Raw genomic sequence first — 72,089 nt, 5'->3', positions numbered from 1 at the left:
TCATACAGATGCGTGTGCATCTGTAAAATGGGGATAATAATAGTACTATCTTCATAGGATTGTGATGTGGATTAAGTGAGCTCTGTACATAAAATATTTAGCAAAGTGCTTGGCACATATTAAAGACTCAATAAATATGAGTAATTATACTTGAATGACCACACTCTCTTCCCCATATCTCATTTTATTACCCATGAAGTGGGAATAATACTGCCTTTTATTTCTGATTAGGATTGTAAAACATTTTCAAGTTGCTTGAAGAACGTTTTAAGCTCTGTAGGTGCTATGGATCTGCAAAGAGTAACTGTTATTCCACTTTTAAAAGGGAGAAGATAATTACTACGTGGTCTTTTTTCAGGAGGAGCATTAGTCAACAAAGTGCTTGCTTTTTTTTTTTTTTTTTTAAGCGCCCACGGAGTTGCAAGCTACTTGTGGGATGATTCAAATGATTTAGAAAACTCAATTCTGGACTGAAGTAGAATGTTTTTCTCATATCAGTATTTTTGTAACTGCAATATCAGAGCAAAAGAATATCAGTTTTCATGTGGGAAAAAATTCTTTCGTAAGAAACACACAATATTTTACAAAAAGTAAAGAAAGAACCTATTTTAAACTGCCTCTCCTCTTAAGAAAAATAAACCCATGTATTCTTTGCATATTATGTCCATGACTGCCCTCAGCTTTATCAGAAGCTCAAAGGTATCCCAGGCACCTATCAGGTCAGCCTCCCACCAAGTGCATTTCTATTTTTGTTTCCTTGTGGGAAACAACAAAGCTTACAGGCTTGTTTTGGATTAGAGTTTTTCCCATCACCCGTCACCCTCTGAGGACTGAGTGAGCCCAAACCCCCTTCTTAATGGCAATGACAGAGACTGGCTCAAGGGAAAAATCAATTTGAGTTTATGAAATAAACATGTAAATATCTATTTAAAAAGATGGTGACATAGGATCCTGTCATTAACAAGACATTTAATTAGAGGAGCAGAATATCATGGACTCACTTAGAGCATCTTAAAATCTTCTCTAAAGCATGCCCCTACCCCTAACAACTAAAATTTAAAATCAAACAGAAGAAGATGCTTATTTTTTTCACTAGTTAAACACAACTGGAACTTGATCTTCTTTGAATAAGATTTCCTGAGACAGACTCAGATGAATCCCAAAGAATGGAGACAGTATATATACTTATTAGGATATATACTGGGGGGAAATGTAGAAGGGAGTTGGGGAAGCATTGTAACATCCTAAATGCAGAATACATCCTGTTTATTAGTGAACAAAAGTCAAATAGGAAAATTCTCCACATGCATGACTGAGGTATGAAACCCAGAGGTGTTGAGAACCAAGGCTGCCATGTGGCTGTCATGGGTCAAGAAGATCCCACAGCAGAGATTAAAGAGAGAATTCCAGACTGGATGAACGGTATAGCTACATCTTAGAGCTCAGGAATGGCAATGAGAACAGAGCCAGAGACCCAGTTAGCAAGGATGAGGATGGGAGAAAGAAAATTTCCAGAGTAAAATTATTGCCTCTGTCCATTAAAATGGACAATATACCAAAAGGCCATGAATACCAGGAAAGTCACGGTTTCCTCATATTGGGTTGATAAGTAATCTCTCTGGGAACTTAAATAATCCCCTAAGAGAAAAGGGAGAGAAGAAACACTGAATTTGACTATCCAAAAGACAATGAGTTTCAACTAGAAGTGCTTGAGTCAAGTTCTATAAAGAGAATATAGTGCAATGGGCTCCATCACAAAGGTTGAGAAGAAGAAGAGGAGTGTTCACCTCAATGCAGGGAGAGCCAAAGGGCCCAAAGAAAGGGATTTTGAAATTAATACACTGTAGATTCTCATGGACAAACATCCTCTCTCTTGCACTCATCTTCTCTCCTTGCTTTGGGAGAGGACTGGAAAACCAGTTGCCAGGGTCACTTACTTTGTACGCCCTGATGAAAATTTGGCAAGGCCTGAAGTTGACTGCTCATTTGCACAGTGGCAGCACAGCTCCATACATCGATTGCACCTCACAAGTTTAAAATAAGATTTGCAGCAAACAGCAAGGCTTTATTTTAAAATCTGAACAGGTACCGGTGGTTGGATGGAGATTGGCAATGGCTTAGAAAATGGTGCCTCAGAGTTTTTAAAGCATTGAACTCCTTTGATGTTTGCTTACATTTTTCTTTTTTGTTACCTCCATGGCCAACTGCCAAGAAAACAACTGAAATGAAACCGATACAGTTCCCAGAAATGAGGTCTGCTGTGTTTTCCCTGGCAAGGGAGGGTTACAGCGTATGAGACCAAATGTTGGAATGCATCTTAAGATTGATTGATTCAAATAATTGCTTGTTTTATACATTACAATATGGGCCAATTGATAAAACCAAGTTTAAGATAAAACAAGAGAAGAAGAATTAGGAAATAGAGTAAGAACAGTAATTTAATGAGATCAATTTTTGCTATGAGTTGATAATTTATACATTAAAGAGTTCTATTTTTAAAATAAGGAGCAGGTAAACCAGTGCTGTCAAGTACACAGTTGGGAGACCAGAAGATTTCAGTAAATAAAGCTTGAGGACAAGATAGGTCTCTACGTGTTAATTAATCCAACCAATTTTGGTTGAACATTTATCATGTACAAGACACTGTTCTAGGCACTGGGAGATAAAAAGTTGCTGAACCTCAAGGTGAGAGAAACAGACAAGAAAGCAACAGACACATAAGCAAATGGGGTAATATAATCATTGACTGGTGATATTTGGGTGAGATGCCTCCTTAATAGTTACTTAGTAAAATTTCCACTTGTCCTTGTAAAAATCACATGCTCTTGTCATGCCAACAGTGGAAGAAGAGGCTGATCTGCCTCCACTTCTACCCTCCACTCTGCTTTCTTGCTCTAGTCCTCCTTGCCCTATCATCCTAATGGGGCAGGGAGGAGAGAGGCCGTTACATTATATAAGCAGGTATCCCAAATGGGGAGGAGATGCCTCTCTCCCTTTCTGGCAGCTACGCTCAATGTCTTGGTGGTTTTCTTAGAAAACCCTCCTTCATGTACACACACACACACACACACACACACACACACACACACACACACACATTTGTTTTGGGGATTTGTCACCTCTCTCATGAACGTTAAGGGGAAAGCCTTGACACGTTCTTTTAGATAGATTTCTTATGATCTCATATCCATGCACTTTTTCTCTTCCCTGAAGTCTTCTTTCATAGGCTGGGGGATATCCAGTAGCATAGGCATTTGGATGTTTTAGGTGGATCTTGCAGGTATCAGCCCCGGTTAGGTTGTTTCCTAATATCACGTGCAGGGATATTTTGCCTGCTATTGCTTTGTCACTTTAGAGGGAGTCTACTAATTTATTTTCAGAAATTTATGTTCTGGTAATTCATTTAGGAGTCCCACTTATCACCCTATTATAAGTCATCTTTGAAGAGGAGAAAGTTATCTATTTTATATACCTTTATCATAGAGTATAATAAAATGACAGGCTAAAGCACCTAGAGAAACTACTGAAAATATAGCTAACAATACCAAAAATACTGAAGAAAAGATACTAATAGCAACTTCATCCTCTGAACTGGATTGAGAGTGCTGATGCAAGGGATCCCTAAGGCCCTTTGACAGATAGCTGTTAGTGTGAATTGTTTTAAACTTGGTCTTTATGGGGTGCCTGGATGGCTCAGTAGGTTAAACCTCTGCCTTTGGCTCAGTTTATGGTCCCAGGGTCCCCGCTAAGCAGGGAACCTGCTTCTCCCTCTCCCTCTGCCACTCCCCCTCTTGTGCTCTCTCACTCTCTCTCGGTCAAACAAACAAACAAATAAATAATATCTTTAAAAAAAAATAAACCTGGTCTTTATAAACTCTTCCAAGATTTGACTGAATCTTCAAACCAGGGACCTGATTATAATAAGAATAAAAATAACACTAACAATCATGTAAATAACAATGGGTATCTCAAATTTAAATGGTGTTTTGAAAGTTTACCAAGTACTACCATATTTATTGTGTAATTTGAGTTTTAGAGAAGACCTACTATGACAGTAAGAAAATGATCGTTGTACCCTGACTTTGCAGATAAGGAAAGTAGGATTCACTCTAGTGGAGGTTAAGTGCCTTACATAGAAGACCGTGGTCCTGGACGCAGGACCAGCATTAGTTACAGTTCAGCAACAGTGTGGCAATATCCTATTGTGCTGGGACTTGATTCAACATTTAGAACTTAAGGCAATAATTGAGTAAAGTCAAGATGACTTTGAAAAAATTTTCAATAATCATCAGCAGGATCTGGCTTCTTTTAAAAGTATGTAATTTTTTAGGGGCACCTGGGTGGCTCAGTGGGTTAAAGCCTCTGCCTTCAGCTCAGGTCACGATCCCAGGGTCCTGGGATCGAGCCCCGCATCGGGTGCTCTGCTCAGCAGGAAGCCTGATTTCTGTTCTCTCTCTCTCTGCCTGCCTCTCTGCCCACTTGTGATCTCTGTCTGTCAAATTAAAAAAAAAAAAAAAAAAGGTAATTTTTTCATATATGCAATTCCAGTAAATTAAATGCATGTGTGATGCAACTCCATAGAATTTCTGTAATAATGCTTGAAACCAAGGCCATTATTATTTATTTTTGCAGAGAATATATTATCTCATGTTCTGTGAACTCCCTTAATTTCTCATCTAGGATTGTTCTCCTCTTAAACAGAACCTCAGTTGCTCTAAATTTCAGAGAAATCCGAAGGGTTCTAGGTTTCAGAGCTTGCGATCATCAGGTGGGCTCATTATTGTAAAGACTTAAAGACTCTATTGTCTTAGCTGTGAGATGACTCTCTTGTCTTAGCATTTATTGCTCAACAATTCTTCACAACAAAGTTTTCCTTCCCATAGTATTTGAACTTCAGATAACCCGCACACTTTCTGGGAACTTCCCCAGATCTTTAAACATACATAGTAAAAACCGTAAAAACAGAGGATTCACGTATTGATTCTTTGCTGTTAAAAATTCAGTGGTAAGAAATTTGCCACATGGCTTAGTTTCAGTATCTGACGTCTTATGAGTAAGGCAGCTAGGAACAACAGCTCAGCTGAAAGAAAACCATCCAATTTTATTTTGCTTACCAAGGAATTATAAGAAACAGGAGCTCAGGGATTTTATTTTTGATGTTTTTCCCCCCTAATATTTTAGTATCCTCACTATTTTGAATCCTAAGCTATACCATGATAATTTATGAAAACTTTTGGTTGATTTTTAGATGATTGAGGGGTTAAAACATGGATGAGGATAGGTTTGTAAAAAACACTGGAAAAAAAAATACCCAGATTCTACCACTTATTGGCAGAAGGGTTTTGGCAATTTACTTAAATTTCCCAAACTTCAGCTTCTTTTTCCTCTCCTTTTTCTTCTTCCTATCAAAGAAATAGGGCAAATAATCTAATGGGAAATGGTGATTTTTTTTTCCCTGCAATTTTCCCCTTCCTCCTCTTTTTAAGGTAGTAACCATGCTTTGTAATTTCTTGCTTTCAGAATAATGTATTTTGTAGAAAGCAGAAGCTGGGTCATGCTTTTTCTGTTTTGTTCTGTTAAACTTTATTTTTTATGATCTTAAAGCCATAAAAGATGTTAGTGTCCCGATAGAGGGAGAGTGGGAACAGGTGCAGAGGTCAGAAATAAACTGAGCAGGGTGGGGAGCTTCTGAAAAATTGGGAAGACAAGAAATTTTATGCCTCCTAAGATTAGAGGGCATCTATGTTCAAGGATTCATTTGTTTCAGGGATGATGGTGAGATCTCAGACAACAATGGCTGCCACCTCCTGGGCCTCCAAGCCCTGTTTAAGAGTCACATACCTCAAGCCTGACAGGAAAGTAGCAGGACAACCCTTCCTGAAATGCCCACATGGACTGGACTCATCATCGGTGTCTGTTTGGGCACCAGTATAAATGGGTGACTGAAGGATAGGACTTCCCAAAGTCTTGGTGCCATTTTGATCCTGGTGTTTTGCCCCAGTCTGTAGTGGAACATAGGGAATGATCCAACAACAACAGGTTAAGTGACTTTTCTGTCCACTGAACTGGAGATCAGAGTGAATATGACTGAGAACAAATTTTAATGAGGTATTTCTCTCATGCCTTATAATACTGGCTGAGCATCTGACAAATAACTGGATATATAGTTGACCCTTGAACAATGTGAGAGTTAAGGGTGCTGGCCCCCACAGGGTCAAAAATTCACTTAACTTCTGACTCCTCCAAACACTTCACTACCAATAGCCTACTGTTGACTGGAAGCCTTACAGGTAACATATACAGTTGGCTAACACATATTTTTTATATTATATGTATGATGTTATGTATTCTTGTAATAAAGCTAAAGAAAAGAAAGTAGTATTGAGAAAATTCTAAGAAGAGAAAGTATATTTATCTTTCTGTACTGTATTTATAGGAAAAATCCACATCTAAGTGGACCTACACAGTTAAAACTTCTGTTGTTCAAGGGTCAACTGTACATTGGTTTCTCTACTCCCTCCTTCCTTTTTCCTTCTTCCCTTCTTTTCTTGGAATCTTCCTGCAGCCGGTCTAAATCATAATTATTTCTGACTTTCTGGACTGATTAGCTCAATGGATAGGAGCCTGGTGTTAATGGAGGAGTGGTCCTATTTTATTCATTCATTGTGTGGAAAGTTTTAGTAGGAAAGAGGACTACCCAACCACCACAGACAACCTTTTTATTGGACTCCATCAGTCACAAATTCCCCAAATAGGAATTGATTGGCCAGAGGGAATTATAGAAGACAATTTGATTGCATAACCTTAACTAAAAAAGGTATGTCCCCATGAGAATGAGTTATCCTGATAGCAAGAAATGTCCCTATAAGAGATAGCAGCACTGAACTTCGCTCAAGGCAGAACACAAGTCCTAAGTTTCAGAAATGACAACTTCTTAATGTAAGAAGAAATAATGATGTCTTTCCCTTTAATAGTCATGGTATTAATTAACTGTTGTCGATCTAAGTCTTGTGCTTCCTCACTACTCCTGCTTTCTGCTGACAGAGTCCTCTTTCTCATGGAGAATCCATTCCATATATTTTGGTACAGAAGGTTGGCCACAGAGCTAATCATAAGACCTGATCAATTAATACATTGCATCCACTCACTATAGTGATTGGTTCAAGGATGGATACAACACTGATAATAGCAATCGGAAAGTTCAAGAAAGAATTTTACAGCTGTATCTCTAGCTCTAAGAATGATGTACCTAGAATTGACACTTGTCATTCTTGCTACCACATGAGGAGAGTTTATCTGAAAAAAGGCAACATTTGAGTTTCTGGACCCAGCCTAGATTAGGTTTTATAATCTCTTGGACTTCGTAGGTCCATTAGTCAATATAACTTTTTTGAGATGGGCTTCTGTCATTTGTTCTCAAAACTACCTGATTAATACAGAAATCACATCAAGTCAGGAAATAACTATACTTTATAAGTGAAATAATAAAATTCATTGAAAGCAATTCAAAACATTTGTAGCAAAAGAGCTGGCCATGGTAATAGCATATTTTAGATAATACAAACATTAACTCTGTCTTTCAGTAGCATGTCTAACCTTGTTTGCTTGTAAAGGCTTCCAGTAGAGATAATTCTGTAGAACACAATGGGATTTTCTCTGCTCTTCTGCAAGTTTTGTAATTTCTGAAGCAGGAATTATTTCCATGAAGAAGGCTGCTGTGAACCCACAATGGTTTTCATAGAAGATAATAGCTATGTACCAATTCGTAGTTGTAACCAGAAGTTTATGGTTGTTAAAAATGCGGTGTGTTGTTAAGTCACAGAACATTATGTAACAGTACACAAACCTAGATAATGGAGGGGTATATTATCTGCCAAGAAATGTTGCCAGTGCTCTGGGTTCTTTCACCTGAGTGAGATGGCATTTGGCTCATTTACTGGCCTTGTTCTATGAGTGATTCTGTCAAAACAATGTATGCCAATTGATCACCAAAACCCATTTCTTACAGCTTGATAATAGAATAGGTGACATTATTTTGTATTTGAAGGGAGAATATTGATAGGGTCTTATTTTTGCAAGTGCTAGGAAACTAATAAATTCACTATGTGCTCTTTTTGGATTAAAGGAGGAAAGTATTCTGCTTGCCTAGGAGAAAATCAAATTATTCCTTAAAACATAGTGCAATTTAGTTCTTTTAGCTTTTTTTTATTAATTGGGCCATGGTATCAAGTTATGGAAGTTAGGTCATGGCTGGAAAGCTAGCAAAAGGGTGGAAACTCATCAAAAGTTTAGGAATATCAGGATGGACGATCAAACTGCAACAAAATCAGGGAATTGGGTGCACTTCAGAGATAGCTGACACCAGTGATGAAAATTTGAATTTTATCAAATGTTTTTATAAAAATCTATTAATAATTATATCTGTTTAATCTTCTATGTAATTTACATTAGTAGACATATTATTAGTTAGAGTAGGCTAACTTCTAAAACAAATAGCGAAGGAGTATAATAATTCAAATGAAACTTTATTTTTATGAAGCAGAACTGGAGATATTAATGTTAAGGCAATCCTCTCCCACATAATCATTCAGCAATCCAGATTGACAACTGCTCTGCCATCTTCAAAATCTAGCTTCTGACATCCTAGAATCATTTCTATTCCAACCACCTAAATGGGAATAAGAGCATGGAGCAATGCCTTATAAAAGACACCTGGCACATGCCACTTTTGTTCACACTTCATTGCCTAAAACTTGATCACATAACCACACCTAATGACAAAGAGAGCTGTGAAATATAGTTCCAGTTTAGACAGCTAATTTCCAGCAATAAATATACAGCATGGATAGGGGATCAAGAATTTTTAATGGACAGTTGTTCATCTCTGTCATCATGTTCTAATATAGGGTCATTTTTGATTTTCTGAAATGAACCACACTTGGTAATATTATCCTTTTAAGGTATTATATATGAAAATTAACATTTTTTCATAAATTAGTGAAATTATAGTTTTATTTTTTCTATGCTGAATATTTTATTTTTGTTATCAGTGTGCTTTGGTTTCATATGCAAGATTTTGGGACATTGGAAAAGTCTAAAAATTATTTCAATTTATAAAAATTTGTCCATGAAATATCTTCTTGCCTAAGTGCATTTCTTAAAACATTTTGTCATGTTTATGGAGACATATAATCATATATTTTGTAGTAGATATGTATATCTCAAAATGTGTGATATTTATATCTCAGTAAGTGTGATATACATGTATATCACACTTTCTTTATCCATTCATCCATCAGTGAACACTTAGGTTGTTTCCATATCTTAGTTATTATAAACAATGCTTCAGGGAGCATGGTGGAGAGCAGGTATATCCTTGAGATAATGATTTCATTTTCTTTGGACAAATACCAGAAGTGGTATTGCCAAATCATATGGTAGTTCTATTTTTTATTTTTTGAGGAAACTCCACACTGTTTTCCATAGTAATTGCACAAATTTACATTCCCACCAACAGGGCAAAGCTTCCCTTTTCTCCACATCCTCACAAGCACTTGTTATTTCTTGTCTTTCTGATAATAGTCATTCTAACGGGTGTAAGGTAAGATCTTATTGTGCTTTTGATTTTCAATTCTCTGGTGATTAGTGATGTTGAATACCTTTCATGTACCTGTTGATCCTTTGTATGTCTTCTTTGAAAAATAACTATTCAGATTCTCTGCCCAATTTTTAATCATATTGTTTGTTTTTTGCTATTGAGTTGTATGAGTTTTTTAAAAATACATTTTGGACATTAACTAATCCTCATCAGATATATGATTTGCAAATATTTTCTCCCACTCCGTAGGTTACCTTTTCATTTTGTTGAAAGTTTCCTTTGCTGTGCAGAAACGTTTTATTTTGATGCAGTCCCACTTGTTTATTTTTGTTTCCATAGTCATTACTTTTGGTTGTCAAATTCAAAAAACCATTGCAAAACTGATGTCCAGTAGCTTACCCCTATGTTTTCTTCCAGGAGTTTTATGGTTTCAGGTCTTACATTCAAGTTTTAAGATGATTTTTCTGTATGGCATAAGCTAGGGATCAAATTTCATTCTTTTGCATGTGTCTGTTCAGTTCTCCCAACAGAGTAATTTGTTAAAAACAAAGTTCTGAGACACAAACTGAGGGTCTTAGAGGGGAGAAGAGTGGGGGGTTGGGTGAGCCTGGTGGTAGATATTAAGGAGGACATGTACTGCATGGAGCACTGGATGTGGTACATAAACAATGACTCTTGGAACACTGAAAAAAATAAAAACAAACAAACAAACAAAACAAAGTTCTTTTTTTTTTTTTTTTTTTTAAGATTTTATTTATTTATTTACTTGACAGAGAGAGATCACAAGTAGGCAGAGAGGCAGGCAGAGAGAGAGAGGAGGAAGCAGGCTCCCTGCCGAGCAGAGAGCCCGATGCGGGACTCGATCCCAGGACCCTGAGATCATGACCTGAGCCGAAGGCAGCGGCTTAAGCCACTGAGCCACCCAGGCACCCCAAAACAAAGTTCTTAATTTCTTCTGTTTTTGTTCCATTTACAACATGCATGCTTATTTGAATCAAAATTTTTTTTGCTTTTTCAAATATTATTTTAAATAATAATATTTTATTAAATAATATAAATGTTTAAATAATAAAAATATTTAAATAATAAGATAAAAAATAAAAAATAAATAAAAATAAAATAAATAAAAAATATTTAAATAATAAAAAATATTTAAATAATAAAAATTATTATTTGAATTTTAGGTACTTAACATACAGTGCAATATTGGTTTCTGGAGTAGAATTCAATGATTCATCACAAGTGCCCTCCTTAATATCCATCACCCATCTAGTCCGTCCACCATCCACCTCCCTCCATCACCTCCATTTGTTCTCTACTATTAAAAGCCTCTTATGGGTTCTTTCCCTCTCACCTTTTTTTCTTTTTCCCCTGTCCCATATGTTCATCTGTTTTCTTTCTTAAATTCCACACATGAGTGAGATCATGTGGTATTTGTCTTTTACTGCCTGACTTATTTCACTTAGCATAATACACTCTAGCTCCATCCACAGCATTGCAAATGTCAAGATTTCATTCTTTTTGATGGCTAATATTCCATTTGTTTGTGTGTACCACTTCTTCTTTATCCATTTGTCAGTTGATGGACAGTTGAGTTCCCTCCAGAGTTTGGCTATTGTTGATAATGCTGCTGTAAACATCGGGATGCATGTATTTCTTCAAGTCTCTATTTTTGTATCTTTTTGGTAAATACTTGGTGGTATAACTGCTGGCTGATGGGACACTTCTATTTTTAACTTTTTGTGGAACCTCCATACTGTTCTCCAGAGTGGCTGCACCAGTATGCATTCCCACCAACAGTGCAAGAGGGTTCCCCTTTCTCCACATCCTCACCAATACCTATTGTTTCCTGTGTTGTTAATTTTAGCTATTCTAACAGGTGTGATGTGATATGGGTCTGATTTGTTTTTCCCTGATGATGAGTGATATTGAGCATCTTTTCATGTGTCTGTAGTTATTTACTTATTTCATTGTTCCCCTACTCCTCTCACCTCCTCCCCAGGCCCATCTCCATACACCTACTTCAGCCAAAAAAAGCTATTCTTAGAGTTGTTTATACATTTTTTTCCCTAATCTATTCTAAATTGTTTCTGCTTTTATCTTCATTCACCCCTGTTGATTTTATTTGAATTAATTTATTTTTCTTTTTCTAAAATCTCAAGTTTAGTTTGAAAATCAGTTTAAAGAGAATATATGTAACCTTTCCTCCCTCCCTTCCTTCCTTCCTTTCTTTTTTGCTATGAAGTATCCTCTGAGTACATCTTCGACTATTGTTCATAATTCTGAAAGGTACAAATATTGTTTTATTTTCCAGTTATTCTGTTTTTATTTTTGACAGAATTTATTTAGTAGACAATTAGCACTTTCCACTTTCTTTCTAATGTCTTGGGGCACCTGGGCACCTTGGCTTAGCCAGTCAAGCATCTGCCTTAAGCTCAAGTCATGATCCTGGGGCCCTAAGATCAAGCCCAGAGTTGAGCTCCCTGCTCAGTGGAGAATCTGTGTATCCCTTTCCCTTTGCCACTCCCCCTGCTCATGCTCTCTCTCTCTCCTTCTCTCAAATGAATAAATAAAATCTATTAAAAAATGTTTTAATGTTTGTTGTCATAAAATCCAATTTGTATTATTTCTGCTTTGGGGAAGTATATTGTTTTCTTTATGGCACTTAAGAAAAGGGTGGATTTTTTTTTTTTTTTCATTTTAAGACCTACTGATCATTCTGACTATATTATTTATTCCTTTATTTAGTTGCTTATTTTTATTTGTTGAATTGTCTTCTAGATTGAGAGAAAATGATAAAAATCAAATATACTCTATTTTGTTAAATTTAAACAGGTTTTAATTTGCTAATTGTCTACCATATACGTGGTGCCTTATAGGTAAACAGCGGCTATATCTCATGGATTGGATCCTTCATCGTTATAAATTCTATTTGTCTTATTTCAATTTGGTACAATTTTTTCTGTTATAGATGATACTATTCAGTTTGTGGCATGAAATTTTTTCTATTCAGTATTTCAGTGTTATTGTATCTTTGCTTTTTTTTCCTTTGCTATTTTTTTTTTTTTGCTTGTTTTTGTTTAGTTTGGTAAAGGCAGTTTCTCTTAGATTTAAACTGATAAGCCATCTTTCACAGAAGTTCTGATAGTATGATATAGCTGCAAATGAAAGAAAGAGGAACGTAAAATTATATGCTCACTACAATATGTAAGAAAATGTAAACATATGGGGGTAAAACCTGGATAAGGATATGGTAAATTTAAGTGGCCACATTAAAGCATAAAATGTAGAAAGGTTCACATATATCCTTAGATGTGGTTAGAATGTTATCGTGGTAATAGTCCTAGTAACTATAATACTTTAATAATAAGATTATTGTATAGTAATAACAACAAATAATTATAAAATAATAATAATGAATCCCTGTGCCATATACAGGGGATATAAATACTTAAATGAATCAATCAATTGTCTAAAGCAATTTCCACTAATGATACTTGGGCTACATTGATGCCAATTTCCCCTCTCATCACTCCTAGAAGGGTTTGCTTTGGCTAACCTACCTCTCATTCCTCCAAAATACCATTCCTGTTTCTACATTGCCTTCTTATTGGAGCACCTTGCAAGAGCCCTAGTGGGAGAATCATGGTCTCAGATGTCCTAGGTAGGCCAAGAGACAGGTGGAGAAGCGTGGTATTCATGCACTTGTGTAATTTGACTCCTTTGTTTGTGGACTGCAACTAGTGACTTGATTCTAAGGAACTGAATATGGCAAAAATGGTGGGATGTCATGTCCTGTGACTTCCATTTCCATCTTGTCCTCTCTCTTGCTTGCTCTGATGAAGTCAGCTGTCATGTGGACAGGACCATGTGGCAAGTATTTCAGAGAGGCCCTTAGTTCAAAACCAGTGTGAGAAAATGAATCCTGTCAACAACTACGGGAGTCAACTTGGAAATACTCTCCTACCTGAGCTTTAAGTTGACTGTAGCCTTGTGGGAGACCCAGGATCAAAACATCCAATTAAGCTCAGTGCATTCTAGGCCCAAAGAAACTGTGAGATAATACATCTGTTACGTTTAAGTCACTAAAAAAAATTACTTAAAGATGTTCCCCTATAGAAGGGTGCCACTGTAAGTGATCTACACTTTACAATTAAGGGTTTAAAGGGTAGTTTCCTCTTTAGGTTTCAGCTTTCAGATTTTGGTCTGGCCCTGTTATTTCTTTCTATATTCATATGTACCTTTATTGAAATCATTTTACTTTTGGAACAGGAAAATTAGTATTATACAATTTATATAGAGAGAAGAAATCCAGTACAGAGTAAAGTTACTCATCTGAATCTACATGAAAACACCAATTAGTTCCTTGGTTCTATCAATTTTGAGCCAAAATCCCTTCAACAAATCTCTGATCCTTTCTTAGCTAAGATTGTATAAGTAGCTTAATTTTTTCATTTACCAATTTTGCATTACATAGAAGAACTTGGACCAGGGAGTACAGAGATTAAGAGAAAGTTTAAAGTTAACCCTTGGCTCTAACAATTTTGTTGGGAAGAACTGACACAATTGAATCCAATCACATTCAACCACAATGCTTTAGGAAGCTGAGTGTGTGAAAGACAGGGTAGGTGTACAGATAAATAAGAACAGTCCTGCTCTGGAGGGGTTATGCATGCTGTAGGAAGTTGGACAGACAATAAGTATCACTGGATACAAATGTAGATCTAACTGGGACTGTAGTTAGGGAAGACTTCCTGAAGGAGGCAGCGCATGAGCTGAATGCTGAGTCTACTAATTCTACTTGAGTAGAATTTAATGGCTGAAGATAAAGGTAGGAAACGAGAGACAGTGTATTTGGAATAGACACAAGAGCAGGAGACACTAAGAATCTATTCTAGGCAGCAGGAAAGAGTCTGAATTAGCAAAACAAAGTAAGAGGCAAAGCTATAAATATAAGAAATGATAACAGAGAGGTGACTGGAGCTCTTGAAAGAGGTCAGAGCTAGAGGTATTGAACTAAGAATTGTCTGCAGGGAGGTGGCATGCAAAGTGGATGATATCCCTGATAAAGGAAGTAGAGAGAGGAGCTGAGGATGGGACCTTGAGAATCACCCACATTTAGCCATGGGACGGTATGTTGAAACAGCAAAGCAGGATAAAGGGTGAAATGTTTCCTAGTTTTCTCGAGTAGGAACCCTTTTAATCCCTGAGAATTTTGTTCTAAACTTCACAGCCTAACTTCCATCTGTAACCTTTTTTCTTCAACCACACATCCTGGCCATTAGCTCTCCAGTATTCATCTCTGCCTCTATCATCGATCTCAGTATGTTTGTCAAATCACTTGGAATCCGGGGTGTGTAAGTCTCAGAGCTACCATATGAAGCCGGGCAGCTACGCACAAGTGAATGCCCTCTCTGAGCATCAGTTTCCCCAAACGACAAAAGCTGACAATTATGTTTTCTCCGTACGGTAATTGTGAGAAATAAGCGAGATACCACGAGGCAGTGTCTAGCACAGCACTTGGCATATAGTGAACGTTCTTTGAATCTAAGCCTGAACTGCCAAACGAGCTACCCTGTGGTGACATGATTCATCTGTAACTTTGGTCTCCAGCTGAAAGATTTACAATTATAGCACATTTATTGGGGAAGAGCTATTTATCACAATGAAAAGTATGTTTTTCATATTCCAAGAGAATTAACTTTCCCCTAAGTTTCATTTCCTGTTCCTTTTTTCCCCCTTGTCTTGGCCTTAGTGTATCATGGAAAACATTTTTTCCCTTGCTTATGCCTCATTTCATGATAGGCAGTCATGAGCATATAAACACAAACCACAAGAATATCAGGAAAATGTGTAATTAAAGAACTAGACTTCTAATTCAGAACTCTGGTTTAGGGAAGCTTTATATCTTTTCTCCATGGAAATTTCATATTTCAGGGTACATAAAAGTGGTTTGCTCTAAGAGTTTAGGAGTGATTAAATAACTTATTCTCTGCCTCTGTCAGCATCTGCTTTTTGTTACATTTTATTCATAAGCTTTTCTTTTTTTTTTTATAAGCTTTTCTAAACACCTATTTATAATTGAGAAGTTTCGTGGCCCCCTGTATAACTTTTATTGGCTGTTGAATTCACTTTAAATCTTCTCTAGGAATCAGCCTGAAAATAATGCTTCTTTATTTTTATCTTCAAGATACCCAACTGAGCTGGAAGGGGAGAAAAAGAATGTTGTAGGATCCTGTTAAACTTCTATCCTTTCCCTCATAGCTTCATCAAGATCAAACAGATTCTCCATAGCAGCAGAAACATAGAGCAGAGAGCAAATCAGATGCATATGTGAAGCTGTGATAAAATAGAACTTTATAAAAAGAGAAGAAAGATCTAGCAGGCATGCCTGCCTGACAGCTGAAGAAAGTGTTACTGTCATTATTAAAGGGAAATGAATATACTGCCAAAGCTCTGAGAACATAGTATCAAGTATTACCTGTGGAACCAAAACTGAGTGACTCATTCATTTGGTCTTTCTGTACATGGGAAAGCCAAGTGCCCATTTAGAAAATCTGTTGATAACAAGGTGTAATATAAAGCACTTTAATAACTGTTGAGATTTAAAAGATCCTTACTTACTTTGTTAATGTTCCTTTGTCCAGTCCTAGCTATAGCTCTGTGATGGCGAGGCTAGCCTTAGCCCCATCTTATAGGTGAGATAAATGCCCCGAAAACATTTATATTTATTTGGTAAATACCAGAGCCAGTTTTTAAACCAAAGCCCATTGGCACCAAACACTATGCCCAATCATTCTGCTAAAAAGTTCACTCTACTTTTTAAGTTTCTGATTTCTTATGGGCAGTTCTATCCAACCAGGCTAAAACACTGTAGGAAACCAGTGCAACCATTAGAAAGAGGCTATGTCATCTGTAAGTTTATTAAATCATGTGTTTTAAAAAATTTATTTCAGGTATTTATTTTATCATATTTTAAGGTACTAATGTTGTTTCATGTTTCTCATCTAGTAGGCCTTAGAAGTCTAAAAATGTATTTTGATTACTTATAGATTGAGTGCAATCAGAATTATATTTGATCCTTTTCTTCCCTCCCTTCCTTGCCTTCTCCTTCTCTCCTTTCCTTCCTTTCTTTCTTTTTTAATTTAACAAACACTTATTGCCTTCTTTCTAAGCTTTGGGGATAGGGCAACGAAAATTTTCCTGCATTTAAAAAGCTTTCATTCTAAAAAATTAAACAATAAATAAATACAAGTCTTTCAGAGAAGGATCAATGACATATGGAGATCATAAAACAATACACTGGGATGGTGACTGTGTGGTGGGCTTCCTTTAGATTGGGTGGGAAGGAAGGGCCCATGACATTTGGCTGATGACCTAAATGATAAAGAGAAGTTAATCACCCAAAGAACTGAGGTCAGTTGTCCCAGGCAGAAGAAACTGCAAAGACTGAGGCCCTGGGGATGGAATGAGCTTGATGTATTAAAAGAATCAAAAGTCAAATATGATTGGTTCATGATAAGAGTGAAAGAGAGCAGTAGATGAGACTCAGCTTAGAGACGGAGGCATTGTCTGGTCCTTAGAACCTTGTGTGTCCTTGCACGGACTTTGGATACTGTTCTCAATACCTGGTAAATTCAGTTAAATAGGGTGGCGATGATCTGATTTAAGTTTAAAAGGTTAACTGCTATGAGAAGAAAGAACTTAGAGGTATAAGAGTAGAAGTGAGGGGACACATTAGGAGACTTTTAGAATAAGGATGGGGTGGACAGGTACAAGACCACTCAGTCTGTGATATGGTTTCTAAGAGGGAAAGGACTAAAGGAAGGTAGGTAAGGAACCAAGAGTGTTCACTTTAGACAAGATAAGAGATGGTGAGAAAAAGGAAAGAATCAGATTTAAGAAGTGAGAAAGTAATTAAGCTGGCTCATTCTGTATCATTTATGGATTACTGTTTATTATGACAAGAAAGAAAGTTCCCTCTGGATATCCCAGTCTACTTCAAAACTTATTTCCTTTTCCTTCAATTCCCCCACAGATAATCCCAAGTAGCATTATTTTCTTCCTCCTGCCCTCTCTCTTACCTCTCTTCTAGACGACTTGGAAGTTAGGAGGACTTAGTGAAGTCTAGATCTGAGAATCAATGCTAAAGCAAACTTGCAATAAATGAGGTTCGTATTTCCTGTAGAGGCCAGGAAATTTCCATGTTTAAAAATGATCATTCTGGTAGATACCACCTTAGCCAGGTGATCAACGTTAATATCACTAGGAATACCTATGGACACCTTGTGCCCCCCAAATATGTTACACCAAGAAGGGCTCATCACTTCTGCAGTCTTTTAGTCTTGCCTCAAATTCATAACCTCAGTCTAATCATGAGAAAACCTCAAACAAACCCAAATTGATGGGCATTCCATAAAATAAGCAACCAGTACTCTTTGCAAGTGTCAAGGTCTGGAAAGAAAGAGGAACTCTCACAAATCGGAAGAGACTAAGGAGACACGGCAGTTTAACAATGTGCAGTCCTGGATGGGATCCTAGAACAACAATGCCAACAAAAGGACATTAGTGAGAAAACTGGTGAAATCTGAGTATGTTTTGTGCTTTTGCTAACAGTATTATGCTAGTGAATTTCTTAGTTTTGATAAAGATCACTATTGGTTACATAAGATGTTAAGGATAGGGGAAGCAGAGTGAAGGCTATATGGGAACTCTCCAAACTATCTTTGAAACTCTTCCATAAGTCTACAAATATATCTAAAAGGAAAGATTAACTATTAAAAAGAAATTGCGTTGCATCTTGGTTTCTGAGAAGTTTCTTGTGGGAATCATGTAAGAAAATCTGCTCCAGAAGTTCCTTTTTAGTCCTTTTTTTTTTTTTTAAATTTTATTTATTTATTTGACAGAGAGAAATCACAAGTAGATGGAGAGGCAGGCAGAGAGAGAGAGAGAGGGAAGCAGGCTCCCCGCCGAGCAGAGAGCCCAACGCGGGACTCGATCCAAGGACCCTGAGATCATGACCTGAGCCGAAGGCAGCAGCTCAACCCACTGAGCCACCCAGGCGCCCCTCCTTTTTAGTCCTTTTTGACTTCTCAGTACCTGTACTATTTTTGCTAATTCTCCAAATATAAGATTCTCACGGCTGACAAAAAAAAAAAAAAAAATCCAAGCAATGGAATATTCTTCAGTGCTAACAAGAAATAAGCTCTCAAGCTGTGAAAAGACATGGAGAAAGCTTAAGTGCATGTTTCTAAATGAAAGAAGCCAGTCTGAAAAGGCTACATACTATAAAATTCCAACTATATGACATAGACAAAACTATGGAGACAATAAACATGTTAGTGGTTGCCAGGGGTGGATGGAGAAAAAGAGAGATGAATTGACAAAGCACAGAAGAGTTTTAGGGTAGCAACAGTCCTTTGTATGATATTATAACAATGGCTATATGTATGTCATTATACTTTTTCCCGACTCATAGACTGTACAACACCAAGAATGAATACTAAGGTGAACTATGGACTTTGGATGATTATGACATGTCAATGTAGTTTTATTCTTGGTAAAAAATGTACCATTCTAGTGAGTGATGTCAACGAGGGAGACCATGCATGTGTGGGGCAGAGGGCATATGGGAAATCTCCCTATCCACCTCTCAATTTTGTAGTAAATGTAAAATTACTCTAAAAAAATGAAGTATTAGAAATGGACTATCATGACTATATATATATATATATATATATTTTAAGATTTTATTTATTTATTTGACAGAGAGAGATCACAAGTAGGCAGAGAGGCAGGTAGAGAGAGGAGGAAGCAGGCTCCCTGCTGAGCAGATAGCCCGATGCGGGACTCGATCCCAGGACCCTAAGATCATGACCTGAGCCGAAGGCAGCGGCTTAACCCACTGAGCCACCCAGGCACCCCATAACTATATATTTTTTGAGCATGCTAGAGAAGTTCAACTTCATTAACCATCACTAATTTTTAGGGAAATGTAGATTAAAGTTAAAATGAGACACTGTTATCCCACCATAACTACGAAAGCTAAAAGAACTGAAAATTCCAAAATGTCATGAAGGGAGGATATGGGGCAACTGTATACACTCTCATACACTAGTGGGACTGTTAATTGGTTGAATTACTTTAGGAAATTATATACATTATGACACAGCTGTTCCATTTATGGGTTCACAGCCCCCCAAAGTGAGTGCTTATAAAACGTATTTACAAGAATATTTATTGGGCGCCTGGGTGGCTCAGTTGGTTAAGTGACTGCCTTCGGCTCAGGTCATGATCCCAGAGTCCCTGGATCGAGTCCCGCATCGGGCTCCCAGCTCCATGGGGAGTCTGCTTGTCCCTCTGACCTTCTCCCCTCTCATGCTTGCTCTCTCTCTCACTCTCTCTCTCAAATAAATAAATAAAAATCTTTAAAAAAAATTACTAAAAAAAAAGAATATTTATAGATGCTTTGCCCATAAGAGCCCCAAACTTAAAATAACCCAAATATGCATCAAAGTGAAATGAATAAATAGTGAAATCATTATACAGTGGAATAACACATGGCAATGGAAAAAAAAATCTACTGCATATACAACAACATGAATGAATCTCACAGATATAATGCTTAGCAAAAGCAGCCAGAAACACACACAAAAAATAACATATGGTTCCATTTATATTAATGGGAGTTGGTAGGAGGGAATTTGCTGGGTTCTAGGATTTCATAACTATATTTTTTAAATGATATAAGTTGTGATCTCTTTTAGTATCTTGGGTTTGATATGAATAAAAATACTAAAGTATACTCATTCCACTAAAGGACAAATAGGAAGAATTTTATCTTGTCTAAGGTAAGAGGTCATGTAGAAATTACTCCTGGCAGATAATTTCAAGAACATTTTTACCATGTGCCTACAATATCCACCATGCAACATTTAAGATTTAGAAATGCACAAAAGAAAAGGGAGATTTTTTTATCTTTTGATCAGTGTCAACCTCACTAACATAGTGCCTTAACGTTCGACTGTATTCATTATTTTTGCAAATAGGTTCAACTTGACAAAGCTAGCCAAACATCTTCCTACCAGCTTTCACATACTCTGCTTATATTGAAGCTAATACTGCTCCAGATTTCATTATTATTGTGCCTACAGGAGCATGGCTGAATTTATTTGATAATCCTCTCCAAATTCAGTTAATTAAATGGAAAAATGTTAGTGAAATAAAACATTTGTTACTATAGTGAAAAGTTTATTTGAACTGAATTTTTCTCTTTTTTGGACTGGTGGTTTTGGCATTGCAAATCTGCCTTCCAAATTCACCCGCAAACATGTTTCTGTGGAAACAGAGCCACATTTAGAAGCAGTGGTTATTGATTTTCTTTTGGAGCTACCAACTGGTTTCTGAAAAACCCTGGAGAGCATAGGCCAATTTCCATGTATATTTTGCCCCCCTCTCTCCCCCTGCCCCTTCCATACCTGCGTGGCTTTAAAATAATCCAGGGCTATCTATTATTTATCAAAAGGCTACTGGATTGGCTGATAAAGCAAAGAGACTCTGATCTCTCCTTGTTATTAGAGTCTCCTAGATGCTGCCTCTCCTATGGCCTGCCTCTTTCTGTTTCGGGGAACCCTACCCAGGCCCAGGCATTCGCTTCCTCATGCTGCCTGCCTTTCAAACTTTGCTCAGTTCCTTCTCCTTTCATCTAGGCCCTCCACCTGCTTGTCGTGCCTCTCTGTTCCTGGGTCAGTTAACTCCTCCCCATCTAAATGATTGTACCTTAGACATTTCTTCCTTTGAGAAGCTTTTCTTGATCCTTCTTTATACTAGGTTGGATGTGCCTGTTAAATATTTCTGTAGCTCCTGTACGTGGTGATAATAACGCTTATATTGTATTTTAGAAGACCGTAGAAAGCTTAGGTTGAACAAAGAGAATGTGTGGCATAGTGTACTCATGGCCTGTGACTGTTTTTTGTTTGTTTGTTTGTTTTTTGCTTTTTTGTTTTGTTTTGTTTTTTTCAGCTTTGTTTGTCACACCAGTAAGCAGAAAGGTGTGCTTTCACAGTTCTGGAGGGCAGGATTTCAAAACCAGTGTGTCTTTAGGGGAGTTTCTGTGCCTTTCCTCTCCCAGCTTCTGGTGGCTGTTGGTAAACCTCAGCCTGTGACTGCAGCACTCCAGTGATGCCTCCATGGCCATGTTGCCTTCTCCTGTTCTCTGTTGGCCTCTCTTCTGTTTCTCTTATCCAAATACTTGCTGGATTTAGGGCCCACCTGGATAAACCAGCATGATCTCCTCATCTCAAGATCCTTTACATGATTTTATCTGCAAAGACCTTATTTCCGAATGAGGTGATATTTACAGATCTGGGGATCAGGACACTGAAGACATAGCTCTTTGGGGACTGTCGTTCTGCCCACAACATATTGTAACTGGAACCTAAACACACTATAAGGATTAATAATGAGGCTAATAATTAAAATGACTTATTGATGGAGAAACTGAAGCATATCCCCACTGGTTCTCTTCAGAGCAGAGTCTCACCTTAGTAGACTATATCATCCTAATTCCCATGTCAGAGACATCAGTCTAGGAATTGGCTTCACTCGAGAGTCTTTTTGCTACCCTTGTCTTACCCTTCTTTAAGGTTCAACTCAAGTTTAACCTCCTCTACAGAGCCTGTTACAATTTAATAGCATTGATAATAAAAGCACCTAACGTTTATCAAGAACTTACTACTTGCCAGGCCTGGTACAAAGAACAGTAATTTCCCTATTGATATATCCACTGTTCTGCCTTGCTTTGACTTGCCATTGCATTTATATCTGTGCCTCCATAAATATTATTTAATTACATACTGTCACATCTACTAATTGTAGGCTATGCCTGTAGCCCACATAAAAATTTTTTTATAATGTATATTCCTTATGTACTATTTTACTATTACCACTACTACTATGGCTAACATTCATTGGAGTCCTTACTATAGGCCAAGAACTGAGATAAGCAATTAACTTTTCTCTTTCAATCCTCAAAGCAATTCTGCAATGTAGGTACTTCCTGTATTCTCACTTTTATGATGAAGAAAAAGAAGTTTATTGTCAATTACCCCTGGTCTGTCAGTGATAGAATCAGAATTGGAGCCAAAGCCAGGTAACTTCAGAGACCACAAAGACGTATATGATCTTATATATTTGCTACAAATCCATGAAGTGTTGGCTCTGTCTTCTCAAGCATTTAGGTAGATTTGAAGCTTCTTAAGGCCATATGTCTGCTTTCCATAATCATCTATTAGGACGCTGAGTTCTTGGACTGAAAGTTTTGTCGTGTTTTTGAAGGCACCAAATGTACTGGATGATTTAAAAAGTTCTTTAGCCAAAAGCTGTAAGTTTGGTCTGCTTTGCAAGCCGGTAATATCCCTAAACTCCTTTGTGACGTGGATGTGAAGTGGTTGAGAGGATCAGCTCAGAGTGAGAAAAAATGCTCCCTCATCTCACCATCCCCTCCCCCTTTTAAGTCTCTCCTCATCACAGGTAGGGAGTCCAGGAAATCAGCATAAATTATTTTCCTTCTTGATATTGTAAAGGTCATTAAATTAGGTAACATTAATAGCATCAGTAGGAGACTGAGAACCGAAAGAGATACAGACTTTGAATCCTGTGACAAAGCTCTCCAAGCTCTAAGTAGAGGAACAGAATTGCTTGGTCATTCAAGAATTTCTAGGACTGCTTTGTTTGCTATTCTTCAGCAGCAAATACTTTGTCCTTGCATAGACAGTCATATGGTAAAATTTCCTTGCCATTAATTTTATTCATTAAAAGGAAGAGAAGATGACGAGATTTTAAACATTTTCTTCCTCAAACCACATATAGTTTGCTAGTTTACATCAGTTCAGCTGGAAAACAGCAGAATTATGAATTTTTTACAGTACAGCATTATTTAGTTTTCTCCAACTTCGGTTTTGGTTTAATTTGTTAATATTCAGTTAAGTTTTTAGGGAACAACTTATCTCCTGTTTCCTCTATAATAACATCATTTTTTAAAGAAATAAATCCAAAATTTCCCTCTTTCTCAATGAAATGATAATCACATTTAAATATTACATTAAGAAGTATCAAAATTTCTGTTAAAATTACCAAACCAATTGGACAATTAAAAAAGCAAATCCTTGTGCTATAGAAATGTTTACTTCATCAAATGGATTTTAAGAATAAAACAGTGACGTCTATTTTTCAACGGCATTCACTCAGTCCTATGTGGTGATGAAAATAATAGTTAACCAGTGTTTATGGGAGTGTAAGAGATGAAAACCTGGTCTTAGAGTTTTTCATCTTTATCATATTTGATCTTCACAACAGCTTTATGGAGAGACCACTATTTTTATGCCCAATGAACTCATAATAAAATAAAAAATCAGAGAAATTATGTAATTTCTCTAGAATCATAGTTAGTAAAGGATAGTCAGTATTTGACTTCATGCAGAATATATAATTGTGCTGCCAAGTGTATCACCATCTCCAGTAATATCTGCTAATACTTTTTCCTTTAATGAGGATAAAGGAAAATAAAGGAAAACTGATATATAAAACTGATATATAAAACTGATCATTTGACAATGATAAACTGTATCTGAGCCCTTTGGTCCACCCTTTATGGACCACCCTGCACCAGACTGTTTTAAGATAAGACCCATTTCTGTCCTCCCTCAGGACTCCCATAAACTCCCATAAACTGGGATGACTGTGTTCCTTGCCATTAAAAAGCCCCAGGTCCCCTTCTGTTTTTTTGAGACATCCCTTATCAACGAGTACTCCCCCTATTGCAATAGTTAGGTAAAATAATCTCCTTGCCTGGTACATTTGTCTTTCACAGTTTGGTGCTGTCACTCAGATAGAGCTGGATCTTGCTTTGGGGTCCCTCTTTACTTACCCCGGGAAAGAAACCTTTGTGCTCTGCTTCGACAAATGATTAGTGACCCAATGGAGAGTCTGACTCCTGGTCCTGTGCTATGGACTCATGTCCATGAGTAGCACAGTAAGGTGCCAGCTTGATTTCTGGGGTCAATCTTTGGGTTTTGTGGTCTTTTGCTGATCTCTGTAAAGGAATTGATCATTTATAGAGATCTTGTCTCTTTCCTGTGAAAGACAACAGAGACAGTGGAGTGTTAGTCTTTTGTTTGTCTACCTGAGTTCAAATTAAGAACTTATACCCACTGGGAAAGGAACAGCTCTTTAATGTGGATCAGTGAGTTCTATATTTCTGTTTGACTTCTGACTGAAATTTTAAAATTGAAACTATGTTTCCTTTCTCTCTTTGGATATTTATGTCGGTCCTTCAGAAAGACTTCTACCTCTCATATAATGTAGTATTGCCCTCTTTCATATGGAATTACGGAATTTGATTACAAGATCTCTTTATGGAGCTCTATTTTTATGGGATTATAGGTTAATTATTGAGTATATAAATTAAATATTCCTAAAGTTCCCAGAAATTAAGGAAATGGAATTATTAAGACTCTCAATGCGCTGGATTTAAAAAATATCCTTACAGAAAGCAAATCAAATATGTTTCATTATTTCAAGTTCACATAATTTAGGCAAATCTTTGACAAATGACAGTTACATAATATTTTTAGTTTAATAAAAATAGCTATGTTTTCTCATCAGTGTTAAGTATAATAAACAGCAGGTACCATTCTCACTTTGCAGATGAGAACATTACATTTAGAAAACTTACACTTAATCAAGTTTATACATCTAGTAATGAATGGATATTTGCTGATTTTAGAGGCTGTGCTTTTAACCTGTAATCTATATATCACTGTAAACAAGTCAGATTATTCTTTGCATACATCACATTCAACTTAGGAATGAAATATTCAATAATTTCCCAAGTGAAAGAGAGTATATTATACTTTTTTTTAAGCTTAAAATCAGAGCCAAAGTTCATCACTTGATGGATGTACACTGCCTTGAAAATGGGAAAATTAATTATGTTATTAAATATGTTATTAGGGGTGCTTGGGTGGCTCAGTTGTTAAGCATCTGCCTTCAGCTCAGGGTCCTGGGATGGAGTCCCATATCAGGCTCCCTGCTCAGCGGGATGCCTGCTTCTCCCTCTCCCACCCCCCACTCCTCGCCTATATTCCCTCTCTGTCTCTCTCTGTATCAAATAAATAAATAAAATCTTTAAAAACGAAACTAAAATAAAATAAAATACGTTATTTGTGCACGGACTCTGTTAAACTAAGTTTGAAGTGTGTGACTAGACCACTAACTATATATACCTTAGTTGTGGCAGAAAGTCATGTGAACTGGAGTCTTTTGAAAGATTGTGCTCAATACTGGATGAAAGAAACTATTTCAGATTATCACATATCAAGCCCACTTCTCTGTATGGTGATTTTAAATTTAATTATAATAATAGTATTATTATTGTATTATATAATAATTATATTATTATTATTATAGTATTATTTAATACAATTTTAATCATTTCTAAAGTTTGGAATGTCATCCCTCCTAAGAATCCCGAATTCCCTTGCATTTTTCATGAAGTCTATGCTACAAGTTCCGCAACTTTCTCACTAAATATTTCTGCAACATATTCCCAGGCTAGAATGAACTTTGTAGCTCTAGTTTAGTCTCCTTTTTTAGTTTTATTTTTTTTCTTCCGTGTGAACCTGAACAAATAAAACACTAAACAATCATGATGTTATTTTGAAGAGTGGCCTTTACATTTTTAGCAATGTAGTATTCCAAGATAATTGTTAAAATAATTTTTTTTAAAAAGTGCTCTGCCTCTCAGAAATGACTCCCTCTCTTAACTAACAGAAGAATATGCATCTGTAAAGCTATTCTAGATCAAAGCAGTGGTTCAATATTGTCTTAAAAATAACTTTAATTTGGATCCAGTCAATTTTATGTCACTCTTATTCAAATTATTTGCCTTTACATACAGAAGATTTAGTATACTTAGTAAAATTCTAAAAAACACCATAATATCCTAAAGAAATCTGCTGTTGTTTAGAAAACTGCATGAACAATTCCCATCTGCAAATGGTTATTTATTACTTAGTTATTTTTAGACTTTCTTTCTTTTTTTTTTTTTGGATGCATCGCTCACAGTAGCCTCTGGGTGCGTTTGCCGAGTTTAATAATTAGCTTTCCCATTATAGCTTACACACAACATGGAAGACAACATAAACACAGGATGCATTCACATACGTCAACACATACTCATGCGCAAATTAACAGGTGAGTGAGGATACCTTTAACCCATACTTTATCAGCCAATGAGATTACTTAATAATTCCTTAAAAACCAAGAATCAAGGAGCTACTTCTTTGTTCAGGGATTATGGTTTGTTTCTGGGATATGCCTTGAAGCTTTTCACAAGATTGAGGAATGTTTATTCTCTGAAAATAAAATTATTAGCTCTGAAACACAGGAGAAAGAGCATAAAATACTGCAAAATGTCAGCATAATAGTGTCTACTAGAGTTGCAACTCAATTGTACAATAGTTGACATAACCTTTAAAGTGGAATGTGTAAGCACTTGAAATATGCTAGATATGATGCCAGTAAGGTCCTCTGAAAGTAAAAGTACCAAAGATTTCCCAAGATTGTAAAAACGATATGGAATGTTGCTGTTAGAATGAGTTGGCTAGACTTGTGTTGGCCCCTGTTCAGAAAACTTCATCCCACCCACAAACTCAGATGAATGAGTCTTGGGGCATAGGTGACTTGACCAGTTAAGCTGATAACTTGTGACTTGAGCAGCCTGGTTCAAAAAGATGAGCTAAATCAATCAGATTCCTCCTTGTGGGGACAAAGGATTAAGTTCATAACAGACAGTTATTATTTTAAAGCAGCATTATCCTCTATTTATGCAGTAGTTTTACTACATACATTTCTTGTATGATTCACACTCATGACTTTGAGACTCAGGACTGATGGTATAGTTTCCATTTTTACACACAAAGAAATTGATGTTCACAAAGGTTAAGAACCTTTCTGGAGGTTCCACAGCCAGGTGTTTGGAGAGACAATCCTATAACCCAGTGTCTGATCCCTGCTTCAGCCCCTTAAGCAGTCTAAGAGTAATTTCTTTAGTCAAATGTTAATTGCCCCCCACCCAAGAGCTGTTGTAAATCATTAGAATTTCACTGTAAACATTATTAAGTTTAATTATTAAATTTACCTTCAAGTTCGAATCTATGTATGAATTTGGAAAAGGACTCATTCTAAAAAGCATCTGAAGGAAACTGTTATTTTTTGCAGTCTTACATGACCTATGATCTCTGTGCTTCTTCAGGGTAAGAGCTAGCTTGTGAGATTGACTAAGAAATTATTAGAGTTGCTTTTAGCATATGTAAAACCTGATATGTGGTACCCTGTTCTCAGTAACTGCTGCTGAGAAACCATAAGTTAGCATCCTATTGCACTCATACTCTCAGTCTTGTTCGTTTTGGCTTTTCATTCTAAAATATAATCAGTTGGCTCATCCCCAGAATTGTGTTTTTATCTTCAGCCAGGAGTGGAGAAAACTGAGCAAAGAGCAGAAATTTTTTTTTTTAAATTTATTTATTTGACAGACAGAGATCACAAGTAGGCAGAGAGGCAGGTAGAGAGAGCGGGGGGGGGGGGGAGCAGGCTCCCCGCTGAGCAGAGAGCCCGTTGTGGGGCTTGATCCCAGGACCCCGGGATCATGACCCCAGCCAAAGGCAGAGGCTTTAACCCACTGAGCCACCTAGGCGCCCCAAGAGCAGAAAATTTGAGGTGTATTTGTAAACTGATCTGTACCCAATAGAAATTTTTTCTACATGAGAACATCCTTCCTAAGACTATGACACTTGTTTGGGGAAGCATGTACTAGACAAGGGCTTTCTAACAGTCAACCAAATCAGGAGAAGTAGTCAGGGCTCCAGTGGGTGAGGGGATCTTGGAGAAAGTGTATAAACATTTTTGTATTACACAACAGAGGCCTATTATAGGCTTTGGTGATGCCTGTTCTAGGGAGTGAATGGTATAGAACAAAATCAAAGTGCGGAGTTGGTGGAAGGAGTCAGCTTTCATGATAACAGAATGTAGCCTGCCCTATGGTTACCGACTAAATTTAAAGGGGCTTTCAGAGAGTTTGGAATACAGCTTTGCCAGGAAGTATGGCATGACCTCTCATTTTTATGAAAAGGTTCATATGTAGGTATATGGAAAAGTTCCTTGATATAAACTATTAAGAGTTACTACAGAGGGCAAAGTGCTGGTCATGTCTGTGGGAAATGAAATACCCTTTTATGCCTAAACCTTGCTTGATTCACCTCTGTCCCAAGTTTGCTCCTGATTGTGCCAAGACAAGGTTGTAGGTGATTCTTATTTGCACCTAGTTTCATTTTAAGTGAGCCTCCATGATTGCCCTATTTTCCAATTATATAAAAGGAAAGCAGACCAAAGAGCTAAAAGGATGACTCTCCGTTGGTGGAGTAGAACTGACAGTGGATCTCAGTAGCAGTGTCACCCCACATCAGTGGGGTGCTTTGCAAATTCTCGGTTACTTCAATTAAAGAAGGACATTTTTGATCAATTTCCACTTAGAAAACTAAATCAGAGATGATTTAGCTTATGCTAACTCAATTTCACTCACTTGGCCTCTGAGATGCAATCATAGATGGCGAGAAAGGGCTCCCATTGCAGCCAGGAAGCGGAGATGCCTGTAACTCAGTCTAGGAGATGCCTCCACTGCTGTTCTGGTTTGCCCAGGGGAGTGGGTTGTGCACATGAACTACATCTGTCCTGTGTGCGGAGATGGAAGAAGGGTTGTAAATGCTTTTATGCAGTGTTTTGTCACAGCCCCATGTTCAAACTTTTTTTTTTTTTTATTTTTTAAGATTTTTATTTATTTATTTGACAGGCAGAGATCACAAGTAGGCAGAGAGGCAGGCATTGAGAGAGAGGAGGAAGCAGGTTCCTATGTGGGGCTCTATCCCAGGACCTGGGATCCTGACCTGAGCCAAAGGCAAAGGCTTTAACCCACTGAGCGACCCAGGTGCCCCCCATGTTCAAACTCTTGAGCATGGCACATCCATGTCCACCCTTACTTCCTTTCCTAAACCATATTGGACCTCTGCTTACCTTTCTTTGCTTATCCTCACAGGTGCCATTCTAGTTCAGTTAGCCTGTACCGCGGGGCTCCTCCTGCCCATGGACTTTTCTTTCTAGCCTCACTTAAGTTCTGCTTCTCTCTGCCCGTTGTGTCTTCTCCCAGATCCCTCATCTTGTACCCTCTAAACTACAGCTGTCCACCCTGAGGCAGGTAGTGTCGTCTTGTTGCCCAACATGCTGGGCACAGTGCTGTGATCAGGAAGTCAGGAAGAAAAGGGTCCATCTTACTCTGCAGGGGTGATGTTTCCTCACCGTAAAAAAAAAAAAAAAAAAAGTGTTAAGACCTGACCAGTACTGGTACACATAAGATGGAATAGGGAATAGTTAGTAATGGACAGTCGTTGAACAATTCATGTACAAGGAAAAACTGTCTGAGGGATCCACATTTTATAAGGAATAATGGGTGGCTTAGAACATTGGTATACATAAAATCTGGAAATGGGAGGAATGGCATCAAGTTTCCCAGGACTTTCTCATTTTCACATCCTTCAGAACTTTAAAAGTCAGATGGTTGAGAGGCTGGGAGTAAGCAGGCAGAAAAAGAGAAACATCTTTTTTTCTTCTTTCTTTCTTTTTTTCCTCCCAACGCACACACTGAACTTTCTTGGCAAATGGAAGCAAGCCTCTTCCATTATTCATTCATTTTATTACCTTCTTGTCCAGTGCCTACTCTGGGTCAGGTGTTGTGCTGGTTGCTTGGGATACAGCACCTGTTTTCAGGGAGGTGTTGCAGGCTTCTCAGGGAGAGAGAGAAGTAAATAGAACACTGCAATTCACTGGGTACTGTAGTCCCCAAAGAGAACAAAAACATTTATAATGGGCTTAGTTTGTATCCCTCAGGGCCTCCTATCTGCTTTGTACAAAGGAGGATCTACTGCCCTTTGCCCCTTTCTATATAAACAAAGACTTCATAGTGTGGTCTGGAACATTTGTACCACCACTGAGAGAATTCAAAGCCAGGGAGAAATTATTTGTGGTAATAAGTGTATATGGAGGTAAGGAGCTTAAGAAATGTTGACTAGTCGATGACTAACAAAAGCAAGAAAATAATTTCTTTTTCTCCAAAGAAAATAGAGTTTGGGGACTGAGACAAGGTAGATTTTTTGTTGGTCACAAATAAAGAACCATTCTGTAACTGTTTATGTGAATTTCTAGGAATCTTTAAGAGAATTTCAGGGAGAGAAATGGAATATTTCTTGTTTGCTTTATAAAGAAATTATTTAAAAGGCCGAAGGTGTGTGTGTGTGTGTGTGTGTGTGTGTGAGAGAGAGAGAGAGAGATAGAGAGAGAGAGAGAGATGGGTGGGTGGGGAGAAGGCTGGGGGAGCACACTGTTCTTCCCAGTTGGACACCATCTATCTTTCAGGTTCTAGCTCCTCTTAGTCCACCCCAACCCTGCATGTCTGCATAAACTTTATTCTTGCCATTGCTCAAACACATCTCCCCTTTCCTTGTCAATCCTTGCTTGCTTCCCCCAAATTAGATGCTAGTCCATTCTTTGCATCCTTGAAACACTACTCTCATACCTTCATCATTGCACATACCCCCTTGTTTCCTCATCTGTCTATGTATCCATAACAGCCACTCATTTGTGAGGACGAATGGGTATGGAGCACGTGGCCTTATCATCACTAGCATGGGGTCCATCCTCCATGCAGTCAGATGTTACAGGCCAAGTTCTGTTACATAGTCAGCTATTTAACTTATGGTACGTTTTGTGAACCATCGTAAGCCTCTATTCCTTCTCTGTAAATTGTAAATAAAATAGTACCAACCACATAAATTGTTCACTTACGCAGATGAAATTTAGACAATATGCATGCAAAGAATTTAGCACAGACCCAGGGACTAAGTGGGTACTCAGTGAGTGTTACTTGCCTTGATCAAGTGCTCAATAAGTCCTCTTTGTGTGACCTGAAGGACTATCTTGGCAAGGGTGGTTTTTCCTCAGCTGCGTTCTCGCATGGCACTTCAGTAATTCAGATTCCTGATACCTAAGAAGTACAAGTATTTCTAAAGTCCTCAGGCATTTTTAAAACTTTAAAATTCTCTGGACCATGAAAAGGACAAACAATAAATGGCACATGGAGGCATAATTCATAAATTCTAAACACGATCCATTGAAAATATCCACGATTCAAAATAACTGTCATCTTTTGTACTTCATTCAATCTCAGTTTTCATCTCTCTGAAAGCTTTCCACAGTTGGTCTGGAGAGATCTCGCAAATTGCTTCCAGGAAGCTAGTCCCAAGATCTAGTGCTCTCAGACCTGCTTTCTACCATCCCAAGAAACATGGTTCTGGGAAGACAGCAATAAACTCAAATATCTGCTTTTGGTATGTATGAATCTGCACACTGTCTACATCACATGATGGAGGTTCGGAAAGAGGGTTTTAGGCCAGTGCATGGGGCCATTTTTATTTTTGAAGAAATCCACCAACGCTGCTTGCTGGAATGAACTATAATGGGTAATGAACTGGTGCAAAGAGCCTCTCTTGACCCAGGGTGGAGGTACCTTTTTCTCAATTCCTCCGCCCCTTGGCTGAGCCCAGAAGATCACAGGTAAATTTATTCAGGACAACAATTCAAGCTGCACTAGCTAGAAGAGGTTAGGACAACTAGGTCCCACTTCAGCTTCGTTCTTTCCTTCCTTCCTTCGTTCCTATTCCTTTGTTCCTTCCGTCTTTCTTTTCTTTTTTCTTCCTCCCTCTCTCCCTCCATCTCCTTTTTCTCTTTCCATGTTTCCTTCTTTTTCTTTCTTCCTTGTTTCTTCCTTTTTGTTTCCTGTTTCCTTCCTTTCCTCCCCCCCCTTCCTTCCTTCCCACTGATTACAATGTAAATGTTTTAGTTATTTTAAAAGTTTGTTTGTTTGTTTGTTTTTTTTAAAGAAAAATCAAACAACAACGAAAAGGAGTCCTCCAGGTGCCCTTCGCTGAGCCGGCACGGCAGCAGTTAGGTGAGACCAGAGCATATCTATAATTCAGCTCAGGAATATTTCTCTTAATAATTAATCGAGCGCCACAAAAGGAGGAGGCCCAATAGGGCCATCGAACAAAGCTGCCAGCTGAGGCCGACAGTGGCCGCCTCAGCGCCAGCTGACCCGCCCAAGGTCGGATTTACTCCAGCAGTCCCGGTGCGCGTCGCCACTGCTTGCTTGGTCCATCAGAGGGAGCTGGAAGAGGTGCCTGGAGCCCGGGTCTTTACCTGCCCTTGTATGTGTGTGCGTGTGTGTAAAAATTCGCACTTGCCACCGGTACCTTTCTTTGAGCGGATGTGTGGGAATTGCAATTTTACATCCATGTCTATGGGCATTTCATACACCTGCCACCTAATATGCAATGTGGGAGTCCATCCCAGGGTGGACGCCAAGGCAGGCGCATGCCTGCCCTGAGGGGTACTGTGGGTTTTGTTTGTTTTTGCTGTTTGATGGGGGTGCGTGGTATTAGAGATCCGACTATTCTGATAAAGACCTCCCTGGAGTCAAACCCCTAGCCAAGTTGTATTCTTCTTGCAGCAACAGGTTCAGGGAGGGCTCCTTCACCCCTTCTAAAATCCTCCGGCCCCGGGCGGGACTTACAACCTGCTCAGTCAGAGTCCTCGGGCTCTCTCCCCCTTGCACTTGTGCCTCCCGTGCAGCAACCCCTAACCTGGGCCTGATTCCCATTTCTGCAGCCCGCCCCTGACCCGAATCCAGCACACTTTGAAAGTCGGCCTCCTCTGCGTCCAGAGGCCCGATCCCCGAGTGGAGGCTGACAAATTGTACAAGGGAGGCGGAGACCAAGGGGAATCGGCCCGTTCGTAGGCGACTGGGGGGGCTCCCAATTAGCGGCCTCGCCAGAGATGCACCCAGGCTCCCAACCCTACAAACCCGTTAAGCGGGGCTGTGTGTGTGTGTGTGTGTGTGTGTGTGTATGTGTGTGCGCGCGCGCGCTGAGCTGTAGAGAAAGCGGGTCAGGGAGAGACGCGCAGAAGCACCCTGTTAGCGAGACTGGACCTCCCGTCGAGGTCTTCCCTGCCAACCTCTCTCTTGGGCTCCCGCTCTGCGGTGCGGACCCCCATTTCAGCGCCAACGGGGACTCCCTTTCTTCCGGGATTAGGGCTTCGCCTCTGGGGACGAGGGCCAGAGGCTCCCGGAATCGCTCCCTGTTGCTCCCCAGCGTCGGGGGGTCGGCCAGGGGGGCGGGCAGTGGCGGCGTCGTGACTGTGCCCGCCCCGCGGCGCGGGGAGGTGCCCCAGGCTACAGCCCGCTCGCCACACCCTCGGCACAGCCCTGGCCCCGCCCCCGGCCGGCGCGCGCTCCCGGCCAGGGGAGGCGTGTGCTGCTTCTGCAGCCAGCGAGAGAGGGAGAGGGATGGATATTGGAGGAGGAATTCGGGCTTAACAAGTGATCGCTGCTGTCTAGGATTTTGTTTCTTTTTCTGGGGGAACCTTGAATTCCTTTTCCGATTGAGCCCTCCTGTGCTGAACTCCAGAGGAACCAGAAGTCTTGGGGTCTTCCCCGGGGTAGCCCTGATCCCCACCCCTGGCTCCAGCAGCGAGGACTCTGTGCCCCCCCGGCCAGGCAACAGAACTTGTTTCGTGGATATTTTGGAGCTTCCACCTGCCACACCGGAGTGATTCCTTCTACCACCCCCCAAGAACATTCTTCCCCTCCTCCAGCTGTTGCAGCTTGAGGGGGAAAGACAAACCGAGTGGGGGATTTTCTTTATATTTATTTTTCACTCCGCCCGGGAACGGTAAGTATGATACCTCTCTTATCTTTTCCCCACCGTCCTCTTTTGGTTGTTAAGAAACAGTGGACATTTGAGGGATAAATAATATCGGGAATGTGACAGAAGGGCATGAATGGAAGGCGGTTAAAAATAAACCAGGAGGTGGAAGAAGGGAGGTGCAGATGCTGCGCGGCGCTCCGGGGGGCCAACAGTTGTTATTTTCCTAACCCCAGGGATGGGGTGCGTGCGCCCTGCTTAATGTGCCCGAGCGGGAACCTAGGTCTGGAGGGGAGGGTGCGATTAAAGATGTCGTTTTCCAACGACATGGGGTTCAGATTTAGCATCGTTTTCCCTCATCCCAGACTCACCGGTTCCGTTCCTTTGGGAACAGCTGGCGAACGGGTTTGAATTGCTGCCTCTCCCAGCATTTGGATTTGCGTGCATTTTCCGAGCATTTCAGTAGCACATAGGGACTGTGTAAATGGCGTGCGCTGAAGTGTCCATTTCTCACGGTGTTGGCTTTTTGATTTTTTCAATCTCTCTCTTTTTCTCTCTCTCTCTCTGATAGGTGCAGGTACCACCCTAAGACAGTTGCAGGAATTAGCACTGAGGGATGATAACAGCCTTGTTGTTGGGGAGCAGGGGAGGAAAGCAAGGATACTTGGCTGTTGTTTGGGGGGCACAGGGATTGGGGGAATAGGTAGTCTGCAAAATCCGATTAGTTTAATGGTGTTAAAGAGGAAGGGAAATTTCTATGCAAAGGTCTCCCCCACCAAGGCTCCTGGGAGTAGTCTTGAACAGATTCCCCTACGCATGAATACCTAGGGGAGGAAGAGAGATTTTTAAGCCAGTCTTGCTGTGTGGAAGGTTTTCCTTCTCTTTCCTTTTTTTCTTATTCTTTTCTTTCTTCTCCCACCTGCTCCCTCCACCACCTCCTCCTCCTCTTCTACTTCATCATCATCATCATCTTCTTCTTCTTGGTTGGGAATAGTGAGGTAACTGGTAGCCAATTAAAAAGGAAGGCAATCTGCTTTTTGTAAGGTGGGGGAGGGAGATAAATAAAAATGACCAAACCCAAATAAATAAATAAATAATTGGCTCAGGGCAAAGTGAGGGCAGGTCTACATCTCCTGCAGAGTTGATGGTGAGTTAGAAGACATGCTAATTCGTGACCTTCTGGGAGCACTTAGCTGGCAGAGGGGTGTGCATAGTATACAAGAATACAGATACTTTGGTTCTAGGGTTTTATTTAAATAGTGTATTCTAGCTGCTTTGAGGGAGTTGGGGGAAGAAAATGGGCAAACTCTTAGGCTCTTTGGCCTGTGGAAGTCTTTTAAAGGTGGTGGTGGTCTGACCTTCTAGAATAAATGTAACCCCAGGGTGGTTTGATAAATAGACATCTGGAGACATCCTGAAGGTAAACGTTTCAATGTATTTCCTGTTATTAGGAGTCAGGCAAAGGAAGGGGCTTGTCATTTGAGATACCTTCGGAGGTGTATTTGGTGTCCTAATCAAGCTCACCTCTTGCCTTAGGAGATGTATGGTGGGAGGTGCTCTGTTTACCACTTCCCTGCTTTGTCACTTCATAAAACTTGGGTGGGTTTAGCCTTCTAGGCTGAAAAGGTTCAGCAAGGAGCAGCAGCAGGTGGTCAAGGGCTGAGTCCCTTTAATGGCTCCAGAAAGCCATTTCTCTTGTGCTCCCCAAGTGCTTCCAGTAATAGAAACTGGTAGATGCCCTGAATTCTGACTGTCATCATCCTCCCCAATTCTCTGGGCTACTCTGCATTCTTGGAAGTCCTGTTGGACAGAGTGAATGCAAAAGCATAGGAGACAGAAGATTAGGGCAGTTCTTTTAGGTCCTGGCTGAGGAGATGAATTAGTTGGACCTAGAGAGAGCCAACTAAGAAGAAAGGCCAGGAATACCAAGTGACAGTGGAGACAGATCCGGGCTCCAAGGAAGAAGTGATCAGCAAGTGGTAGATTGGAACTAAAAGTGGGCAGAGAGAGGCAAGGGAGGCAGCGGGGTTTGGGAGACTGGAGATAATGGATTATATTATGGGGGGGTGTGTGATAGGCTGAAAATAAAATCCATACAAACTGGGATTTAATATATAAGGAAATATTCCCTTGAAAGAAGTGTAGGAGGAAGCATTGAGGGGAATATGGAGGAACCGCAAGGAGAAAAGATGATTATCAGAGAAGTGGAAACTGGGATTAGCTCCTAGGCTGTGGGTGGTAGGGAGTGTTCTGGAGTCTGGGGAACAGAAAAACAACAACAGGGACATGCTTTAGGGAGTCAGGAAGTGCCAACCTAATATAGGCCATTGGTGTGTCTCAAAGTGTCCTAAATGTCCTTACATTCTGTCCTCCCTGTAACTGAGACTGTGGTTTAAGGACATATACATTTGGGCGTGAGTAGATTGACAATAAAAGCTTAGGTTACAGTCGGGTTATTCAGAACTACCAGCATTTATTGACATTCATTACGTATGTGTTATTCTGTCAACATTCAGAGCCTCGTTCTGGTCCTCAGTAATTGGGATGGGGATGGGGGGGAGGTTGTATTATTACCTACACTTTGAAGACGGGGTGATTGAAGCTTGTTGAAGTGGTGGAGACTGGATTAAAAAAAAAAACCTGGTTTTTCCAACTGCTCTGATCCTGAATCAAGACAGAGAGGGGTGGAAAGGCACTAAATTCAGAAATATCTGATGAGTGGAAATTTTTTAAAAAAATGCCTTGAGATCAATGAGTGATGGAAGCAGCTGTAAAGTGACAGCATTATTATTGTGGAATGAAGAAAGTGACACCGAGAATTAAGACCTGGCATGAGTGAAAGGGAGAGCCGAAGGAAGAGCCATGTGGGTCGAGAGTGGAGAGAGGAAAGATAACTGAGTTGCCATGAAAATAGACTGAGCTGAAATAATAGCCAAAGAAGAAGGACAGAAGGATGATTTAGTAAGGAGATTTAACCACCTGCCCCACACTCCTTGGAAATTTGTGGTCACTGGGTGCTTTATGTGGTTTGCTTGAGGACAAGAGAAAGAAGGTGTATGGGAAGGAAACACTGTTGGCTCCTTATGATTTGATTCCTTTTATTTTTCTCCTATGCTTGTTTCCTTTCCTTTTTCAGGTGAAGTGCTTCCTCTGCATGATTTTAGCTGAAGGATGCTCTGCATTTCCTTGATTTCTATGGAGACCTCAGAGCTGGGTTTGCCCCTGCTGACACCTCATCTTGTAACTTCTCTACCTCCCAAGGTCTTTGCCCCTGTCGATAGCTTGGCATTGGCCCTGGGTCCAGGAAGCCTGTGATGAACTTGAGGGGAGCACCTGGAGAATCACCCTGATAGGCTTTGAGCAGCCATGGCTAGACGTACTTCGAGCCACGCGCTAACATGGGTCAAGCCGTCACTAGAAGGCAAGTGCTAAGACTAAAGGCTTATTTGCATTTTATTTAAATCTGATGGACTGAGCTTTGGACAATTTCCATGGCAGAAAAATATATTCCATTTTCTAGGCACAACTGCTGGCTGTCAGATACTTGCCGCCTTTGAATCTTGCGGCATCACCACCAACCACATCCTAGACGTATTTCCAAATTCGAACAGCCACCCGAAAACAGGTGTTTGGGAGACCCCAGCATTTTTTGACTTGGGCTTGAGAGTGCTAGGTTGTTTATCTAGACCAGCCAAGCTCTGGAGAGCAATGTTGAATCCCTGGGAACAGAGAGCATGGGGCGTACTGATTTAAAAACAGAAAATGCAAAGTTGGACTGAAAATATCCTTAGTCTTCCAAGCAATCTGCTTAAGGGTTCCAAACTTACCTTAATTTGGTGAGAAAAGAAGCTGCCCTATTTTTCTTTCTTCTTCTTCTACAACTGGAACCAGCCATTTCCAAAAACCACCACCATGGAGGTTGCAATGGTGAGTGCGGAGAGCTCAGGGTGCAACAGTCACATGCCTTATGGTTACGCTGCCCAGGCCCGGGCCCGGGAGCGGGAGAGGCTCGCTCACTCGAGGGCCGCCGCGGCTGCCGCCGTGGCAGCCGCCACAGCTGCTGTGGAAGGCAGCGGGGGTTCCGGAGGTGGCTCTCACCACCACCACCAGTCGCGTGGGGCCTGCACCTCCCATGACCCTCAGAGTGGCCGGGGGAGTCGGAGGAGGAGGCGCCAGCGGCCTGAGAAGAAGAAAGCCCACCACCGTCAGAGCAGCTTTCCTCATTGCTCTGACCTGATGCCCAGTGGCTCTGAGGAGAAGATCCTGAGGGAGCTGAGCGAGGAAGAGGAAGAGGAGGAAGACGAGGAGGAGGAGGAAGAGGAGGGAAGGTTTTACTATAGTGAAGATGACCATGGTGATGAATGTTCCTACACGGACCTGCTGCCTCAGGATGACGGGGGCGGTGGTGGCTATAGTTCAGTCCGCTACAGCGACTGCTGTGAACGTGTGGTGATCAATGTATCAGGCCTGCGCTTTGAAACCCAGATGAAGACTCTGGCCCAGTTTCCAGAGACTTTGTTGGGAGACCCTGAGAAGAGGACTCAGTATTTTGACCCTTTGCGTAATGAGTATTTTTTTGACAGGAACAGGCCTAGCTTTGATGCCATCTTATATTACTACCAATCAGGAGGCCGCCTCAAGAGGCCAGTCAATGTCCCCTTTGATATCTTCACGGAGGAGGTGAAGTTCTACCAGTTGGGAGAAGAGGCCCTGCTCAAGTTTCGGGAGGATGAGGGCTTTGTGAGAGAGGAGGAGGACAGGGCCTTGCCAGAGAATGAATTCAAAAAGCAGATTTGGCTTCTCTTTGAGTATCCGGAGAGCTCCAGCCCAGCAAGGGGCATAGCCATCGTCTCCGTCCTGGTCATCTTAATCTCCATTGTCATTTTCTGCCTGGAAACTTTACCTGAGTTTAGGGACGACAGGGATCTCATCATGGCACTGAGTGCAGGAGGACACAGTGGGTTGTTGAATGACACTTCAGCACCCCACCTAGAGAACTCAGGGCACACCATATTCAACGACCCCTTCTTCATCGTGGAGACAGTCTGTATTGTTTGGTTTTCCTTCGAGTTTGTGGTTCGCTGCTTTGCTTGTCCCAGCCAAGCGCTCTTCTTCAAAAACATCATGAACATCATTGACATTGTCTCCATTTTGCCTTACTTCATCACGCTGGGCACCGATCTGGCCCAGCAGCAGGGGGGTGGCAACGGGCAGCAGCAGCAGGCCATGTCCTTTGCCATTCTCAGGATCATTCGTCTGGTCCGAGTATTCCGAATCTTCAAACTCTCCAGGCACTCCAAGGGCCTGCAGATCCTGGGTCACACCCTCAGAGCCAGCATGCGGGAGCTGGGCCTTCTGATCTTCTTCCTCTTCATTGGGGTCATCCTGTTTTCCAGCGCTGTGTATTTCGCGGAGGCGGATGAACCTACTACCCATTTCCAAAGCATCCCGGATGCATTTTGGTGGGCTGTGGTGACCATGACAACTGTGGGCTATGGGGACATGAAGCCCATCACTGTGGGGGGCAAGATCGTGGGGTCCCTGTGTGCCATTGCAGGTGTGTTAACCATTGCTTTGCCAGTGCCAGTGATTGTCTCTAACTTTAACTATTTCTACCACAGAGAGACTGAAAATGAGGAACAGACACAGCTGACACAGAATGCAGTCAGTTGCCCATACCTCCCTTCTAATTTGCTGAAGAAATTTCGGAGCTCTACTTCTTCTTCCCTGGGGGACAAGTCAGAGTATCTAGAGATGGAAGAAGGAGTTAAGGAATCTCTCTGTGCAAAGGAGGGGAAGTGTCAGGGAAAGGGGGAGGACAGTGAGACAGATAAAAACAACTGTTCTAATGCAAAGGCTGTGGAGACCGATGTGTGAATCTTGTTCTCCACCCGCCACTACCCCCCCTCCCCAATCCCAGTATCTCCAAATATATTTATGCATAGAGAGTGCAGTTACGAAAATGAAATATGCAAACGAACCTAATGCATATAGTAGTACACCATTTAATGGTTATACGTGACATAATTGTTACCTTGTATTACATATCAAATAAATGATACATCTTGGAGAAGAGGGAGGCTAAAATAGGAGCAAATCTATCTTTATATTTTTTATTAGAATGCAAGAATTTTGCACATTAACTGGAAAAGATGTTAAAAGTAAAGATGGTTCCACGGAGAGAATGTATATGTGTGTATTTGTGTGTGTGTGTGTGTGTGTGTGTGTGTGTGTAAGTAAATTGTCAGCGTTGTTAGTAATTGTGCAATGATGGGAAAAGTTGGCATTTTGAAGTATTTACTATGTAAGAACTAATGAATTCAAACCGTCATTTATTAGTGCTTTGATAGCATCTCATGTCTTCGGATTCCATGGTTGTTTTTTTAAAAAATTGTAAGAATTACTGTGTAGAAAAAAAAAAAGAAAGTGAATTATTTAATAGAATATAGGTCACAGTTTTATCTTGGATTTAATTAAAGTTTATTTTTAACTAGAAATTAACTTTTAAAAAGGCTGCGGGGTCCTTTAGAAATTGATTATATTTTATTATTAATTTTGGGAAGATATGACAGCAAATGTCTAACAATATGGAAGAAGTGAAATTGGAGAAAATGTAACAAGTTTTGTTCACAGATAACAGGACTGGAATTTGTTTTTTTCCTTTGCACTACTTCATATGCTGGAGATTGAGAGAGACTTCCTACTGTGAATGTTTACTAATGTAACAGTTCAATGACAATCATTGGAAGAATGATTTCTTAGTCTTATTTTATAGTTGTTTTCTTTGTGTGAGACTAATGGCCACGCAGATGACAGCACATGATTCCCTGTTTTTAAAATCTAAATAACTGATTTGCAAAGGGAATATGAAGTAAAATTTAGCAACTGAATCTGTTGAAATTGGACTGTTACAATGATGCTTCTGAAACCATACTATTTTAATTATTCTTCTGCCTTTTAAATCCAGAATAATTTAACCAAAGTTAATGCATGCACTGAAAGAATTCTTGAAGAAATAAGATGCCAGCAGCTACAGTGATTATGGCTTAAGAGCTTTCTATTAAATGTGCAACATAAATGCTAGATTTATTAAGTTTATTTCTTTGTGCAGCTACCTAAAGGCACAGTGTGGGGAGTCACCTCAGAATTTAGCACTCTGTTTGCTAAAACTGGTATAAGGAATAATTGTGTCAGAACATTTGGTTTCAATATCACCATCATTTTCATTTTTGTTAACGGATCTTATAACACACATAACTGTGTTTTAATTCATAACAAGGTGTTCTAGAATGTGAGGTAACAGCTAGCAATCAGACCTGCACTGTTAAGTCATAATGAGATATAAATGAGCAAATTTAACATAAGAGGCCTTATTCTCCACTGTTTCTTCAACATTTATTTTTTATAAAATGGTTATCCTGAAGTTTGGGGAAAGTATACAATGTAGCACATAATGAACTCTGACAACTGTGACTATTAAAAAAAAAAAAAAAAGATCTAGAATAGCTTTTCTCAAGCTTTTAAGTCCCTGGTCATCATTTGATAATAACATAAATCTTCTTCAGTGATATTTGAAATTCCAAGTAAATCTAATGTTAGATTTACTAATGGTAGGTTTAAAAGCAAAGTTACACCCTTTTCCCCACCCCTTCCCCACCACTTACAGGGAAACACCTCTCAAGAATACCATTTGGGCAATGGAAAGCAGCAAGCCGGGGAGTTGATTGAATGCTCTGACCAAAGATCTCTAGTGGACAAGAGAGCGTGACAAAACAAGGAGATGCATGCAGTCTTGTAATAAGACTTCAAAGATGGCATTTTCATATATTTTGGATATGGAGCAAAAATGTGATAAGCATTAGACTAGGAGGTAGGCTCTCTGGGTTGGGTCACTATTCATTTGAAAAAGTCACCATAAATCTCTGCACCCCAATTTTCTCATTAGTGAAGAAGAGGGCACATAATGCTTTTGTTACATCACAGAGTTGTTATGGAAAGCAAATAGGAACATGTGAAAACTCTGAAATGCCGAGTTCCATGTAAATGCCTGATGTTGTGTCTAAATTGTTTAATCTTCCTTTGGGCAAAAGAGATTTAGAACCCATGAGTTACATCTGCTTTATTAGGATCTTGTAAAAATCATGGGTAATTTCTTTAATTTTGAGCTCCTTACAGGAAGTGGATATATGCAGATTCAAGATAGCCAGCCTATCATTGGATAATTACTGCAGTTTTTTTCATTTGGGAGAAAGATCCCAGGTGTGTCATGGTGTAAAAAGTTGACTCTAGGAATAAGGTACCATGTGTCTTTGGCTGTACCCAACTAGGTCAGATTCTATCTTAAAATAGTTTAAATGCTTTCCAGCATTGGATGTTTATTGAACATTCTATAATAGCAATAGTGACGATTTGGCTGTGTTTAGAAAGGAAAAGGTATTATAGTCCCACAACGTCTCCTTTTTAAATCTGAAAGTTATGATAAATTTGGCTGAGATGTATTAGATCTGATAATTCTGTGAATTCAAGAAATATAGTCATTTTGAGATCCTGGGGTTTTCCTTTATCTTACATAGTTTTCTTAAAAGAGTCAAACGGTCAAGAAGTGATCACCATGGGCTTCTGAACCAAATATTGTCAGCTTATCACTTAATGTGTGTTTGTTAGTTTGTATTTTTATTTTCAAGATGCATTTATTTTAGGATGTCTGGATCTTGATTCCACACTAAGAAGAAAGCATTTAAGCCCTCAGGATTTGTATAGGGTACTTTTGTATGGAACACTTCTCTTGTAGAGAATGTGTGAAGGTAGAGAATGTGTGAAATGCAGCTGTGGATGAAAAATGTGGATAACGTTTTTTTTAAGTCAAAGCCAGGCAAAGTGCTTTAGTACCATTTGTAAAATTTTATACTGAGAAATATGCTTCCAGAGACTATTTGTAACTGATTTAGGGAGCTGTCTTCTCAGAGACCACCGTGCACATTTGGCTGTAAGATAAAAAAAGAAGTGGCCCATTTAGAAACTGAATTTCAGGGGTCTGGGATCCTGTAGTTACGTTTCAGATCGTCATGTTACCAAAAGTACAGTATTTGAAGGCCATCCTAATCAGAGTCTTTTCAAGGGTGGATATATTGTTCTCTCTTTGCAAATGTTTGAAAAGGAAACATAACAGTTACGGAGAAGAGAGAACCTTCCTTTTAACTTCTGTGAAAGAGAGCTAGTGGGTGCCAGAGGAATGATAGCTGGTCTTGGAGTGGAGAGTGAGCTCGTTGACATTGGCCTATCATTTCATCTTCTTGATTCCCAGTTGTTTTTGTTTAAGTGTGAGAACAGGCTGTTGAGCTACATTAGCACTTGATTCCTTCCAGCACGAAAATTCTCCGACGTTGAAGGAGGTATCAGGCTAGCTTGATATTCTCTAGATAATTCAAGTCATATCAGCTTGATTTTATAGTTACGTTGAAAGAACAGAATAGCTTTAAAATCTCACCGTTGGGTTAAATGCAAGAACCAGGTGTTTGAGATTGAGGTTTTGGAATGTAAGCTGGATGGATAGGGTGTCTTTTGAAGCTCTTTATTCTAACAACCAAAGGGGAGGGATTCCCTTAATAAAAAAATAACTCAGTCTCCAGTTGAATACATATGGTGAAAGTTGGTAAGTAAACATTTTGATTTCTTGCTTTGTTATAGTACAGTCTTGTCAGTAAACAGAGTGTTCCGACCTGTGCTGGGGAACTCATTTTATGCTCAAACACATGTAGTATTTCACAAGTGCTACTGCTTTCCTTGTCAAATTTGTTTTAAACAGGATCGCTGAAGCTTTGTGAAAATCTTTTCATTAAGCATGTGTTGAAATAGAATCCTCTATATGAATAAGACATTTCTATGGAAAGTACTATGAGATAGATATATATATACACACACACATATATATGTATATATATATATCCATTTTCTAGAAAGTCAACATGAACCAGCAGAAAGCTATTTTTAATTACATTCAAATCATAAGCAGTAGTATCCCCACAGCCCAACAGACTCAGTAATGGTGTTCTCCGTTGTTGATTTTGAGGTTTTTGATGCGTCTTTAGCCATAACATTGCAACCATTCCTAGGTAAAGTGGGAAATACACCTAGGTTCAGTTTACCTTTTTCAGTGAACATTTGATGTGCTCATGTGCACGATGCAGACTGTAACATCCCTCTTTATATTTTTTTTTTTTATTGATACAGTATAGAATGATTACGGGTTGTCATTCAGTGACAAAGGGGCCTGTTCCAGGAAATCTTCCTGACCCAAAAGTCATTCTGAATTCTGCAAGGGACATTTGGTGTGGACAAAAGGTACTTCTTGGTTTTCCTGCCTGCAAAGAAGTTTGACTCAAAGCACAGGGTCTTCCAAGCCAATGTAACTGTTACAGGTTAGAAGACAATCCTACTTTCTAGTATGGGGATCAGTATTCCTGTTTGAAAGAAGGTTGATGGAGTGATTTGTGTTCAAGATTGAAGGAAGCAGAGCTATTTTTGCAGTAAATGGGAATGTGTACTTCTGAAATGTAAATTAAGATTAGGACTGTGATAGGAGTTTTATTTCTGACTTGGTTCTCTGTTTCCATAGCAGTCCCAATTTCTTACAGTATCTTCATAAAAAAATATGCTAATACATATCAGACCATATGGCCCAATCTGGGGTACAGAAAATATGGTTACTTTATTTATGGATAAATAAATTAATCCGAGGGCACGAGTTGGGTGCTTTGAAAAACATAGCACGTATTTAATGAGCTCTGGCTCTAAGTGAGGAGAGTCTCAAACATATCCTCTTTTAGGCCCGTTGGCAATACTAAGTGGTATCAGAATAGATGGGTCAGGCCAATGACGTGCTAAATAAGGTGTCATGCTATTGTCTAGGAAAGGAGATTCCCACATTCACTGGTCATGGTGTTGCTGACCTGCAGTTAAGCTTTTGATTTATTTGCCATTGTTGGTGTCCTGGGAGGAGAATTTGTATCCACAGTACCAGGAGCTAAAATGATTTTGGTAGCCGATCCCCAAATAGTCAACTTTTGCTTCCTGATTTGCAAATTATCTGTTGTATAGATTTCCCACAACTAGTTTCTCATCTGAGCTGACTTTACTCAGGCTCAAAACCATTGTCTCCCTTTCAACAGCCCGTCTAGAAAAATGCAAAATTGTAAACAGAGAGTAATATAGTACAAAGAAACAAATACACTGAAACTAGAGAGCCAAGCAAAACTTAATTGGAAAGCCGTGTCTGTTGTCCAAACCAATGTGTCATGTATATCAGAACAAACTAGGAAGGATTTAGGATTGACCTTTGCCACATCTCCTCACCATTAGCAGTGTTAACCAGGATGTGACTCTTGCAGTGAATGCTGTAAAGCAGAATAAGTTACTGAAGGATTGTACAAGTTAACATTTTCTGTGAAAATGATAGAAATGCCAGCTTACCTTAGAAGTGGTCTTAATAGTAATTATTAGGAATAACTACTAAATCTGGAAAATATGCTGCTTTTTCCAGGTATTGGCATTATGTACACTGGATTAATTTTTCATGATTCTGCAAGATTTTTCATGATTCCTAGCATATTTTTAAAGCTACAGAGCATGAAGGCATTTTTATACACAGCTGCTTAAGCTTGTGGATATTGGAAGATCAGTCAATCACCTCTTAAATCAGTTAAATAAGTAGCCCTTGTGGATATTGACTAAAGTTGTACGGATGCTGATCCAAATAATCATACTTGTTTCAAAACAATTGGTTTAATATGTTTATATATATCATACATTTAATATTCTACATTTATCCTGGTCAAAAATATATAAGCAAAATGAATTGTCTGCGGCATGGAAAGAGATTTCTTGAAATGAAATTAAAGTGTATAATTCTTGTGTGTTTTAGGGAAATAGTGAGACCTAAGGATTGAAAAACCTTTCTTTCACTCTGGATTGGAATTTTTCACCATATAGCCATAGTGGTATTAGGGCTCAGCTCTGAGACATTGCATGGAATAGGATACATAGAATTTCATTCCCAGGAAGGGTTCATTTTTTGTCTTATGAAACACTGTACAATGTTCACCTTATTTTTCATGGTCATTATTTCCATTGTATAGAGGTTGCATATAGCATGGAAACTAGACTATTTAGCCCCATAGACCTACTTTGTGTTCTCTAGAAACCAATTTACTTGAAGCCACAATTGTTCTGCATTTTTGTTGTAGCTGTTGTTTGATGGGACTTCCTTCATTCTCTTCGGTTCAATTACAGTATTAGGTTGTTGGTGTCTTCGGTGAACGTTTCAGTATATCTCAACCTCTGAGGGTGCTCACATACAAAACTATAAAATAATTAGAAAATCTTCATATCTCTTGGAGACCAAGGCTGTATTATCTGAATTCTTTCAGTGATAGGGCCACATTAGTTAACATGGGGGTGGTATGTTATTCCATTCATAAACTTATTTCACTCATACCTGAATAGATTGATGATTCCCCTGGAGAACACTAATGTGTTGATAGCACCTGAATGAATCTTTTTTTTTTCTCTTTCAGTTGGTAGGGATCATGATCCAAATGGGGATTTTATTTGCTATCAGGCAGGGTAGGAAATAATGAAGCTCCCACTAGACTGAAATCTATCAAGAGGTGATGGAATCTGTAGAGAATATAGTAGGATTTTTATTTATTTGTTTATTTGCCATTTATCTGCCACACCAGACTATTTTTACTCACTCAAGGGACTGAGTTGAATCTTTGGATGGGAGAGGCTCTGTTTAGGAATTACCATCCTCTTGTTTGTCTGTGGTGTTACTGTTGACATGACTGCTGGGGAATAGATTTTACTTTTAGAATGATTTACCTAATATTAAAATGGTTTTTGATAAGAAAATAGAGATCATAAGATCCACACTATCCTTACTAGCTTGAGGACTAACTCTAGTTAAATATATTAAGATATTAATATGAGATTTGGAGATTGCATTCATATTTAGGGCCATTTATTTGGAGGGAGATTTATCCCATACATAATGATTCCTTTTTTCAGCTATCTTGAGAGGTTAATGGCATCTTTTTGTTTTTCTTCCCTATCTCCTGACTTTTGGACATTAATATTTAAATTTATGGATTATATTTAAATCGGCAGATATGAATGTTTTTTATCTTCTAGCAAACCACGTGAAAGGCCCGGTTACAAAGTGATTAGAGAGTGGCAAGATTGTCTGATGATCTTTTTTTGCAACATTTGCCATTCAGCACTCTAGCGGCAGATTCCAGTATATATGGAAAACAACATAGGGAGATGCATATATACCATATTAGAATCTAGATGAGAGAGAAGGAATACTAGGAATACATTTTCCTTCTGGGTTCCTGGATTTGTTCTCAGAGTTCTTGACCTGCTTCCTCCAGATCTGATCCAGCTAGTGTGAAGCCAGTAAACTGCTTTTATCCTGGCAACAGGCTGTAAGGAGGACCATAGCTACATGGGGCGTAGGGGAAGGGGAGGGATGTAGGCAAGGGGTGAGAGGTTATGCCTAAATAAACTCATTAATTTGATGGTGAAAATAGGCAGGTCAGTCTAAAATTGTTTCATTTGGTAATGCTATTAATTTTTGTTAATTCAGGAAATCAAAGTGATCACTTAGTATTGGTACCAGATATAGTAAGCATGCATGTGTACATGTATAGATATCCTGACTCCCTTTGCTGGTATTTTGAGAGCACTCACATACTGTAAAATGGTTCCTGAGAATTAAAGCTCTGTCTTAGGAAAAAACTCACCTTTCCCTTCAGAGCAAGAGAGTCACATTTTTAGAAGATTACCTTGTGGTCACTTATATTTCATAGGGGATAATCCCCCCCTTTAATCTAATGCAGAATGTTAATGTGGTAGTGTATTAAAACTACGACAGAATTAAGCAACCAATCAAAGCCCTGGGAGTGCGTGTCACTAACACAGCTGAGTGGTGTGATTATGTTGGTTATTGCTGGTGTGCAATTCTTAGAGGAATGGAAAAATCATAAAATCTGTGCAACATAATTAGAACTCCTTACTGCCATCATATGCTCCTTGCTGATTTAGCTGCTGCTGCTGCTCACCCAGAGAAAAGGTGTCATTTCACTACTAGAATCCACATACTTCCCAGGCTGCAAGGCAGTGTGAGAAACTGGGGAAAGAAAGGGTTAGATTAGACAGATAAGGGGGAAGCAACTTACAGAATTTTAAGGTGTGAATCATCTTGTGACACCAGACTATTTTTACTCACTCAAGGGACTGAGTTGAATCTTTAATGGGAGAGGCTCTGTTTAGGAATTACCATCCTCTTTTTTGTTTGTCTGTGGTAGCACTGTTGGAAATCAGTCTAGCATGAAATAAATACTGCCATCATTGTTAAAATAAGCTGAAGATTACATGCTGGAAACATGTTTTCATTTCAGTTGTGAAAAGCTGTTGTTGTGTTACAAGCTTTGTAAGAGAGATTAGAAAGTCACTCAACTTTTAAAAATTTTACTGCACCCCTGCAAGGATTTGGAAAGGAAATTGAAATAGAAGGTTCTAGTACAAGTTCTGACCAAATATAAACTTGTTCAAAATAAAGTATTCGAAGGTCTCATTTCGAGTTTTCTGTTTCAATCTTTTCCCTCAGTTATTAAACCTGTTTTTTTGTTTTTGTTTTTGTTTTTAACTGCAGAGGTGGACATTAAAATACTTGGCACCCCCAACTTCCCCATACCCCACTGCATTCCATTTACCTTTATTTCAGTGAAAGCCTAGATCAGGAAGGCTGCTGTATCCCAAGTTCACAGATTTCTCAGGGGGAGGTTTTTTGTATGATACAGGTAGATGTTTTCCCACTTTATAAATCAGGTCATGCCAGTGCAAACCCAGAAAGCTTCTACAATCACCTGCAACGTGAGTCTATTATATTGTTATTATGTTGGGTATTTTCTGCCTATTACTAAACAGCTGGGCTTTTAGAAACAGCTGGATGATTAGTTGTGTATTTTACATTTTTCACTCAGATGCTTTATTACTGTGTAGAAACATCCTCAGTGTAGAATGAGCTGGGAGTGTAATAGTGAAAATCTTGCTCTATGCAACTGTTGTTATTAGAATTTAATCAAGAAAATTAAGGGCAAACAGTTTTGACTATTGTTTGCTTTCCAAATATGTGGTTAGATACAGCGTACTCATTTCTACTCTTAGGCACAACAGTTGATTTACCAACTTTTAAAACGCCTCTTGGGATATTCCTTAGGCTACTGAGCTATGCGTTGGCTGTTACATTTATTTGCTTAAGGGGAAATGTCTACACACGCTGAGACATCACCTGAGTTTTCCATTCACTGCTGGCAAGAGGAGCTGACAGAGCAGGCCGACTCCAGTCCTCTCACTCACCAGATCTATTTTTAGGTTGGTCCCTTTGTGACTAGCTTCAACTCTGACTAGAGGGGTTGAGATTTAAAGACAGTGCAATCTTTTATTGTGACGTTTTGCATGTTTATAGAACTGTTTGATATTGTGAAGGGGACAAATTCAATTCAGGTGCTGTTCATTGGTTCCTCACCCAGGGCTAAAATTAGAATAAAAAGGGGGCACAGACTTCTTTTCCTTCACCAGTTATTTTTTCAGCAGATGTTTGTTAAGCTCATGCTGGATGACTGGGCTGTGCCCATGTTCCCAATCTCTAAATGTACTAACACTTCAGAGAATCGTAGTCCTTGTAGAAGGATTTTTGAGTTACGATAAGATTCATTTTTCTAAAAGCAGGATTCTTATTTATTATTACGAGTACTTCCCCCACCCCCACTGCCGAATCTGTATGTGTGACTGGGTCTAGTTTCTCCTCAGAGAGTGAATTCTCAGACTATCATGCTTTGATAATAATTTTTATAAATTATATCTTATGCTCAGTAATATGCTTCATTTTCTATAATAGCTTCTGTATAAACTGCATAGTAAATGGGACTGAATTCAACTTGCCAATTTTTTATGATTCTTGCATGAGCAGTAACAAATCAGTGCTTTCAAATAGTAGAGGTGATTGTACAGAGTATCTACTTTTTTTAATTCCCAGAATTTATATTTCTTCTATTTAACAGCATATGATTGAATTATAACAAAAAGGAAGAGAGAGTGGATTTGACTGAAATAAGAAACATCTATGAAACAGTAAATAAAAATCATATTTTTTATTCTAAGGTAGGTCTTTTTCTAGGACCATGGTTCTTCTGCCTCTACCCCCACCCCCACCTCCAATTTTTTTTTTATGTTTTTTTAACCCACCTGTATTTTTCTCCTTGGGAAAGGTATGTGCACCATTGACAGTGCCTTTGAAAGTTTTGACTTGAATAAAGACCTGAGTTTCTTTTTTGGACAAGTGTGAAAAGGATTTTTTTTTTAGGGGGGTGGTGCACATTTCCAACTAGGCAAGCCAAATGAAATTGCATCAGTTACATGGTTAAGTACAGGCAACTGAGGCAGACTTTTGGGATTTTCCTTAGGTGTCTCCATCTACACTGATCAGATCCTATAGGTGTTCGCTCAGGTTTCCATTTACTTTGAAGATGATGTCTGATCTCTTTCTCTTGGATTTCAGGTTTTCATGTTTGAAATGCAGTTGCAATAACATTTTCAGCGTCTCTAACTAGTTTTAACTTCTTAAGAGCAATTCAGACTTTTCTTACGAATTCTATCTTAAGAACTATCTTGTTTGTTTTCTGAGTGTTTGGGAATATACATTGGAGACACTGGCTTTTAGTCTTCATTCAAGCCAAACAACCATTATCTTTAATTGAAGCTGCTTCTGCTTGAAACCAAAACAGTTGGTCGAGTCAGTGAAGGGAAAGAAAGAAAGGAAGGAAGAAAGAAAGAAAGAAAGAAGCCAAGGCACTGTGAAGCCATAGATTCAGTTCTGCTTCAGTAAAGCCATTAGTCTCAGATGCATCCTGGATTCTCTTTAAACTGGATTTTTCAATTGCTAACTATTCTGTCAGGGAAATACCTTTAATTGTAAAATCATTGTATTGTGGGGTTTTTATTCCTGCTTTACCAAACTGCAACTATCCTTGTGCCTTAGATATTTGTGATTTCTTAAAACTAAGATTTTTTTTCCTTCATAATTTTTCATGAAAGTATTTGCAAACTGAAAGTGTATATTTTAGCTTAAATTAGCAGACTCATATGTGAAGATTTTTGGTCAAATATTTGAAAATTTGGGGCAAATAGTTCTAATTGCTCATTAGTTTAGTATAAAGGAGGAACTGACTTAAATATATACATGCATGTTTTTACACATTGGAAATTGGAAATGGAAGGACATATATTTTTCTACAATTTCTGTAAAAGACTGAAGGTAATGGATGTCAAAACCTTCCGTGTGGTTCATTTACAAGTCTTTTAATGGAAGCCAAGTGCATTTAAAATATATCATACTTTTTATATACCTAATCAGAGATATAATTGAGAAATGTGATATTATATTAAGTAGATTATATTTCTGAGATTTTAAATAAATTCATGTCGTATAACATCACCTCTATTTAGGGCGTATTTAAAACGAACAAACAAACAAACGTACTAAATAACCTAACAGGTTATGTGTGAATGTTCTTAGAATAGAGTTTGACAGTTTGGAGCCCTGTTGCCCTAGAAAAGCAGTATGTGTTAAGAAGAGAAGATCTCTTTATGTACACATTTGAATATGACTGTGTTACCCTATCTTTAACTTTTATTTTGGATCTTGATCTTACAGTTTGGTTCTAGGTTTTACTTTTTCTGGTATCAGATGGACGGCTTCTATGCCACTAAATAATCAGTAATTATTTATTTCCATTAAAATAAAACTTTACACTAAAAATAGGAGACTAATAATTTGTATTGATTGACTCCTAGGGAATTAGCACATAAATTAGATATTCCTTTTTATATTAGTCATGCAAACCAATTTCTTAGTAATCTTTTTCTACCTTTTAAAAATTTCAAACTCACATGAATTCACTAAGTATTTATTGCAGCCTTGTCATGGTATTTACCTAAACCTGACCATTTGGCATAAAGAGTAAACCTCTTGGTCTCCGTAGAATAGTATTAAAAGCATTTTGTAATAAACTCTCATCAGAAAGACAGTTCTGTAGCAGATACTCAAGGACAGTTTGATAGGCAGCAACAGGGTATTTAATTGAAAGTGTGAATGGACAACTTAAATGATTCAATTTCATTAAAAAAAAAAAAAGTTCAGGTACTTAACAAGTTGAATGTTGCCATAGCTCCAATAACTTAAATCACATTAGTTGCCAAATGTTAATTATTAGTGAATGGACAAATGAAAAATTGGGGAGGTGAGGTGTTGAGGTACAGGAGTGTTTTGCCATTTAATAAAATAATATTTAATTTTTATTTTGACACTGTTATTACCCCTAATTAGCAAGTCATTGGTTTTGGTTTTCTTAATTAACAGATAAGAGCAAGAAGTTCAGTCAGATTCATCAAGAAGAAGCAAAATTCGCCTGTGTGTGTGTGTGCTGGTGGCTATAACACAAATCTATTGTCTTATAATTTCTATCACTGCCATGCTAATATCATCATATTTTGATGATTTGTTAATTTCCAGTTAAGCCTAGGTGGTGAAGTCCGCTTGTGTGTTTTGCAGTAAGTAAGCTACTGTTAGCAGATGAGATGTGGTCATAGAATCTGCCACTGTCTATTGCTGCTAGAACCACGAATGTATTTGTGCTGAAAGCTTGTTTCATATATATATATAAAATTAAATCCTCCTCTGAGAATCTAAGAAATAATTTTTTATATATATGTATATATATGTATATATACATATATATAATTTAATTTTATATAAGGACATTTTCATTTTTGTTGTTTTTATTTATTTGATAGAGATCACAAGTAGGCAGAGAGGCAGGCAGAGAGAGAGGGGGAAGCAGGCTCCCTGCCGAGCAGAGAGCCTGATGCGGGGCTCAATCTCAGGACCTTGGGATCATGACCTGAGCAGGGCTTTAACTCACTGAGCCACCCAGGTGCCCCAAGGACATTTTCATTTTTTAGGAGAGTGTTTCCAATCGGCTTTGAAATAGGGACCACATGGCGACAGCGTTTGGGAGAAGCAGTAGTATGTTTTTCTAGTTTTGGCCACTTGGGCTGTTTGTGCATACCTAAATCAAGATATGCGTGCTTTTTCTTGATGGGATAAAGTGGCTAATATACGCTTTGCATATGTGTGAAGTGTTTTCAAAGAGATTCCTACACAGCTAACAGAAGGGTCTTCATTTGTATTCATGCTGGTGGAAGACAGCTTTGTACTTAGCCCGTTTTTGCTACATAATGACATCTGAAACTCAGGGTGGTGTGATGTGCTCCATGAATTTCAGCGGTTCCTAAGAGGGTCTGGAAGCATTTGAATTGTGCCTTTATATTGGTGGGGCTGACCAAATGCTCTGCTCATGGCTTTTGAGGATGCTGTGTGTGTGCTTTTGTGTATTTTTTTAAAAGCACTATTAATGAGTATTTATCTCATGCTAATATTTCAGAGTGTGATAAAATGATCACATGTGACTCTGATGGCATGTGATCATAATGAAGAGAGTTGTAATTAAGGCCATTGGAGTTATTTAAAATTTTTTTTACTAAGATATTACTCTATTATGTTCTCAATATGTAAATAGAGAAAAGGGAGGGGGGAGGTGTTTTGTTATACTAGCTAATACTTTTATCACCTAAGCATTTTTATCCTACCTCATTATAATTATAACATATTTATAATTTGAGTTGTATTTTTCCTTGAACGTAATATCTCTACCTTTTTCTTAGTGTTGCTACATCGTTATTTATTTTTTACTTTTTTGTCTTGATTTTATGTCTGCACTATATTGTATCGAATCAATGCACATAGTTTTCCTGTTCATTCCAGTATGATGGATATTTTCTAAATTGCTTTTTTCCTCATTATAAATAAAACTTTGATGAATATTTTCATGAATATAATATTTTAAAGTATCTTTTTACTATTTTTTAAAGCTATTTTTCCCAGAGGAAGTTGTTTTTAAATAAAGGGATTTTAATTTTAAATGATATTGCATTCTTTTCCAGTAGAATGCAATATATTAATAATGAATCTAGCGGGGCAAGAAATAAATTTGGAAAATAATTCATTTGCTGTTCTCTGCCATGTAGCAAGCATTAATCATTTAAATATCAATAATGTAACAGCTATTTGTTGACCTCAGGTTTGTCTATTCATTCATATAGCAAGTTGTTTGAGATGATAAATGTTGCTTGAGCAGCTCCTGACAAAGTAGTTCACATTAGTTTTCTGCTCTCCTGTCGTGAGCGGACTCCTGGATCTTTTCTTTGGGCTCGCGGTGATCGGGATAATTCTTTCTCTCTCTGACTCTGTCTCCCCTGAAGTGCGCGCCTTCGGCTCTCCTCTCCCATAACTCTGCCGTCACAAGGGCTTCATTTGCCCGTAAGACAACACACTGTCCTGAACTACCTAATCTTTGTGTGGCTTGTGTATGGTCTTATGCTAATTTCATCACAGGATACTTAATAGCAGGACACGGTTTATTTCCATTTTCTCTGCTTTCTCTTCTTCATTCTCTCTTCTCATCCTTCAGTTTCCTTCTCTCTCTCTCCCTCTCTCTTTTGGATGGAATATCTAGCTTTTCACTGACATGATGTTTCAATGGTGAGGGGCAGATTACAAGTGAGAAAACTTCTCTGCTCACTTCTTTCTTCTCACCTATGTGAAATTGGAAGTTCCCTTAGAAGAGCTTAAAATGATTTAGGTCAAAGCCTACCAGCCCATCTTCTCATAAGAAAACTGAGCTACATGGACTGTTGAGTTATACATAAACCTATGGGAACAAATCTTACATTCTTGTGGCAGTTGTCTGGGGCAATAGGTTATTCCTAGGAATACTAGCTCTTGCTCTCTAAGAATAATCTCTCCTTACCTAACTTCCTGAATTCAATGCTTCAGTGAAAAGAGCCTGGGGGTGAGGGTGGGTGGGGAGAGTGTATAACCCTTTCATTTATTTATTTTTTCTTAGCAGCTAAAGACATATTTTTAGGGTTTTTTTTTTTTTTTTGTTTATTTTGTTTTGTTTTTTTTTTTTGTTTATTTTCAGGAAAGGATTTCTGGAATCTTGGAAAGACTTTGCTTTATTTTGAACTTTGAGCCCATAACTCTTTCCTGTTTTCTTATCTGCTTAACTTTGGGAATGCTAGTTTGGGGGAATTAATCCAATTATATTAGAGATGTTTCCAGATACTCTGGGAACCACCTCTTGTGTTAGGAAGAAATTAGAAACAAACAGGGTTTTTTTCTTCTCCTTTTAAAAATTTTAAACAATTTGTAATATCTTGTGGACAGTTTGCCAACTACATTTTTTCTAATTGTACCTTGCTTTTCAGAGAGAGAGAGAGAGAGAGAGAGTAGGGTGGGGTGGAGGCTAGAAGTCTTGGTAACTTAAATGGGGTGTTAAGGTTCAGCCATTTCAATAAAGAGGCAATAAAGCCAGGAGCCAAATCTCAGTTTCCAAAACAAATAAACAAACAATGAAATTAGAACATTTTAACTCGCTAAGTGAGACAGTGAAGTTATGAATAATGCTTCTGTTTTGAAAACTCATTGGTTGAGTTTGGGGCTGAGTTTTGTGAACTGGCATGGCATTATTGAAATGTATCCATACTGATTAGTAATCAGCATATTTTCTGGTGCTCAATAAGGGTCTCAAGGTCTTGGCCTCCTCACCTTAGATGTCTTCAGGATCCATGAATTAAAGCTAAACTTCTGGCACTTGAGGGGACCTCTAAAACTTAGTACCAGTGCTAGGGCTATGATTTACCTTAATTGTTCACGCTTTACCAGTTGCACGTGTATTTTATTTTATTTTATTTTATTTTATTTTTTTTAAGATTTTTTTTTATTTATCAGAGAGAGAGATGGGGAGAGAGCGAGCACAGGCAGACAGAATGGCAGGCAGAGGCAGAGGGAGAAGCAGGCTCCCTGCTGAGCAAGGAGCCCGATGTGGGACTCGATCCCAGGACGCTGGGATCATGACCTGAGCCGAAGGCAGCTGCTTAACCAACTGAGCCACCCAGGCGTCCCTGCACGTGTATTTTAAATATTTTTTCCAATATGTACCAGTCTTTGGGATATCCAGTATTTCTAGCATTTCTGGATTCTGTTTCTAATTAGTTTTGACACCAACTTTAGCTTCAGATCTTATACATCCATTTACTTTTTCTATATCTTAGTCTACTCATTTGCACCCTGTGTCTGATGAAGCCAGATTCCTAAGAATGGTGAATACATCCATGTCGGAATTTGATAAGTGCTTAAAAATTTTAATTATAAATTGACCTATATGTTAGCATGTACGTGGTTAGCATTTTCTAGGTATCAAACTACTCCAAAGCTTCGTGGCTTGAAACAATAGTTAACAACAGCAGGTGGCCAGATTTGGTCCGATAAAGAACCTACCCCAGAACAGATATTTCAGAGAATCATCTCTGTTCATGGAAAGAATGCATGAAAAAAAAGAATATTTTAGTTAGCCTTCTTATCAAACTTTCTTCTGCCTGGTGCACCTCAGGACATTGATGGACTCTGGATTATGTGTGTCTGCGAAGGTAGTAGTTTGTAAAAAGTGCTTCAATGTTATTTTTGTCTTCCTTAGGTTTTAAAAATATCCCTTCCTGAGAAAATTATAAGTTTAAAAGGATAAAGGATTGTTTGCTTCTTCCAATATTCTTTCCTAGTCTATTGGTCTGCATATAGTGTGATTGGCTAATCTATAGACTCCACGGGATAGACAGAGACAAGAATTTCACATTAAGCTTGATTATATCATTTTGTTTACTTGTGACTCAGTGCTTTTTAGCAGTTCTTTAAAACAATCTGAAAAAAAAAAAAATCTTTGCATTAATGTGAACTCTTTCTTTGTGCCATGAATTTTGAGCCAAGAACATTGTTTCCCATTGTGAATTTAAAGCTCATCTACTGTGAGATTTGATTAGAAAGTGCATGTCCAACTTTAGATCTTTTTATATGTGGCACATGTGAATTTCATTAAGAGTAGATCAGTTCTAGTCAGCTGTCAATGAAACATCTGGTATTGGAATGTGCTCAATTTACTATCTAGCAAGTGCATTATCAATCTTGTAACAAATTTTCAAGTGATTTCAGAGCATTCATATTGGCTAATTACTAACATCAATAATGGTTATATTAAACTTGGTATTTCTCTGGCTTTGTTTTTAGTAGAAGTCTTGCTGTCATTGCATAACAAAGCTGATTTTTTTTTCCCCTAATGTATCTGTAAGGAAATACTTTGAGAATTTCTATCCTCTTTCCCCACATTATGGTATAAAAATGTCTTTCCAGATGCATGTAATGGTCTTCTCTATCAGCAAATCATTAATATTTTGGGATTTTGGAAAGTATAATTAGTGGAGCAGATAAATCTGTTATTCAGGAAAATTATCATGGCTACCCATGTAATACAATAATAGTTGCTTAGCTCTCTCCCTTGCTGTGGTTGTGTAGACATGTACATGATTGTGTCTTTTCCCCTTTGGCTCCAAAGTCTTTGTTTCTATCCATAAGGGATTTTAAATGATTCCTTTGACATGTTTAGATTTCATACCTAAAAATTGTCTTTTCATTTCCAAATATTTATTAGATGGCAAAGACAGTGCTTTGGGTAATGTTAGGATTGTTTAAAGAATTTTTTTTTTTCTGTGGATACCTCCATCAGTTGTATTTCTTGCAGCTATCACTTCTTCATACATACAACATAATAGAGCTCTTGTAGTATTCTCTGGATGCATATAGATTAAATTTTGATTAATGATAATAAGTAGGGTTTTCTAAACACTTGTTAGCCAGGACATAGGCATATGTACTGCTTGATATGGGTGGCTTCATTGACTGTTCTATTTTCAAGGGTTTCTTGAGGAAGAGCACAAAAAATGTAAGTGTGTATTTAATGAAAGTAGTCAGGAGCAGTCAAAATTTACCTCCTACATTTACCTTGTTTTCTTTTAGAATATTTATTTAGCTTTTCATAAAGGAACACTTGGTATTTTTATAGTTCTCTTCTCATGTATTCTTCATTTAGTGTTGCAGTTGCTAATATTAAAAAAAAAGAAAAGTCATATAAAAACATCCAGGAAAAAGAGGTGACAAGGACCAGTATTGAAGGATCTGGAAGAATTTGCAATGTGGAATAGTTGTCAAAAAAATTGTACAGCCTTAGACTTATTTTCTGTATCCTTTGCCATGTTGATGGTACTTTGAGACGTCTATTCATATTACAGTAAAAGGTGAAAAATCACATTCCAAAAGCAAGAGGGGAGCAGGAAACTGTTTTCTTGAGCCAGTTTTGCCATAGTGACTTCATCTGCATGGGCTGTCCTATTCATGAGGTCTTCCATGCTTCAACCCTTTCCTTCTGATGGTGGAGACCATTGAATTTTGACCATCCCACTAACCAAGTGGTTGTGAAGTAGCTAAACTGATACTCAAAACTCTGAGGAGTGCAAATCCAACTCACTAATGCTGTTATGGTAAATGTAAAACCTTTGCTAATTTATCTTGGAAAATATGGCAAGATTGGATGCATACCCTATTTTTTTCTATTTACTACATTTTCTTTAAAATCATCTCTATTCAGTGGTAAGTTTTGTATGATAAACAGTATTCACTTAAAACATACAAGTCAGTGAATTTTGACAAATGTATACACCCATGAATCCACCATTACAATGAAGGTGCAGACATCTGATCCCTGATTCTAGCAACCAATTAAATCTGCATTTTGTCATGATAGACTAGTTTGGAATTTCTAGAATTTTATATAAATAGAACCATACACCATAGACTCTTTAGTTTCTGACTACTTACAATCAGAATAATGTTTTTGAGTCTTTCATTTCTTGGTAGGTATCCGTGGTTGGTTTCTTTTTATCACTGAGTACTGTTTCATTGTCTGGATATGCCACATTCTGTTTATCCATTCATCTGTTGGTATGCCTTTCAAGCTAAATTTCATTTTTTGTCATTTACTCTACTACTTTGTCATATACTTTCTCTGTATACCACAGGAAACCAATATATGATTAAAAGTTTATACAGGTTATGTATCTTTAAATAGAATTACTTAGTATTAAAAAATTCAGTTTTTAATGATTATTTCCCAAATGTAATTGCTTCTAGTCAAGAATGCACAGTCTTATTCTCCAGAGGTCACTTTTATCTCTGGGCCATTTTGTCACTTTGATGGCAGCAATGATGAGGATTTCTGTAGAAATACATGTTGACATACAAGTACACCAGCAGTTTGCTGACAGAGCACTTCCTTTTTCAAAGAAACAGTCCATGACATTTAGATGGATTTTAGTTATAAAAGTTGTTAAGTGAAGTGTAGAATTTTCTATGTTCCCCATTTGAAATTAAGCTCTTTGACACCTTTAGCAGTTCTCCTTTTCTTTTTCTCTCTTTCTTTTTTCCTTTTTGAGGTGACAATCATTTTAACCGGAAGTTGCATTCAGCTGGGGGGGGGGCTGCAGCCTCTCTTCTGAGGCAGATTCATGAAGAACAATTTTATCTCTGTCAAACTTAATGTAGCTACCGAAGTTAAGAGCCATGTGAGTTGAGGAGCCCTGTTCTTTTAAATCTTTCTTTTGGATCTTTCCTTTTAAATCTCTTTCAGAGGTAGCTTCTCAAATCTAATATTAATGTCCAAGTACATTCCCATTTTTAAGTTCTCTGGGGTCCTCTTCATGTCTCTCCTCTCCTCTCTCTGGCGTTGCTTCCTTCATTTCCCATCTGCATTTACATTTCTCTTTTTGCCCTTTCTCCCTCTAGCCACAAATATTCTCCAGGGAAGGACTGAGTGCCACGAAAGAAATTCTTTCAGCTCTGCTTTGACCATCTTGCCTATGAAATTTTCCTTTCCTAACACAGAAATCTCAATGATATTGCTGGAGCGAGTTCTGTATCCTATACCCTGGCAAAGCTCCTAGAACCAGTCCCAGTGGGATTTCTGTTTTAGAAGCTGCCTTAAGATCTTTGTAGCATCATTCCGTTTGCTTTCCTAAAAGAATTTCAGCCAAATGCTCTCCTCAAAATGTTTTGCCAAAGTACTTGACCACTTCATCAGTGTAAAGATTATGTATATAAAAGTACAAACATATGTGTGTATAATATACTTAAATATATATCTATGTGTGTATATACATATGTATATATACATTTTTTACATATGTACATTATTTACAACTACACATACACACATACACATATCTCTAAAGTAATCCCGTGGAGGTACCTTCCTCTTCTACCCTAGAAACATTTTCTTCCTCCTACTCCATAGTTTCTTTGACGGCACTGCCTGTATGGGGCTGGAATTCTACCTCACTCATTCTATCTCATGGTAAACTAATCACAGCATTCTTTAGTTTTGTCATGATGATACAACAATCAGGTTCTACTCTGCTTTGAAATGCAAGCTGGGAGCTTTATGAGCCAATTGGCTAATTGATGGGCAAGTGGAACAATGGAATAAGTAGAGAGAAGAGGTATTGATAGGCGGGGTTGAGTTGTCTTTGAGCATTAATAAAAGAAAATTGCCTTTTATTATTTTATTTGCAACCTATTAGCAGTGACTCTTCCAGTAGGGAAAGAATACATCAGACTAGGCTAGTGGACAGTTAATGGTGTTATAATATAGTTTAGTAAGTGTTAATGATCTTAAAATTTTAAAAATAGTACCAATAGCATATGTTATAAGTGTTCATTAACTCAGTCTTCAACCAATATTTAGTGAACCTATATTATATGCATAAGCCTGTGCTGTATCAACGGTATCGATGAAGCCTACTCATAGATGAGACTTCATTGTATATTCAGGTCAAAGTCTTTGGCATTAATTTATTAATTTATAATTCAAAAAACTCTTAGTGAGTACATGTACGTACTCATTTATGAGCCAACACAATCTGATGTTATGGAGATGCATACAAATCAATAAGACTCTTATTCTCACTCTCGAGGTTCCAGTCTTGTGAGAGAGGCAGATGTGGGAACAAATAATTATTGCTAAGAGGAACACGTACCCAGTGCCATGGGAATCTTAAATTTCTTGTTGACTTGGCATTTCTTTATGCCAAACCTTTATGCAAAACTTATGGGAGGAAGAAAACTAATTTTGTCAGCTAAACCCATTCCATCGATTTAGTAAGACTTATTTAGAGGAAAACACACAATTTTAATCTTCTAGTTATTTTTATCTTAAACTCTTGCAAATATATATTGAGAACTGCAGTTTTCATATTCTTTAATAGTGTTAATTTTATTTGGTAACTTACTTTTGAAATAATATTTCCTCTTGGAAAGAATGTAGAGAATGTAAAGAATGTAGAGAAATCCTGGAAGAAACGATTTAGAATCAGGTGAAAGAGGGTATTCTTGCAAAAAAGTATATATTTTCTTTGTATATGATTCTAAGATTGGATACTGGAGTTTACAACCGGGGTGTCTATCTTTGTTAATTTTCATGATTTCTTCATGTACCACTAACTTGTTATTTCATCAGCTGATTGTTGTTCATAGAGATACAGCATCTGTCCCTTGCAACAGTGAAATTTCACTTATGGCATTTTGCTCTTCTGGGTAATTGAATTAAATGAGAAAGCACCTAATCCATTGCTGTATTCTCTCTCTCTCACACACACACACACTCTCTCTCTCTCTCTCTCTCTCTCACACACACACACACACACACACACAGAAATGTAATATAATTATAAAATATATATTTTATAAAATATAAAATAAAATATAATATTATGGGTCCCAGTTAGGTAATGATAATATACTTCTTTTCATAGGAATTTTCAGGTAAGCTCAATTAAGCATTTATTTATTTATTTTTAAAATTTAAGCCCAATTTAATTAACATATAGTGTATTATTAGTTTCAGAAGTAGAATTTAGTGATTCATCAGTTGCTTACGACACCCATTGGTCATTCCCTCAAGTGCCCTCCTTAATGCCATCATCCAGTTTCCCCATCCCCCTTCCCCTCCAGTAACCCTCAGTTTGTTTCCTAGAGTTAAGATTCTCTTACTATTTTTCTCCCTCTCTGTTTTTGTCTTATTTTTCCTTCCCTTCCCCTATGTACATCTGTTTTGTTTCTTAAATTCTACATATGAGTGAAATCATATGACATTTCTCTTTCTCTGACTGACTTGTTTCACTTAGCATAATATCCTCTAGTTCCATCCACATCATTGCAAATAGCAAGATTTCATTCTTTTTGATGGCTGAGTAATATTCCATTATAGATCTATACTGCATCTTCTTTATCATTCATCTGCCTAAGGACATATCAGATCTTTCCAAATTTTGGCTATTGTGGACATTGCTGCTATAAACATTGGGGTGCAGGTGCCCCTTCATATCACTATGTTTGTAACCTTTGTTTAAATACCTAATAGTGCAATTGCTGGTTCATAGCGTAGCTCTATTTTTAACTTCTTGAGAAACCCCCATACTGTCTTCCAGAGTGGTGCACCAGTTGGCATTCCCACCAACAGTTTAAGGATTGTTCTTTCTCCACATCCTCGCCAACATCTATAGTTTCCTAACTTGTTAGTTTTAGCCTTTCTGACCTATGTGCGGTTGAATCTCATTGTAGTTTTGATTTGTATTTGCTGAGTGATGTTGAGTATTTTTTCATGTGTCTGTTGACCACCTGTATGTCTTCTTTGGAGAAATGTCTGTTCATGTTTTCTGACCATTTCTTAACTGGAATTTTTGGTTGTTTTGGGTGTTGAGTTTGATAAGTTCTTTATAGATTTTGGATATTATCCCTTTATCTGATAAGACATTTGCAAATATCTTCTCCCATTCCATAGGTAGGCAGTTATTTTTAATTTTCTGCTCTGTACTTTTAGGGGATGGAATTTGAAGAAGGTGTTTACTGAGTCTCTAATGGAAGAGAGGTTGTCTGGTATACTGTAGTGTCTGACTCGTCTCATGTGGAGTCTAATGAGAGGGCTGACCTCATATTTCATGATTATAGCATGAGTATTCTCTCTGAATTAAATCAGAAAAAAATGAGCTCAGTTCTTCTTTCTGAAGAATATTATCTAGTACTTACTTATCTTGCCTTCCTATTCCATGGTTCCCCAGCTGCAGTTATCAGATGCTGTCTTGTGGAGCAGGTGAGAATGCAGTGATATATAAACAGTGACATCAGAGCATGCCACAATACAGATAACACATATAACATGACAAAAATGGCACCTACTGTGTAATAAATGCTCACTTCTTATTTATTATTATGATTATTCTCATTACTTCACTTTATTTTTACATGGATGTCTCATGACTATGTCAGATTAAATAGTGTGTTTGACCACCATTCCCCATAATCATTAGCAACACTAAATTTTCACCTTTGAATATATCTAGCTGAAACACATAAGCAAGATAACAATATATCTCCATATTTTTGTGGCCTATCTGATGATGTATTCAGGTCTGTGTTAGTTTCCTATTGCTGCTTTAAAAAAATCACTACCTTCTGAGTGGCTTGAAACAACACAAATTTATTATCCTATAGTTGTGGAGATCAGAGGTCTTTGATCAGAGAACAAGATCTCTCCAGAGTTGCATTCCTTCTGGAGGCTCTTGTGTAGACTGTTTCCCTGCTTTTTTTTCGTTTTTTAGGGACTGCCACATTCCTAGGCACCTGAACCTCTTCCATCTTCAAAGTCAATAGTCGCATCATTCCAACCTCCACTTCACATTTCCTTCTCTGACTCTGACCCTTCTGCCTCTTTTCTATAAAGATCCTCGTAATTGCTTTGGGCCCATGGGGATAAACCATGATAATCTCCCTCTCTCAAGATCTTTAACAAAATCACATCTACAAATTCCACTTCACAAGTCCTAGGAATCAGGATGTGAATATATTTGAGGTCCATTATTGTGCCTGTAAGAAGGTCCAGTGGAAGCCATGGCCTTTACTTGTTGGGTAGAATCACAGAACTTTGGATCTGAAAAGTACATTAGATCACTCCTTTTAGAGGTGAGGAAAATAAAATATAGCAGAGAGATTTATACTACCTGTAACTAAACTCCAGGTCCTCTACTGCTAATCAGATGACCTTTTCACTGTTTTCATGCAGCATTTCTTAAAACTGTGTCCACTGGCCAAATGATTAGTGGTTGAGAGACCACATTTCAAAATTCCCAGTAGTAGTTTTAAACTGAATTTGAGGCCACTTTGAAATCTGAAGGCAGTCTAGCCTCTTGGACTTCATTTGTGGACACACTTACAAAAGAGCTGGATACTTTGAAATTAGCTCTGTAACATTTTTTTTTTTTAAGGGAAAGATACCTTAAGGCTTTCCCAAGAAGCTTATGAAATGTCTAATTGTGGTTCCAGTTGAAATTGTGCAGCATAGAATTTTTAGAGGGAAAGAATATGATTCTTGTGATACTTCTCATTTAGGCCACAATTAAGACATTTCTATACTAAAATGGCAAACATTTGGTTTTTATGAACAGAGGGCATGATGAGAGCTGGGCCGTTGCTTGTTTTGGTAGACTGTTTAATGGGCTATTGAGAAAACTCGTGGTGCCATCTAATTTCCCATGTTGCATCTGTGTAATGTACCAGGATGCTATAGTGAATTAGAACAGTGTGTTCTTAGGTACAATGTATATAGTTTTTATGGAGCTTACCCAAGGATAAATTAGAAACTGACTTGATGTCTCTATTTCCTTTTCCTTTTCCTTTTTTAAAATTTTAAAATTTTTTTTACTCTTTTTACAGTTTGAATTTTTTTTACAGTCTATAGAGAATACACTTGGTCATTTTGATACAGTTTTAAAAATTTTCTGGGCTGCATTTCAGAAGATGACCTGAAATATAGACAATTGATCTTTTAATTTATAGTTACTAGATATGTCTGAATTATCTAACGCAACAAGCAAGGATTTATTGAGCATCTCTATGTCCAGAGAACAATGCTGGGGTATTAAGACAAATCGGCTACAACTTTTTTATAATGGGAAAGCCATCGACTTCAGATTCAACTTCAGTTTTTATTTCCTTTTCAGCCCTTAGTAAAAGTCAGACTGTGAGCAAATGCATAACCGCTTTAAACCTGTTACCTTTCCTCCAAAAGTAGGAAAATGAGACACATTTTGTGTTGTGTTGTAAGGATTAAATCGAGACAATGCCTGTGAAAATACCAAATGCAATGTCTTGTGTGGAGAAGGTGCTTTATAAATGTTAGTTTCCATTTTTAAAGAGCTCACAGTCTGCTAAGAAAAGTAACTATGAATAACTGTAGTAGAAGGCAAAGTCACAAGTGATAGGAGAGGGGTCCAGATGGGAAGCTGTTGATGTTCAAAGGTGAAATATGTGAGGGGGATCAGAGAGGGCTTCTTGGAACATTTTCATGACATTTAGCTGGCCCTTTAAAGAGGAAGGGGGATTTGGGCATGGAGGGAGATAGGCCCTGTGATCGGTGCTCCTGGCTCCTGAATGATCTCCCCACTGGCTTGCTTTCTGTGCCATAACCTGTGCGTTATCCAGTGCCAGGGTTTTTCGGTTAGCCTCTTGTAATCCAGCTTCTGGCTATGCTCATATATCATCAGGGATTAATATCCATTCCTGCAAACGGTACTCTGGTTGGATGCTTTTATACTTCTCAAAGTTATATGTAATTTAAATAGACTAACTTTGTTAATTTTTTAAAAGGCAAGTCATTTTTTTACCCCGTGAAATAACTTCTGGTAGTGAGATAGGTCCAATTAGAGTAATCTCATGCGGTTGGTTTGCAGAGATCTAGGCTCATTTTGGGGAAAGTCCTTGATGGGAATTATTCATGATCCATGGAATCAAGATTTTCTTTCAGAGAAAAAAGAAATGGTCAGATCTGTTTTTCTTTTAGGTGTGTGATGCTGGAAACCGTCTGTTTCCAGAGTTGGCCATACAGCTGGTTCCGTCTCTGTGATGCTGCATTATAGCCCCTCTTGAAAGCAGTTCAGCCTTCACTGGCCTCTGCAGCTCACTGAGGAACTGATTTAGAAAACCGACTCAGTATGCACAGGCTACTGAGCAGCTGTTTGGAGGTGCTGCCTTCTAACGGCTTAAACTTGAACTAGACTGAGAGTCCCCAAATGTAACATTTCCTCCTTATTTACCACCTAAATCATGCAATCTTTACCAAATTTGATTCAAGATATTTCCCACAGTCCTACTCTTGTTAATGTTAGAGTGACCACATTATCCGAATCCAAAGTTGGAATGTATTGTATGTCATAGGGTCCAATTTGGGGGCCTATCGTACCTAATGTATGTGTAAGTGTATAATATAATTATCTGTGCCTGTGTGGTTGTGTGTGCGCACACGCATTTAGCTCAAACCTGATTGGTTGCTGTGCCTTTATTACTATTAAATGGACCCTCTTCTTCTCTTTGGGCCTCAAAAAAAGTTTAATATCTTTAAATTGTAGCAGTGAAGTGTTGGTCTTAAGGTGGGCAAATCTGTGTACAGATACTAAGAGTTCTTAATTATTAATAGCTCTTAATGATGTAAGACGTTGTGTCTATGTTTGGGGGAATGTTCAGATAAGTGATTGTGTGGTTGTTTATTCCTGGCTCATAATAAACTGTGCTTGGGGGCTCGATTAATTTTGATTTGGGATCAAAACAGTTGTTTGTTGATGTGGCTTGGTTTCCCGTTGTTATCTGGACATCCTCCACCCTTAAAAAAAATCACAGTCTCTGAGATCTTGGTGATGAGGTCAGAGGGCAATATATGCCTCCCCAGGTAGGAGCCCGTGGCATCGTTTTGTTTCTGTCTTTGCATTCAGGATCCAACAAATAAGGATTTGTGGGGAAAGAAGTTTCTCTACCCTTGATCCTATGATCAGGTGTTGCTCATCTGAGTGGGACGGTTGGTGATGCATGGGTTACAGTGTATAGTGTCCCTGGCTGCCCCTCCCCACCCCACTACTCCCAACAATAGGCTGAAGTTTGCCTTAGACTGACTGTCCAGAAAATAAAAGTAAACCTTAACAAAAGATTGGGGCTTTGTGATATTTTAGATCCATTTGATGTATCTTTTGGAAGAGATCAGAAATTGAGAACGTGACAGGAATATATATATAGGTGGGTCCATATAACCAGGTATTTTTTCTCTTTCAAGATTTTACTTAAGTTCAAATTAACATATAGTATAGTACTGATTTCAGGAGTAGAACTGAGTGATTCATCCCTTACATATAAGACCCCGTGCTCATCACAATGAGTGACCTCCCTAGTGCCCATCATCCATTTAGGCCCCCCCCCACTTTCTCCAGCAGCCCTCAGTTTGTTTTCCAGAGTTCACTGTCTCTTATGGTTTATCTTTCTCTCGATTTTCATCTTACTTTAGTTTCCTTCCTTTCCCCTGTGTTCATCTGCTTTGTTTCTTAAATTCCACATTTGAGTGAAATCATACAATACTTGTCTTCCTCTGACTGGCTTATTTTGCTTGGTATAACACCCTCTAGCTCCATCCACATCATTGCAAATGGCAAGATTTCATTCTTTTTGATGGCTGAGTAATGTTCCATTGTGTGTATGTGTGTGTGTGTGTGTGTGTGTGTGTGTGTATAAAATATCTTCTTCAGCTGTTCATTGTGTAACCAGGTTTTGATATGTGTATAAATGGAAGGGTTGGGGGGAGTGTAAAAAGCTAGAATAGTTTTCTTCACCCCGCTGTCACCCTATTTTCTCACCCAGCTATTGTTTCACTGCATCTTAAGCTCTATCTGCTTTCTTTAAATATATGGATTTAGGTGGCACTAAAATGTTAGTCTGGTTGAGTGTTGGGTAGTGCTTATATTTGACTGATTTATTGATTACAGTTTTCAGGAAGCAGTGATGTTCATATTGTGAATCTACACCCATAAGTGTATACTTCTGTATGCTACCAATTGAGGACAGATTTGTGAATCATCTTGAGCAACATCACTCACTCTAAGAACTTCTATCTCTAAAGCATGGGGCTGATGCCTGGCTGGCTCTTTTGAAAGAACATGTGGTTCCATAACCTCAGAGTTGTGAGTTTGGGTACCACATTGAGTGTAGAAATTACTAAAAAAAGAAACTTAAAAAAACAAAGCATGGTGCTGAGAGCATCAAAAATCTTCTGTTGTCAAGCTTTTAGCTGTGCTGCTTTATTGACTCAAGTCTGTTTCTAACTTTAGAACTTGATCTATACTTTGCCTTTAGGCAAATATACAAATATACAGGTTTCTGTATACAAATATATGGGAACCTTAGAAATATAGTTTAATGTAGCCAAAATTCACTCTGAGGCAAGTTTTTGGAAGGTCCTAGCCCAGATTTCCATTTTCATTTACTTTTTTAAAAAAAATTGTTAAAAATTTATTTTCAGCGTAATAGTATTCATTGTTTTTGTACCACACCCAGTGCTCCATGCAATCTGTGCCCTCTCCAATACCCACCACCTGGTTCCCCCAACCTCCACCCTCCACCCCTTCAAAACCCTCAGATTGTTTTTCAGAGCCCATAGTCTCTCATGGTTCACCTCCCCTTCCAATTTCCCTCAACTCCCTTCTCTCTAACTCCCCATGTCCTCCATGCTATTTGTTATGCTCCACAAAGAAGTGAAACTGTATGATAATTGACTCTCTCTGCTTTTTCAGTTTTTATCAGATATACCAAAAGTTCCTCACTCTACCTCAGTGTTTGCATAATATAAGGTGAAATAGTAGGAAGCCTACATATGCTGCATATTTTTGTGGGCTGGAGGAAATGATAGTCTATGGCAGTTTTCCCAGAGCACCTCATAAGTAATTAATAGTTATTAATGAAAAAAGATGAGGTCATTTTTGAAAGATTGAGTTAAGTAAAACTACGATGGCATTTCTCAGAGCCTGCAATATGCTAATGTTTCAAGTGAAATTTCTTTAAGATTTATTTATTCATTTAGAGAGAGGGAGACAGAGTGAGCAAGTGGGGAGAGGGGCAGAGGAAGAGGGAGAATCCTGAAGCAGACTCCTTTCTGAGTGCACAGCCAGTATGGAGCTGGATACTAGGTCCCCGAGATCATGACCTGAGCCAAAATCAAGAGTCAATAACTTAACCTACTGAGTCACCCAGTTGCCCTGCATAGTGAATTTCTATGGACTTCCTGATTATTTTTAAAACAAACTTTCTTCCTCTACCCCTTTTTTTTTGCAAATCATCTCATTGATTTCTTGTTTCACAGAACAGAATTTGGTCAATACAGTTTATAGAAACCTGCAAAAGAATTTTTGACAATTTTTATTAAAATTCCATAATGTATCTCTTAAAGCTGGATTTTGAAGAGTCTAGATAAGTGCTTCTAAACCTTTAATGTATTTGCAAATTTGCTGGTAGTCTGTTCATATCCAGAATTTGATTCAGTTGGTCTCAGTGGGGGCAGTGATTTTGCATTTCTAACAAGCTCCCAGGTGACATTGATGCAACATGCTTTGCACTCCCAGGTGAAAAATGCTTAAATAGTTTCTGCTGCCTGGAATTTGGCAGGGAACCGGTTAGAGAGGCCTTTCCTTACCGGACAGAGAGTTGAAGCTGAGTAAGTAGTTATTCTGTTTATTTTTCTTTATAATTTTACCTGGCTAGGAGGGGTACACACACACACACACACACACACACACACACTCACTCATTAATTGAGAGTAGAATAGCAAGTAGCTATCTGTATTCACACTTGTTGTGTGTGTCTGAAGTATTCCATGGCTTTTCGAGAAGTCCCTAGTGGGAGAGCTTGAGTCTCTGTTCCATAAATAATAACTTTGAATGTTAAATACATATCCAGAATCCTTAGTTAGACGTATTCGTTTAACTCCTTACACATCTCAACATTCATGCACCCAGCCTTGGCCAAAGACTTGGCAGACTCCCTGTCAAAGTTTACCAGAAAAGGTTTATAATTATTTAATCTAAGGCTAAAATAACAAGATAAGGTTTGTCCTTGGGTTACCACTGCCATTTATTTGTGCTTCGATGTCCGAAGCGTTATCTGTAGAGAGGTTTCCAAGGCTATGGTTTGAGCCTGATGGGAAAAAGCGACAGAAATGGTTAGTGCTCTCTGTGCTGGACGCGAGAAAGGAAATACCCTCACAGAAGCTGGGCTGCTTATTTGTCATCCCTGATAAAACAGGAGGTTAAGCTGTCACCATGTTGTCAGCAGATGGTCTTTGCACCCTGTGCTTTGGTTCGCATCCATTGTCAAATACTTAAATATTGGCTAAATTGATTATAAAAATAATTTGCTTTGAATGCCACTTAATTTTTTTAATACTAGAATTGCTTTTGAAGCTTGTACTCAGAGTAACTGGCCAAGATTCCAGTGAAATATCCGGATTGTGCTAAAAATAAGTGTGATGTTATTCCTTTAAGCCCCTTCTCAGTGCTTGGACTGATGTCTCCTCAGATTCCTTGCTAACGAATTCTTCCTACTAGAGATTTATTTATAATTCAAAACTTCTATTTGTAAACAATTGATGGAGTTATGAAAAGTCTTTTCAGTAGGTTAAACATTTTCTGCAATTGCTTTTACACTTTGTTACAAAGTTAAGCTTTAGTCTAATCCTTAGTCCAACCAAAAATTTTAAATTGAGTCTGAATCATGATTTTATCATATTCCTTATAATTATATGTAGTATATAATTATATATCATATTTTTATTATATGTAATAAAGCATTAATATTAACAATTAGGATCTTTCTTTTATGTATTATATTGGTTTGTTGAAACAGAAAAGATTCAACAAAATATGGATGCCAGTGGGGCAGAGGGAACAGATTAAAATTATCCAGTGATTTACTCAAGTATAAACCAGAATTTTTTTTAAGAGAGATATAAAATATCCCGGGCATTTGTGGATATTCTTGTGTATATGTTCTTGTGTTGTTGGTGGTGTATATTGTTTGGCTTTTGTTTTCTTGTTCCCTATATAAGACCAAATAAGACCTTTTCTGACTTGGTATAGAAAGTCAGGAGAGAGCTGGCTGAGCTAACCTCCATTTCTAAGTTGTATATATAATCTGTTGGGCTACTCTTGTGTCCACCTCTTCGTAAATTTAGATGGCTGGCTTTGACTGCTATAACAAGGTATGTATCATAGCTATGTAATATAAGAATGCTAAATTTATCATAGCTGTACTACTGTAAATTCAGCGGTCGTTGCTGTATAATTACAATACTGCATTTGAAGAAAATAAAACAAATTCAAATACGTATACAGAATATTGTTTTCTCATTTGTGTATCAGGAAAGATGAAAATTCAGATTATTAGGCATAAATATTGGAGCCATTTGTGTCAGAGCTACTTGTAATCTTATGCTTACATTCTTATGTTTGTGTATTTGCTTTCATGAAGCTTTATATAAATCACATTGTCTAATGCATGGGGGAGAAGAGCTCAGAGCATGATGCATAATCCTCTTTGAGAGCAGGGACCATGTCTTCTATTTCTGTCCTTGTGCACCCTGCA

General features: G+C 38.3%; 1 protein-coding gene and 1 long non-coding RNA gene across 3 annotated transcripts in view; both read left to right on the top strand.

Moving 5' to 3' along the window:
- The first annotated feature begins 34,016 nt into the window (after positions 1-34,016).
- On the top strand, positions 34,017-41,547 carry KCNA4 (potassium voltage-gated channel subfamily A member 4). Its single transcript, XM_082682824.1, has 2 exons — positions 34,017-34,491; positions 37,601-41,547. The coding sequence occupies exon 2, from the start codon at positions 38,377-38,379 to the stop codon at positions 40,339-40,341; it is 1,965 nt and encodes a 654-aa protein (XP_082538950.1). The 5' UTR covers positions 34,017-34,491; positions 37,601-38,376; the 3' UTR covers positions 40,342-41,547.
- A 28,574-nt stretch (positions 41,548-70,121) lies between these two features.
- Positions 70,122-72,089, top strand: part of LOC309840803 — a 531,584-nt gene continuing 529,616 nt past the window's right edge. For both annotated transcript variants that reach the window (XR_014298802.1, XR_014298804.1), the window contains exon 1: positions 70,122-70,163. This is a non-coding gene — a long non-coding RNA (uncharacterized lncRNA). The remainder of the gene's footprint in view (positions 70,164-72,089) is intronic.

This window comes from Mustela nivalis, assembly GCF_964662115.1.
Source record: "Mustela nivalis genome assembly, chromosome: 9".
NCBI classification, from domain to species: domain Eukaryota; kingdom Metazoa; phylum Chordata; class Mammalia; order Carnivora; family Mustelidae; genus Mustela; species Mustela nivalis.
The sequence above is the reverse complement of the archived record's forward strand: the minus strand, read 5'-3'. Positions and strand labels throughout refer to the sequence as shown.

Coding starts and splice junctions, on each gene's coding strand:
- KCNA4 (XM_082682824.1), top strand. CDS start 38,377: ATGGAGGTTGCAATGGTGAGTGCGGAGAGCTCAGGGTGCAACAGTCAC.